The 72,089-nt window shown below is 35.2% G+C and overlaps 3 long non-coding RNA genes across 6 annotated transcripts; all 3 read left to right on the top strand.

Moving 5' to 3' along the window:
- The first annotated feature begins 37,639 nt into the window (after positions 1-37,639).
- LOC114420314 lies at positions 37,640-43,942 on the top strand. Of its 3 annotated transcripts, none has more exons than XR_003668383.1 (10): positions 37,640-38,300; positions 38,497-38,534; positions 38,623-39,814; positions 40,011-40,048; positions 40,137-41,328; positions 41,525-41,562; positions 41,651-42,602; positions 42,799-42,836; positions 42,925-43,453; positions 43,784-43,942. It is a non-coding gene; the product is annotated as an uncharacterized LOC114420314 (long non-coding RNA). The 3 variants fall into 3 exon arrangements; XR_003668382.1 differs by having other exon boundaries at positions 41,651-42,179; positions 42,510-42,602; positions 42,925-43,942; XR_003668381.1 differs by having other exon boundaries at positions 42,925-43,942.
- Positions 43,943-44,447: 505 nt separating this feature from the next.
- On the top strand, positions 44,448-47,372 carry LOC114417786. Of its 2 annotated transcripts, XR_003667919.1 has the most exons (7): positions 44,448-44,969; positions 45,300-45,392; positions 45,589-45,626; positions 45,715-46,243; positions 46,574-46,666; positions 46,863-46,900; positions 46,989-47,372. It is a non-coding gene; the product is annotated as an uncharacterized LOC114417786 (long non-coding RNA). The 2 variants fall into 2 exon arrangements; XR_003667918.1 differs by having other exon boundaries at positions 45,715-46,666.
- A 9,661-nt stretch (positions 47,373-57,033) lies between these two features.
- Positions 57,034-58,326, top strand: LOC114417802. The gene is made up of 3 exons (XR_003667928.1): positions 57,034-57,872; positions 58,026-58,079; positions 58,183-58,326. It is a non-coding gene; the product is annotated as an uncharacterized LOC114417802 (long non-coding RNA).
- The last annotated feature ends 13,763 nt before the right edge of the window (positions 58,327-72,089 follow it).

A 72,089-nucleotide genomic window follows, 5' to 3' on the forward strand; every position in this document is an offset into this window, starting at 1 on the left:
CAAGATTATACAAAGGTATTACAAAAGAACCTAACGATTCCTAATTATATGGGCCATCAAATCTATCATGTGCTGACAGTAATTGTATGGGCCATCCACATAGTCACTTCTTGATGCAACGCATCAATCACCCTCCCTCTTGCTTCTTTTTCGGCATACACTTGTGCAAAATCCTCCACTAGCTTTTGTTCATGGGCCATGGACTGGTTCAATTCTTCCTTGTATTGCCCTATGATAGCTAACATGCTTTGCTCCGTGGCTTCCAAGTGTTGAGCCAAACTCCTTTTGGACCTCGCGCAAGCAACTAACTCTTCTTTTAAGATCATGCTATGCACCCGTGACCGATCTCTCTCCTCTCTTCGGAGCTTGAGCTCATTGTTGCTACCCCACAATGCTCCTCGGAATTTCTCTCGGCCATATTCCTCCTTGCGGGCCCTTTTGGTTTCTTGTTCAAAGGCTCTAGCAGTGGCCGCGTTTTCCTCTTGTAACTCGGTGCACTCCTTCCAGATGTGTGTAGCAGCTGATTTGAACTTCTCCTTGGCGAGTCTCGCCTTCCCTAGCTCTAACTTTAGAGCTCGGACTTCTTCATCTTCCTCCGGTGCTTCGAAGTTCTCCTCATCAATAACTTTCAATTTGGAGAGCCAATCTAAGCCCCACGTGTGAATTTTTAGCCATCCATGATAACCTCCGATGACGCCGTTTCGGATGCCTCTAAGCTCCTTGTCTTTCCTCAACGGACTCCTCCACGCCTTGTGGATTCTTTGTATAACCTTGAGACCTTGCGCGCCTAGATCCCTCACAAGGAAAGGCGAGAGACTTTCTTCGGTTGGCGCTCCCCTCATGGGATACCCTAGCTGTCTTATGGCGAGTGCGGGATTATAATTAATACAAGCCCTAGTCCCTATCAGTGGAACATTAGGATAGTCCCCACACGAGAAAAGAACTCCTTCCTTGCCTTCCTTCCAACGAGGAAACCAATTGATCGTGCTGCCCTTTATCCCAGCCAAATGTTGGTCCCAATCGACTCTTCCTTTTTCGGCGCATGAGCGATAACTTTGAAGCGGACACGGGTGTCTCGTGTCTTGTCGGAATAGGTGTGAAATCAACCACACACAGAGAGCGGATAAACCACAGACAATCCGTGCACTGTGTTTCTCACACCTCCGGTCAAAGGTGTCAAACCAATCTGCCAAGATAGCTACCACTGGACTTTCCTTGCCATGGTGATATGCGAGGAAAGCATCAATGGCGGCTAAGTCTATCAAGCCGTCAACGTTCGGAAAGAGGACAACCCCAAAAATCAGCAAAGCTAAAACATCCGCAAATGGCCCCCACTTCTCTTGGCTTGCCATATCCCTTGCCTTGTCTTCCAAGTATTTCCGAGGCAGGCCCACTACGCCGTTCCGAATTTGCTTCATGCGATCCAACTCTTTTGCCGAATCTCCAATCACAGCTGCAACCTTGCTCAAGGAAGGAAGAAAGCCGGAGAAAAGATACGGTTTTCTCCCCCCAAGAGGGCATCCTAATATCTCTTCAAACTCTTCAATAGTTGGTACCATTTGGAAGTCCCCAAACGTGAAACACCTCAATGGCTGTTCATAGTATTGGGCGAGGGATACGACAGCTTCCGTAAATACCTCCGCTACGGTCAAATCTAGAATCTTCCCGTAAACTTTGCGGAAGGCTTGCCTTTGGAGGGGTCCCATCAATCGTCCCAATTCCTTGAGGCTAGTGACATCTAGACCTTTAACCTTGACTTGATAAAACCTTTTGCCGTTTTGATTTGTCCCCATCAGTTTACCTAAAAAAGGGGTGGATCAAGACTCCGACATGAATGATGCAATGCGTATGCATGAAACGAAAAGAAAACAACACAAAGGGGTAATTCACACATACGAGACCGCAGAGATCCAATTTTAAGGCTACGTTTTGGGCATGACGGCGCCTCAACGTAGCATTAAAAAGGTTACGTATTACTCCAAAGAAACCAAACATCACTAGCAAAACTATAAACTAGTGCCATTTACCAAAAATGCATGAGAACGAATGGCACGGAGCGTGTTTGCTCTTTGCCCCTATTTGGGAACCTAGGACAATATCTAGGGGTTTCTAATAACTACTCCCCAACAATTCATAACTCACACGGCTGTTTTCTAGAGGTATCATCACTCAAGATAATAATGTTGTGGCGCTATGGAATACCAGCGACAACACATTATAAAGAGAGAAAGCTCTAGACGAGGTTTCACTATTATCAAGCAAGTCGGAGACCTAGCATGATGATAGATTCACCTCCACTCCTTAAATTCCCATGAACCCGGGTGTAGGGCCCCTTTTTTACTCAATCCCGTGGGTGCTTAGAATGCAGTGTAAAGAATGCAAAATAGACAACAGTTATTTACATTTAACACAGTTTCAACAAATGCACACACAAAGCTCACAAATCCACAATTCCTTAAAATAGGCCTAACTCACAAAAAAGGTCCCCAGTGGAGTCGCCAACTGTCGCAACGTGCCCTTCACGGGCGAGTGAGGGCGAGGCTCACGGGTGCGCTTTCCAAAGGAGGAAAGATGCGCGGAGTCGCCTCCAACGTTTATTTGTGGAAAACGTCGGAAAAACCGAAGGAAACCGGTCAAAATGAAAATTCTAAGTTCGGGAGTTGTATTTACGTTTGAGGAAGGTATTAGCACCTCTTACGTTTGTCTCGAAAGACAACAGCCTATTTTTTAGAATTGTGGAAATTGTGTTACCTTAACTTTTATTTCTTTTTATTTTTTGAGGTCGACAAAAGCGGGGCTTTTGCTCCTACGTACCCTCCTTTGGAGAGGAAATCAGACCTACGTAGTTCTTTCTTATGCGTGAATCAAGTGATTCTCTTTACTTGAAGGGTGATCATTTTAAGGCGTTGGACCTTAAAAATGATCCTTTTTACTTAGTAAGAAACTGAAATGATAAACTTTCAAAAAACCTATTTTTGTGGACGAGCTTGACTAGGCGAGTTGATTTTAGCCTTAGTTTCACTTTAGTTATTAGTCGATTCAATTAAGAATGAGAAATCCCAAAGAGAAAACGTCCGATTTATTTTTTTCCGCTTTTACTTTACTAAAAGACATTTTTTGATTATTATATTATTATTTTACCTCTTTTTTTATTTCCAACGTGGTTACGGCACGACCGAACGGTCGGAATTCATTTCAAACGAAAGTAACGGATGATACAATTCAAACGATCGGTGGAAATTTATTTTATTTTTAGATTAGGCGAGAAATGACTTAAATGAATGGCTTAAGCACGTCAAAAAGGGGGTATAAAAAGTAAATGAAAACGAGAATAAAAATACATGAAACAAAATGTGGACCACCACGGGTACATATAATGAATTGAAAAGCTTGGTTTGAGGTACTTACCCGTTGAAGACTGAAGAAAACGAAGAACGAACGATGAATCTTGAAGAACGGTCGAGAATCTTCGCGTAATTTCTCACGGAAACGTTACAGAAGCGCCTCGGCTTGAATTTTCTTCACGGAAATAATTTTGCTCAGCAAATTCGAAAGAGAGAGAAGTGCCTAAGGGGCTGAACCCTTTTCTTCTTCACTTCTCTCCCTATTTATAGCAAAATAGGGGAGAAGCTTGCCGCCCAGCTCGCCCAGGCGAGCAAGGTTGCTTCCTCCAGAAGCAACAACCTTCTGGAGGAACCTTCTGGAGGGCCCAAGTGGGCTTGGTTGCTATTTGCACCCCCATTTTTACTAAATACACCCCCTGCCTTTTTTTGGTGATTCTTTTTCCGTAACGTTACGAAACTTTACGAATTTTGTAACGATACTTATTTTCTTTCCGCAAGGTTACGAATCCTTACGGATTATGTATTTACTCTTTTTTAGCTTTCGAAGAAGTTACGGAAACTTACGGATTGCGCAAAAACACCTCTTTTCGACTTCCGCCACATTACGGAATCTCACGGATCGCGCAAGCCTGCTTCCTTTAGATTTCTGAGACGTCTCGGGACTTCATTTATTGTGCAACAAAGGACGCCAAGTATCTCAAAGCGGCTAACCAAAGGTTTCATGTCATCAAGTAATAATCCCCGGACGAAATTAGGGTATGACACTCTACATCAATAAATCAACAACAATTGGCTAAAATCATCGGTAACCTGAAGGAAGAGTTGAGGAAAGAAGTAAAGGAAGAAAATAAGAACCTATAGGAAGCATGAAGGAGGAAGGTAGAAAAGTAAAACAAACATAGTTTGGAGATAATTAAACAAGAATTGAAACAAGCAATAAAATTAGAGCTATCCCGAATTGCATCACAGGACTCACCCCCACTTGAGGCACCTGATATACAAGTGTTAGCTACACGTGTGAGCACCAAGGGGAGCTGTGCGCTGAAGCTGACACAATTCCATCAGGTAAAGAGCCTTCTAACGTGCACGTGGATACTATGGGCTTATACGTAGTCAGTGACTAGTGTACTCAACTAATGGCATTAGGAAAAGTGTATGACAGTTTGTCCACCATACACAATGTCCCTTATGCAGAAGATGTGGTTAGGGTGAGTGTTGTGAAAGTTTACCACAGTGACGCTCAACTTCCTTTTCTGACATCAGAGATTCAGTTTGTGAGGCAAGTCGTTGGCACATTCGTTGGGTGGTCGACACATCTTATGAAACCTGTATCTAATGAGGTATATTCTTTTCCCTCTAAATATTAATTTGACACACATTTTTAAATAAAATTATCGCAATTGATATTTTCATTAAACATGTAGGATTCACAAAAACGTCTGCCAAAACGGGTTACATCTGCTGAAATGGACAATGCAATGGCTGTAGTTGATCCATTAAAATAATGGGTTAAGAACTTGTTTACCAAAAGTCAATTGAGTTGCCATGGGATGGGGTGAAATTTGGGATACTTAATGTCAAAGATGGCTTTTTCATCACACAGGCAAATGTAACTGAGATAATTTTAGGTGACAAATGTTTGAACATATCCATACTACAATTGTGGTCGATGTAAGTAAATTTGGTTTAGTAGTTGCTAAATTTATTAACTGATAATTAATGTTCGTTACAATATACCATTAACAAAATTTATGTCAAATGTTTGAAATAGTTTTATGAATGATTGGAACACAAGATTAGGTTATGGATCACTGTATGGTTTCCTTGAACCTCAGTCTATACACAACACAAAGGATAGATGCCAAGAATGTCAACATTACATTCAAACATGGGTCAAGGAATCACAACGAAAAGTGTACTTAGGAGCTTATATGAATCAATAAGTGAAATTGATGTTGAACAATGTTCAAAAATTTGCATTATAATTGCGTAACTACTAATGTTTTTTGTCTTCAGGGCACATTGGCAACTTATTGTTCTGTGTCCACACGACAATATTGTTGTTTGGTTATATTCTTTGCATAAGAAGCTTGATGTTAACATCAAGGTTGCAGTTAACAGGTTATTTTCTAAATTTTAAGTCAAATAATGTATACCAATTGTAGTGGTAAAACAAAATGATTTTTATATTATATACGTTAACGATATTTTGAAACTAGTGAAATGAAGACATTAACCACTACTTTGGAAGGAAAGGCAGATCAAGCTGTACCTCGGTGGATTGAACCAAAGGTATGTCATTATTTCATCAAAAGTGCTCAAGTTACTGCCATGTGTTACTTTCATAGTTGTAGCTTTAGTAAATATATTTCATATTGCATTTAGAGTCATGTTCAAAGTCCATGAGTGTGGATATTATGTCATGCATTGGATGTGGTGCATAATGAGTAGCGGTTTGAAGAATGAATGGAATAGGGTATGCTTACTATAACAGGTTCTAATTGCTACTTTTGTATCAAAGTCTAATTCAATGTTTTATGTACGTCACTAATTTCATAGTTACAATTTTGCAGTGGTTTTGTGATGGAACACCGTTAGACAAAGAGGCCATGACAACACTTCGCAACAAATGGGCAGGATATTTTCTCCAGATTAAAAACGTGGAATTTAGAAAAATTTAGATGACATATGATGGAAGCTTGCTTGTGGAGCTTCTATGGAGGCTGGATCTTTGAGCTTCAATGAGGTCCTTCAATGGTGATTTTCCACCATGGAGATGTAGCGGAAGACAAAGGAGAAAAGGTGAGAGGAGGCGCCATCCACTAGGGAATAAGCCATGGAAGAAAGAGCTTCGCCACCAAGAATGTGCCTTGGATAAGAAGCTTGGAGAGGATGCTTCAATGGAGGAAAAGAAAGAGAGAGAGAAAGAGAGAGGGGGGAGCACGAAATTGAAGGAGTAAAAGAGGGAGAGAAGTAAAACTTTGAGTTGAGTCTCACAAAACTCTCATTCATCCGAGTTACAACAAGTGTTACCCATGCTTCTACTTATAGCCTAGGTAGCTTCCTTGAGAAGCTTCTTTGAGAAGCTTCCTTGAGAAGCTAAAGCTTAGCTACACACACCCTTCTAATAACTAAGCTCACCTCCTTGAGAAGCTTCCTTGAGAAACTTCTTCAGAAGCTTCCTTGAGAAGATTCCTAGAGAAACTAAAGCTTAGCTACACACACCCCTCTAATAGCTAAGTTCACCTCCTTGAGATGAGAAGCTAGAGCTTAACTACACACAACCCCTATAATAGCTAAACTCATCCCCATGCCAAAATACATGAAAATACAAAAAAATCCCTACTACAAAGACTACTCAAAATGCCTTGAAATACAAGGCTAAAACCCTAGACTACTAGAATGGCCAAAATACAAGGCCCAAAAGAAGGAAAAACCTAATTTAATATTTACAAAGAAGAGTCGACCCAACCTTGGCCCATGGGCTCAGATATCTAGCCTGAGGTTCATGAGAACCCCAGGGACTTCTTTAGCAGCTCTAGCTCAATCCTCTTGGAGTTTTCTATCCAATACCCTTGGGGGGTAGGATTGCATCGACATAGGAAGATTTTTGTTTCAAGCTAAACATTTTCATTGTTTACATTATAAACAATTATGGTTAGTTGACGTTTAATTCAGCAGTGTGGATATTTTTTTTTATCTATACTTGGTTACCCTCCATTTTTGTCCGATGACCTAATAAGCACATGCAGAAAGGTACCTTCCTTAATTGGATTAATAGCTTTTGATAAAAAATAATAATAATTTGTTGGATTTCATTGGACAAATCATTTAACATTTGCAGATTTGCCCAATGAAATAAAGCTAAGGTGTTCATTTATTTAATTTATTATCATTTGGAATTGTCGTAATGTTGTGTCAGCTTTCTTTATTTTTTGTCATATATTTAATATAATTTTTGTATATACCAAGATCATCCTTGGATCAAAGGTATGGAGTGGGATAAACTGTATGAAATGGAGGCAGCATTTAAACCTCAACTCAATAGGGACTTGCATACCTAAAATTTCTTGAAGTTTGATGTGTCATATGCGTCCTCTTGTTAAAGAGAAAAAAATAAGACTAAACTTTCATATGATGAACTAAGTTACTAATTTTCTATCATCGTAGCACTAGATTAAACATGTATTAATATTTAGGTTTACATAAATTCATCATAGATTTAAGATCCTTTCAAAACTGTTATGCTTGCAGTATCTTCTTTTCCCTGCACTGACCTAATATGTGTGCATCATTGCATGGAGAAATTTGATGGTCATGGGAGGGTCATCTCCCAATCACTAATTAGTGCTAGTACAAGCATTGAGGAGGAACAGTCATATTGTGGCTGTAACTGGGGATGGAACAAATTATCGGTAACACACTTCATGAGGTTTATATATATATATATATATATATATATATATATATATTTGTGGCATTTAGTTTGATTATGTGACTGTTATTACGTCTATCTTGTATTGTTGTAGAGTCATGACATTCTGGTTATGTTATGTCATTTTTCTTGTTATTTTAAAGGTTTAAACTATCATTCCAATGCAGATGCTTTTGTCCTAATGCAATAAACTAGCTTTTTTTTTTGTAATTCTATACATTTATATCGGTAACACACTTCATGAGGTTTGTGTGTGTATATATATATATATATATATATATATATTATATTTGTGGCATTTAGTTTGATTATGTGACTGTTATTACGTCTATCTTGTATTGTTGTAGAGTCATGACATTCTGGTTATGTTATGTCATTTTTCTTGTTATTTTAAAGGTTTAAACTATCATTCCAATGCAGATGCTTTTGTCCTAATGCAATAAACTAGCTTTTTTTTTGTAATTCTATACATTTTGGAATATAGGCCAATATAGGTCTAGCAATGGGTATCCAAGGTATAGAAGTTGCCAAAGAGAGCTTTGATATGATATTGATGGACGACGCTTTATTCCTTTGCTGGACATGGCTTTAGAATTTGGAAAAAGGATTTCATACTCCATTTCACTTCTGGTCCAGCAATATTAGGGAAAACAAGCTAAGATTTTTTGCTTTTAAGATGCAATTCTTATCCCAGGTCAGAAGACAACCACACAATGTTTGTAGTTATCCAATAATTTAGTTTTCCTACCATTAAAAATTTAGTTGTTCTGATGCACCTTCCCATGTAATAACATTTATGTAGGTTTCAAAGCTTAAAAAGGACTTCAATATTGTAAATAATGCATGTGAATAGGTAAGCCATGCATTTATTTTTCTTTTGAATTATTTATTTCCTTAGTCAATGTTGTTTTCCTTCAGCTTCCATAGTTATGTCTATCAGATAAGGAATTCAGTCAAGTTGAAAAGAATCATGCAGACCATTCTTTCTCTGGGTAATGTTTTCAACCATGGAACTATAAGAGGTGAGTTAAATTTTATTGGAAATAGCACCAATGTAAGCTTGATTGCATTAAGATTAATTTATATGACTTTTGTAGGTTTGACTGTTGGGTTTCGATTGGATAGTCTCCTTAAACTCACTGATACACGAGCCACAAACAACAACATGACTCTTATGCATTATCTTTGTAAGGTAAACCAACTGGTGTCCTTAAATTTCAATATTAATTGTTTCTGTACAAGGAGTTGAGTTCTTTCTTTGTGTACAATTTTTAAGTAAAATGATATTATTTTCTGAAAACATCTTCATTTCTTAGTATATATTGATGCACTGATTGGGGAAATGCAGCATGTAATAAGATTGAGAGAGTAATGCCTTTCATACTCTAAGACTTCCTTGGCATGTTGTTTGTTTGTTTATATGTGCTATATTTTGACAAACAAATATATTGAATTGGTCTGTTTTTTGCTGATAAAATTTTTAAGTGATGGAAGGGACTATATGTCACCATCCCTTTTGTGCTTGAAAATACAAATGAGAAAATAGGGTTGTAGATGTTGGCAACTTGTCGGACATTTATAAATATAAGATCATCCCCATCACATGAAAGACAATGGTGATAAAAATAATTACTATAAACTTGAGGGAGCATAATACATTTCTAGCAGAGCTTATAAGAAGTCCCAAGAAACAATGCATATTGACAGTTATAATATTTCATCTTTTAGGATATCTTACATTCTCTCTTAGCTAGGGTCAACTTTCCTATTTCCTCATTACCTCTTAGGAATGATCACCACATTTCCTTACTTTATCATGATTTTCATAGAGATTCAACAGCAAATGTATGTTCTTTATACAAAGTACAAAATTTCCTGCATTGTGCTTTTCACTCTACATTAAATGTGCAAGTTGATGTTGTTGCTCCTCTTGACATTATTTTGGTCTTCCAGGAACGGGAAGGGAATCAGCTTGATCTTCCATGGTTTCAATGCACTGATCAGTGGATTTCGGTTTATTCGTGGTTGGAGACTCTGGATAAGGACTAGGTGGTTAAGTCCAAGGAGATTTCTGACTGGTTAATGGAGAACCCTAAGGTCTAAGAACAGTTGTGCTCGCGACATTCGCGGTATCATTTGATGCACTACATGAAGAAATGCCATCTCAAGATACTAAAAAGAAGGGACAAGAAAAAGGTATTCTTTAATTCTTTCTCGTCTTTGCTCTCTTATTTCAATCTTTGTTGGTGGATTTGGGGGAAGTTACTGTGAATTTTCAGTTCATTTGACAATGACACATTTTTTATGACATTGTGAACATATCCATATTTTGTAGATAGCTGAAATAGGTTAGCTGCTTTCTTTACTTAACGCTATCAATTTGGTATCTCCCCTGATCTTTTAGTCGAGGGTTGTGGTTATATGATGCTCTTTTGGTCCATTGCATCCCCATTTCCCCATCACTCTTATGTTCACTTGGTTTTTCCTAAAACAGAAAAATCTATCTATAATCTATATATATTAATGGCACTAGTGATAGTTTTAATATTATATGTTGTGTCAAATCTCTGTTGACTTCATATATTGAATTACTACTTGTTTAACTGGATAGGGTGTAGAACAACCTGATTAAGACTCATCGTTGAAGGTTCAAAAGGATGTTGCAATGAAGCACCCGACCCCACTTCCATGTATGCTTTTATTAATCTTATGCGTAAATTGTCTCTGGTTTATATGTTGAGGAATGTTTGTCTCACTTCCATTCAGCCAAAATTGACATATACTATATCTGTGAAGTAGCCTTTATGTAGGAAGCACATTATTGGAAACTTGTTTGTGGGAAAATATTTTCAAATGTTTTTTAGGAAATACAAGCGTAAATTTCATGTGTAATGAATTCAATTTTGTGCATTTGTAACATCATGATCAATAGTGTGGTATATGTCAGTGCTATAGCAGGATAGTGAAGCAACGTAGCCTTGGGCTTGTATAGGATTCAAATAGTGAGTAATTTTCAATAGCGGTTGGCTGCAATAGTGGCCAAAATAGTGGTTTTTCAAGCGCTTTAGTGGTGCTACTATGCTGCACAGGAGGGGAATAAAGCTCATCTAGGTGGGACAAAGTTACAACACAGAAAACCCCTTCCTTCAAAGGTGATGCAATTAATTTTTCCATTATAGAGTTAAAAGACCCACTTTCATTAAAAATGTTGTTTATTTTTTGTTTCAAAATTCATATAGTTATCTAATATTTATATCTTGTACACTTTGTAGAGGGATGGAAAGATGCCATGACATTCTGGCTACAAGTGGTCAGTCAAACCTTTGCAAATTGAGTTTAAGTTATACCAGTGGATTGTTAGCTCTTTGGCAAGTGTACCAAATCGCTTGTAGTAATAATTTCTCAGTAATCCGAGTATCGTACCACAGGGATTTTGTTGCACTTGTGTGAAGTACTTTTCAGTTTGCAAATTGTAAATTCAGTTTGTAAAATTAAAGAAAATTTAAATCTAAGAGACTACTTCTAAATTAAAGAAAACTCAAACAATAAAATAGGGAATAAAGTTTATATAAAAGATTGCTAAAACCTAACAAGTCTAATCAGCCTAAGTAATTACTTCTAAATTAAAGAAAACTCAAACAATAAAATAGGGAATAAAGTCTATATAAAAGATTGCTAAAACCTAACAAGTCTAATCAGCCTAAGTAATTACTTCTAAATTAAAGAAAACTCAAACAATAAAATAGGGAATAAAGTCTATATAAAAGATTGCTAAAACCTAACAAGTCTAATCAGCCTAGATATATGGATTCAGTCAGGATTTGTCTGTTATCAATACCAGTGAACTAATTCAGCCCCACATCTATCAATCTACTTGCCCCTGATGCCTCACGATGACAAGCCTACCTTAATTACCTATCTTCCAAATGCCTTTGCAAAGACTCAATAACTAAGGTGCATTAAGATTAAATTCTAGATGTTTGCTAAAGCATGGGCATTGGGTTATCATTCTATGCCTAGCAATGTTAACCCTATGATTTCTTTTCTTTGATGGTTCTATTAAGTGTTACCATTTCCCAAGTGTATAACCCTTAAAACATATTCAAGCATTCATTCCTTACCCCTAGTTAAGCTTTACCCTCTCCCGAGTGGACTAAACCCTAACAGAAAATAAAGACTGAGATACAGGATAAATAAGAAAGAAAAGTAGATAAAAGAACCTGGAAGGAAATCCTCTTTACATTGATAACTCTTGAAATGCTCTATACATCACATTGGCTTCTAGGCCTACCAGGCCCTAACTAAGGATTTAGCCACTCAAAGCCATTGAGGGCTTTACAACGAGAAGGGGGGTGAAAGAAAGAAAGGGAGTAAATGAAACCCTAAGAGACGGGGTTCTGTCGTGGTGTGTTTTGTTCCCTTGGATTTTGGGCCTTCGTAGGCGCGCTTAGCGCAACACCCCTCGCTTAGCGCATGTAGATCGCGGGCTTAGCGCGCGTGTTGCAGGCTTAGCGCTTGTGCTTCCTGGCCCACTTAGCGCGTGACGCATGCTAAGCGCACGTGTTGGGCTGGGCCTATTCTGATTTCTTTTTTTTTTCTTCATTATTTCCCACTTTTTGCTTTTAGCACCTTCAGTTTTTATATCTGCAGCCAAAATTAACCAAAACATCAATTCTTTAATATTTAAGCGCAAATAACTGCTAAATAATTATTTTTAAAGATAATTTTGCCTTATTTTCTATTATCAAAATGCAATTATTTAGCAGTTATCAAAATCCCCCAAATTAAAACTTTGCTTGTCCCCAAGCAAATCAAATTAAAAGCAGGCTCCGAATGCTTCAACACTTTCAATGGTTGTAATTTCTCAGATTCCTCCAACTGGTCCCTTCCGCATTTGTCATAATCTCACAATGGAAGCATAAATTACATTAAGATGTGTCATACCCTAATTTCGTCCGGGGACCTTTGCTTGATGACATGCAACTTTTGTTTGGTCCTTGTGAGGTGCTTGGCACCCATCATTAGGCAATTTGTGAAGTTCCGGGACATGCCGGAAATCAAAAGAAAATACTGATGCACAATCCGTAAGGTTCTGTGACACACCGGAAATCAAATGGAAGCATCATTGCATAATTAGTGAGGTTCCGTAACATTCCGTAAGTCAAAAGAGGGGATGATTATGTAATCCGCAAGGTTCCGTAACATTACGGAAAGAAAACAGGTATCGTTACGAGATTCGTAAGTTTCCGTAACTTTACGAAAAAAGAATCACCAAAAAAGGTAAGGGGGTGAACTTATCAAGATAGGGGTGTAAATAGCAATTCAAATCTAGGCCCTTCCGGAACATTTTGGAAGTTGGGTTGCTTAAGGAGGAAGCAACTGGGCGGCAAGCTCCTCCACGTTTTTGAAAAATGGTTTCTGGGGCTTCCGCGGCTTCCGTAATACTTCCGTAAAATTTCCGAAAACCTTGGGTAAGCATATTCCACTTAACATTGGTGAAAGGGAAGAGAAAAAAGATGAAAATCAAATTCGAAAACACTTCCGTAAGGCTTCCGTAACTTTTCCGTAAAATACGAAAAGGGGGGTGAACTTAGTAATTCGGGTGCGCTTAGAAATCTTCTTCATTAAGTCTTTGGGCGGTAAGCACCTCCTTTTTTTCTATAAATAGGGGAGGGGGAGCTATTTCAAAATGTTCAAGACCCCTTTGGCTATGCATTCCGGCTATTTTGGGCAAAAAACACGTTTTCATGAAGAAAAATCGAGTCGAAGTGCTTCTGTAACGCTTCCGTAAGCGATTCTGTGGAAATTCTTCATCGTTCTTCGTCGTTCTTCACCGTTCTTCATTCGTTCTTCGTTCTTCAACAGGTAAGTTTTCGAATCCGAGACTTTCAATTCATTTCTTGTTTTGTGTACTTTCACTTTAATTTCGTTTACTTTCAGTTTTCTTTTCTTCCCTTTTGACGTGCTTAAGCCATTTATTTAAGTCATTTCTTGCTTAATCTAAAAATAAAATAAATTTCCACCGATCGTTTGAATTGTATCATCCGTTAATTTTGGTTAAAATGAATTCCGACCGTTCGGTCGTGCCGTAACCACGTTGGAAATAAAAAAAGGAGGTAAAATAATAATATAATAATCAAAAAAATATTTTTTAGTAAAGTAAAGCGAAAAATCAATCGGACGTTTTCTCTTTGGGATTTCTCATTCTTAATCGAATTGACTAATAACTAAGGTGAAACTAAGGCTAAAATCAACTCGCCTAGTCAAGCTCGTCCACAAAAATAGGTTTTTGAAAGTTTATCACTTCAATTTCTTATTAAGTAAAATGGGTCATTTTTAAGGTCCAACGCCTTAAAATGATCACCTTTCAAGTAAAAAGAATCACTTGATTCACGCATAAGAAAGAACTACGTAGGTCTGATTTTCTCATCCCAATTGAGGAATACGTAGGAGCAAAGGGAAACACCCTTGTCGACCACAAAAAGAGAAAAAATATAAAAAGGGTATAAAGGATATAAGGACATAAAAGGGAACATAAAAATCTAAGTCATGTTTGCACATTCGATTAAAGGCTGTCGTCCCTTGTGACGGACATGTGGGGTGCTAATACCTTCCCCGCGCGTAAATACAACTCCCGAGCCTTTCACTTAAAAGTTCGTAGATCGCGTCTTTTCCGGTTTTTCTGACGTTTTCCTCAAATAAACGTTGGTGGCGACTCCGCGCGTATTCCTTTCGTGGAACACGCATCCCGCAAGTCACGCGTCGCCCTCCCGCCGAAGGGTAGGTTGCGACAGTTGGCGACTCCACTAGGGACGAGTTTTTAGAGAGTTAGGCCATTTAAATCTTGTGCAATGTTTTATCGTGACTTTCTCCTTTGTTGGCTTCCCTTTATTTGTCTTATGTTCTTGTGTATATAAACTCTTTGTTGCTTTTAGTGCGTTTTAAAATGTATGCATGAGGTAAATATTTATTCATTTGATGCACACAAACACCAACACTATTTGCACACACTGTGAGTTGAAAAAGGGCCCTATACCCGGGTTCATAGGAACATAAGGAGTGGAGGTGAATCTGTGATCATGCTAGGTCTCCGACTTGCTTGATTACAGTGAACCCTCATCTAGAGTTTTTCTCTTTGAAAACATATTGTTGCTAGTAGTCCCTACTGCTGCTGTATGTTCTTCGAAGGGGATAATACCTCTAGAAACCATCAAGAGAGATATGACTACCTTGGGGGTTATCACTAAATGCCTAGTTAGCTCTCTCCCATATAGGTCCCTTTAAATAGGGGCACGGAGCAAACACGTTACATGCCATTTTTCACACTGCCATGCATAAGTGTCATGTACCCTTTTGCTTATATTTGTTTGTGAATATTGTCGTACTATGTACATTCCCGTGTTGCGCCTTTCGCATATGCATGGTTCTGTCTTGATCCCATCTGTAAACAAAACAACGAAGGGTCTGTGTCATCGTTTTAAATACATACATTGGGGCACTTTGCTACCCCTAGACGTTGTATCTAAGAAGGAGAGAGTTTCTCGGGCTCCCGTATTCGTAAATTGCATCTGTGTCATATGCATTTCTTCATGCATTCATCCATTCCACCCATGATAGATGTCGGAGTTTTGATTCGCTCTAGATTTTATTTCACTTTAGTAAAACATGGGATCAAGTCAAAAGCCTTTGCTTAAAAAGAGGTTCTATCAAGTCAAAATCAAGAGCTTAGAGGTCACTAGTTTACGAGAGTTGGGGCAATTAATGGGTCAACTTCAACGGCAAGCCTTCCGCAAAGCCTATGGTAAGATTTGGGACCTAGCTAGGGTAGAAGTCTCCATGGAACCGATTGCATCCCTTTCCCAGTATTATGACCAGCCCCTAAGGTGCTTCATATTTGAGGACTTCCAGCTAGTGCCGACTGTGAAAGAGTTTGAAGAAATCCTAGGATGCCCACTGGGAGGAAGGAAGCCATATCTTTTCTCTGGGTTCTATCCCTCCACGACAAGAGTTGCCAAGGTAGTGAAAATCTCAGCACAAGAGTTGGACCGTGTAAAGCAAAACAGGAATGGGGTAGTCGGAGTACCAAGGAAGTGTTTGGAGGAAAGGGCAAAGGCCTTGGCAAATCAAGGCGAATGGGCTTTCTTTTATTGACATCTTGGCGCTTTTGATCTTTGGAGTTGTCCTCTTTCCGAATATGGAAGGGTTGGTGGACCTAGCAGCGATTGACGCTTTCCTCGCCTTTCATCATGGCAAGGAAAGCCCGGTCGTCGCAATTTTGGCCATGTATGACTCGTTCGACTGGGGATGTGAAAAGAGCAGCGCAAGAATTGTTTGTTGTGCACTGGCTCTCTATGTGTGGCTGGTTTCACACCTTTTTTTCTCCAAGAAGGTAGGCCCGTCTATCCGCTACAAGGTCACCGCTCGTGCGTCGAAAAAGGAAAGGCGAATTGGGACCAACTCTTGGCTAGCATGGAGGGGCGTCTGTTAATTGGTTCCCTCGCTAGAAGGAAGGAAGAATCAGGATTCTATCTTCATGCGAAGGATGTCCAAATGTTCCCTTGATGGGAACAAGGGGTTGTATTAATTATAATCCCGTCCTCACCATAAGACAGCTTGGCTACCCCATGAGAGGAGTGCCATCAGACGAAAGCATCACGCCTTTCATCGCACGGGGTTTCAGTGACCACAACATGAGGGTACTCCAAGGAGTTCGCAAGGCATGGGATGCGGCGTGAAGAAAGGACAGAGAGCTTAGGGGAAGCAGTAATGGGATCATTGGCGGCTATCATAAGTGGCTGAGAGTCCGGACACAAGGATTGGATTGGCTCCCAAATCTAAAGACTGTGAGAGACAATGAGGTTAAAGCTTCAGAAGAAAGTGATGAGGTACAAGCCCTAAAGGCAAAGCTTGAAAGAGCCCGGGTAGTCAAAGAGAAGTTCAAGTCCATAGCCATCAAAGTCTGAAGAGAGTATGATGAACTAAGGGACATCAATATGGCCACCGATGAAGCCTTGGAATGAGAAACCAAGAAGGCCCGAAAGGAAGAACACGACCAAAACAAGTTTTGAGGGGCTTTATAGGGCAGCAATAGTGAGCTCAAACTCCGAAGAGGTGAAAGGAATCATCACGGGTCAAAGGCATGATCTGGAAGGACGAGCTAAAGGCTTGCCTTAGGTCGAAAAGAAATTTGTCCCAACAGTTAAAGTGAGACTGAAGGGAATATGTGGGTCATCATCGATGAGTGCAAAGAGAAGCTAAATCTAGCGGCGACTCACGAGCAAAGGCTAGAGGATGAGTACGCCAAGATATCAGCAGAAAGGGAAGCAAGGGAAAGGGTAATTGATTCATTGCACCAAGAGGCAACAATGAGGATGGACCGATTTGCTCTTACTTTGAACAGGAGTCAAGAACTTCCCCGATTGCTAGCCAAGGCCAAAGCAATGGCGGACACCTACTCCGCCCCCAAGGAGATCCACGGACTTCTCAGCTATTGTCAGCATATGATAGACTTAATGGACCATATGATTAGAAACCGCTAGGAAGTTTGTATTGTTGCTCAGATCTTGACTAGTTATAACTTTTTGAATAAAATGAGTTTATCCCACGTTTTTACTCCAAAAATCAGTGCGAATCAAGTCACTCCCGCATTTTATCTCTAGCATGCATTGTATGTTGGTCTCGTCCTTTGTCACGGGAAGCCGGAAGGTCCATATCACCTTCTTAATTGTACACATGGGGCACTGCGCCCCCAAATGCGCAAGTAAGAAGAGATAATTTTCCGGACTCTCGTGTCCGTAAAATGCGTTCATATCATGCATCGCATAAGCATCTCTTCATAACATCATAATGAACATATCGTTCCTGCATTTGTCCGTTATCATATTCCAGCCTCACATTTTGCATGAGTCATGGCATCATCATGCATATGCGTTCAACAAACTTTTTGATCTGCAAAATTGCATACCATTTGTTTTCATGTTTGCTCATCCTTGCGTTTTCCTCTACAAAACAAAAACAAAAAAGGGGAAGCGTGAAACTTCACACTACATTCTTAGTTGCATGTGTTAGGCACCATGAGCCAACCATGTTGGGATCATAAACCCATTTCTAAAAAAAAAAAACACAACAACAAAACAAAATAATTGAACATGGTAACTAATGCATGGTTAACTAGGAAATGGTGTTTCTTCAGGCATCTCAATTTCATAATTACATTTTCCGTGCATAAGCTTAAAGTATGCCCGAGTCATTCATCCCTATGAGATTTTATTGAAGTATTGGCGATCAGAATTGCCATTCCTTGGATTATAGGGTTGAACCAAGCTCATGCTTTTACAAAAAGTTTCATCAAGTCAAGTTGAAATATGGAAGTAACAGTCTTGAAAAATCGGGGCAAAAGATGAATCGAGTCACATCACTGCTTCGTCTACTGCCAAACATATTTAGGATTGTTGATGTCCTTGTTACTTCCAGTTTCACCTTGACAAAGATGTCATGGACCATGTTGAAAATCTAAATTGATTCAACCCTATATCCTGCGTAAAAATTCGCAATACTTCAACTGTACATCATTCGCATACATCCATGCTTTTCATTGGTTGCATTCTTTCCTTGAAAAATAAAATAAAACAAAATAAAATGAACTTAATCATTGTTATCAAAAAGAAAAGGACACGCTTTACGGCGCCCTTACCGAACTCGTGCTAGAGCTAGAGTAATGGGTGAAGCAGAGGAGGTGCAAAAGAAGATGAAGGCCGACATGGAGGCCATGAAAGAGCAAATGGCCACAATGATGGAGGCCATGATGAGCATGAAGAAGATAATGGAAGCCAATGCGGTTATAGTTGCCGCTACTAGCACTGTCGCTAAGGTGAACCCGATGCTCCCATCTGGCCTCAAGCAAATGAATCATCCAACCTCAAATATGGTAGGCAAAGATTTGGGAAGTACGGACGACCCCATGATGTGCAAATTCAAAATGAGCACGCCTTCCCATCATATGGCTTGCCTCCCAACTATACACCACCCAATGTGGCATACACTCTCAATGAAAATCTCAATAACTCCACTCCGATACTCATTGAGAACCAATAACATCAATCTGATCAGGCACATATCTCTCAAACCATGGGGGAGACACATGAAATTCCCCATCACGATCTAGTTGACTTCGAGCCTTGGCTCGGATATGCCATTGAAGGGCAAGCAGTTGGTGGTATATCCTTTGAAAACACTTTGGAGGGCCCTCAGTTTCGCCCACAACCACAACCATTGCATTTTGCGGTGGGAAGAGCCCCTCCTGTTATGGTCGAAAAGGGAAAGGCGGATCATCTAAAGGAAAGGCTCAGGGCCATTGAAGGAGGCGAAGATTATTCCTTTGCTAACCTAGAAAAGTTGCTCCTAATACCCAAATATGGTCATTCCCAAGTTCAAGGTGCCGGACTTTTACAAGTACAAAGGGACTACTTGCTCCAAGAACCACTTAAAGATGTATTGTCGGAAGATGGGGGCACGAATCTTTCAAAGAATACGCCCAAAGATGGAGAGACTTGGCAACTCAAGTAGCACCCCCAAAAACAGAGAAAGAGATTATCACAATGATAGTAGACACGTGACCGGTGTTCTACTATGAAAAAAATGGTGGGTTACACACCTTCAAGTTTTACAGATTTGGTCTTCGCCAGCTAAAAGATCGAAGTGGATCTGAAAAGAGGCAAATTTAATCATCCTGCTTGGACGAATGAGAAAACTGGGGCAAATAAAGAGGGTGAGGATGAGGGAGAAACCCATGTTGTGACTGCCATTCCTGTACGGCCAAGTTTCCCACCAACCCAACAATGTCTTTACTCAGCCAATAACAAACCTTCTCCTTACCCACCGCCCAGTTATCCACAAAGGCCATCCCTAAATCAACCACAAAGTCTGTCTACCGCACTTCCAATGACGAACACCACCTTTCGCACAAACCAAAAACACCAACCAAAAAATGAATTTTTGTAGCGAGAAAGCCTGTAGAATTCACCCCAATTCCAGTGTCCTATGCAGACTTGCTCCCATATCTACTTGATAATTCAATGGTAGCCATAACCCTAGCCAAGGTTCATCAACCTCCATTTCTCCGAGAATACGACTCGAAACGCAACGTGTGCTTGTCACGGAGAAGCCCCGGGGCGTTCCATTGAGCATTGTAGGGCTCTGAAGCGTAAGGTGCAAGGTCAAATTGATGCAGGCTGGCTGAAATTTGAGGAGAATCGCGTGTAAATCCTGACATTGACAAGAGATGCCACACATGGGGCAATTTTGAAGGCTGTTGTTAGGTGTCTCTAATGACTCATCATGGTTTCCAAGTTTATGCCATTATTGTAAACCACAGTTACAATGTTAAATGAAATGGATAAAGTTGATATCTTTGTCCCTCATCCTCTCACAAACGCATGTTTGCTTATTCAACTTTCACCAGAATGTGGGTGCAAGCCATTGGTCTGTTTGCTCAAGCTACATGCGCTCCTGAGTGTTGACTTCCAAGACTGTTCAATCAGAGATTACTCGTCCTGCACGTTGGTGAGGGTGCCGTAAAACAACAAGTAAAGTTCAAAACAAATAAGTTTTATAAAAAAAAAGGAAAGCATTTGATTGACTATGTTTTCAAGACGTTCATGTGACCTCATTCCAGAAAGTTTGTCTTTTTAGAGAGAAGTGAGTTATCAAGAATAGGATGTTGGACAAATGGCCTCAGTTATCTTAAGAAAGGGGGGGTTGAATTAAGATACAAAGACTATTCCCCAATTAAACTTTCACTCTCTCTTTTCGGATTAACAATGCACCCTTAACATGAATTACTCAAAAGAAAATTCAAAATAAACTTCTTTAAAGAAAAAGATAAATAGCAATAAATAAAATAAGTTTAAGGGAAGAGAGGAATGCAAACTTGATTTATACTGGTTCGGCCACTTTCCGTGCCTACGTCCAGTCCTCAAGCAACCCACTTGAGATTTTCCACTCTCTTTGTAAAACTCCTTTTACAAAGTCTGAACTACACAGGGATAACCTTTCCCTTGTGTTCAGGAATCCTCTACAACAAGAGACTCTCGGTCTCTTAATCCCTTTTCAGAAGTAAGAAGAAGAGAAGAAGAAATCTCTCTTGAAAGAGATAGATTGTACAATGAAGACCAATCAAAATTCCTTAATATGCAAGTGGTTGACCAAGGAATCTTTTTGAGAGAATAAGACAGTTCAGTTCAGAAAAACTCTTAATCTTTTGAGAGGATAAACTTTTTGGGCAATGAAAACTCTCTTTAAATTCGTGCTTCCAAGCCACCTTTGATGGCCATTCATAAACCATTTGAATAGATGTGACTCTTGGAAATTATTTTCCGAAAATCCCCTCTGGTAATCGATTACAAGACTTGTGTAAACGATCACAGGCTTTAAAATTTGAATAAACTGCTGGTAATCAATTACCATCCATGTGTAATCGATTACACATTATAAATTTTGAATTCAAATTTCTAGTGACTGTTATAAACATTTTCAGCTGCTGGTAATTGATTACCAGAGAGTAAATCTCAATTTAAAATGATTTAGATAGAATTCTTTGGCCAAACCTTTTGCTTTTTCAATTTGGAAACTTCTTCCTAAGATTCTAGAGAACAACTTGATCATATATCTTGATTTTCTTGGATTCTTGGATTCTTATCTTGAATAAAACTTGGAAGCACTTGATCCATTGGCATCATCAAAACATCAAAACATCTTGCTTCTACATAGGAGTCATTTGACTTAATCCATCGAAAAATCCTTCAACTATTTCTCGTCCTTGAAAAAATTCTTTTTGCAAGAATCAACTCCTTCTTTCATTCTTCCTCGCTACGAGGCTATGAAAACAAGACAACGATGGTTACCTCATAGCCCTACACTGGGGCAATGAAAGGCGCCATGCATAAACCTCAAGCGAACCTAAGGGCCGATCAAAAGTTCTCACCCAGTAGGTTCCCAGCTACAAGGTCATCACGAAAGACAACGATTGGTACCTCAAAGCCTTACACTGGGGCAATGAGGGGCACCGTGCATGAGCCTCAAGTGAACATAGGGGCCGATCAAAAGTTCTCACCCATCAATGTTTTTAACAATAAAAAAAGGGGGACAAACCCTAGGATTTCAATGGATTGATTAAACATCAAACGACTCCATTGTCGTCACTCCAAAATGGTCAAATGACTAAATCAAACAGAACACACACTCTGAGGGAGTTCTCGGAGAGATTTGCAAAAGATAGGATAAGGTTGCATGGACTATCACATCTTTCAAAAGGACAGTCAATTTGTGTTTTCCAAAAAAATCAAATCAAAATCAAAATCACAAAATAGGGAAAGAATGTCATGAACATTGTACAACTTTCCATTACATTGCATTGTTTCATATGAAGTCCGCATTTACCAAATTTCACGACAAAGGTTGCATGCATCTGCATCCCTAAAAATCATGTTAACTGCATAGATTTCCTACATCTAATGTCCAAATCTTGTGGATTTGGGATGACCGGCCCTCTCGATGAGTCGATCTCTTGCTTTCTCATAAGGGTGGACCCTTGGGTACTTGTACCTATCACCTTTAGAGGACTACACGTCCTCGCCTTGAGAGGACTACATGTCCTCACCATCAGAGGGCTGCACGCCCTCACCTCCAGAGGACTACACGTCCTCGCCTTGAGAGGGCTACCCGCCCTCGCCTTGGGTACTAGTTACCCTCACCATCAGAGGGCTGCATGCCCTCACCTTCAGAGGGCCGCACGCCCTCGCCTTCAGAGGACTTCACGTCCTCACCTTTAGAGGACTACACGTCCTCAACTTCAGAGGACTACACGTCCTCGCCGTCAAAGGGTCATGTACCTTCACCTTTGTAGGGCGACATGTCCTCACCTTCAGAGGACTGCATGTCCTCACCTTCGTAGGGCTACACGCCCTCGCCATCAGAGGACTACATGTCCTCACCTTCAGAGGGCTACACGCCCTCGCCATCAGAGGACTGCATGTCCTCACCTTCAGAGGGCTACACGCCCTCGCCTTGAGAGGGCTGCACGCCCTCACCTTGAGAGGACTACACGTCCTCGCCAACAGAGGGCTATACGCCCTCACCTTGAGAGGACTACATGCCCTCACCTCCAGAGGACTACACATCCTCGCCTTGAGAGGGCTGCACGCCCTCACCTTTAGAGGGCTACGTGTCCTCATTTTCAGTGTGCTCCATATCCGCACCTTAAGAGAATTTAAGGTCCTCTGTCCTTAAATGCTTAACCGAGATTTGCACTCCCGGTTAAGGGACCAGTAGTTTCCTTTGAACGGTTCCTGGGCCACCCCCTGATATTGGAGGAGGGCCAACTGTGCGAGCACAACCAGAGAGGGAGGCTATCACACAGCTACTATGCATACCGGGGCAAGATTTCACCCGTGCCGCTGCAAAGAGATAAGTGTGGATCATGCGCACCAACATGACCACTCTTACACAGATATAGATGACATTGCTACTTAGCAACATTCTGCCCAGCGACCGCAATGCCAATCTCCCCCTGCAAAAGTATCAGTTGGTCTGTGTCGTCCCGACATGGGTAAGTATGCATATGGTTCAACTGATTTCTGATACCATCTATTATTTGCAGGGATCGCACCCACAGAGACACCCAGTGGACTTGAAGAAGTCCAACAGGGCCCTGGGGTTTCCAGCTCTGGTTACGGGCCTCTGTCGGCCCTACAGGGCGCCCGTTCCCCCCACAGAAAGTTCATGTCGTCGTGGCATAGGTAAGTACGCACCTCCCCCCAACTAATTTCTGATGTCATCTATTGTTTGCAGGGATCGTGCCCGCAAAACACTCTGTGGACCCGGAGAAGTCCAACAGGGTCTTGGGGTTGCCAGCTCTGATTACGGGCCTCTGTCGATTCTACGGGGTGCCTGTCGCCCCCAGCAAGGTCATCAGGCCCCCTATTAACCAGGCTTTCATCAAGAAGTACTGCGCCCCCAGGCAGGTGCAGGGCGAAACACCACAACAGCATTGGGATGGCCGGTAGCGGGCAATAAACACATCGCCACCACCTCTAGAGTTCACCTCAGCTCACCCACAAAAAGGTTAGAGCGTTGCCTACGACACATGGCCGACCAGCAGGCTACCAAGTCCAAAGCCAAAGATAAGAAAAAGTACTAGGTCCGTGACAAACAAGTCATCAGGCGTCCAGCTCAAGACGTTAAAGAAGCGCTACTAGGAGGCAACCTAGTACCTTTTAAATCTCTGCTTGTTATTTGATCACTTTTGTTTCTAAAGTCATAGCAGGACACACCTATTTGCTCATGATCCTAGGAATTTAAATAAAACAAGCACAAGCTCGGAAGGTAGTCATACCTCACAAAAAGAAATATATATATGTATGTTTAGGTAGAAAGATACCTTGAATACTTTACAAAATATATCTATGTATGTTTAGGTAGCAAGATACCTTGGATATGCATGTATATAGCAAAAATATCTCACAAAACATATATATGTATGTTTAGGTAGCAAGATACCTTGGACACGCATGTATGTAGCAAAATACCTCACAAAAATATATGTATGTTTAGGTAGCAAAATACCTCATGAAAAAAAAAAAGAGGGCGAGCAAGAAAAGAATAAGTAGAAAAAAAAATAAAAAGAAAAATAATAAAAAAAATATATAATAATAATAAAAAGTTGTCTAGCTAAAAAACATCATGCTTGTGAAAAGAGATAATTTCCAACTTTTCTTTGAAAGATTTTACTGATCTTAACCAGTTTTTGAAAAAAAATGTTTGTACACATTTGAAGGGTAAATGCTGTGAAATTTTCCCGAGTACCCAAAATGGACTCGAATGAATGCACAAATTGATAAAAGAACATATTTTGGAAACATTGGGTTGACTAAAATAGAGGAAATGAATCATGAGCCCTAGCATCACATGACCATAAAAATTTGACACTTGAGTGTCCGCATAGGTGCATGCATGACCAGTTTTGCATAAAGTTTCCAAATCATCATTTTTGCATTTGTGTCATGGAAATAATGTGGGGCATCCCTTTTTATCCTTGAACCAAACCAAACCCTGACATGTATCATGTCTAGCCATTCTACAAGCCTTGAGCCAAAATCCTAACTCACCATAAACCTTGACCCAGGGTGAGAATTTCAATCCTTACCCTCGGAAGCAAAAAAGAAGGAAAGGAAATTTCCAATCAAAGAGAAAGAAAAAAAGAGGAAAGGAAATTCCCAATCAAAGAGTGGGAGAAAGAAAAAAGAAAAGAAAGAAAATTCCCAACCAAAGAATGGGAGAAAGTAAAAAAGGAAGGAAAGAAAGTTCCTGATCAAAGAAACTAGAAGAAATGTGCAGAAAGGTCTTTTTGACCAGACAATATCTGAACAATACAGAATTGTCACCAAATGAACAAAAGGAAGGAAAGGAAACCATGACCTAAAAGTGGTCTTCTCCCTTTGATTACCAACCAAAATCCTGTGCGTCGGTGACTTGTTCGCCTCGCGTCAAACAAGAACAGAAAAGGAAAAAGCCAAAAAAACTCAAAAGCCGGAAAACCCACCAAAAGAACCCATTTCCAAGGGAAGTCCTATTGATCCATGATCACACGTGTAATCTTTGATTTGATAGGAAATAATTCGCAAAGTCAAGTCGTGACATATCTATGGTTCGGAATTAGGATAAAACACTTACCTGTGCGAGATTGATACACTTTGAGTGGATTTCTTCTATTTTTGTCGAACCCAGTGTTTCCTCTAAATGGTCATTTAGAAATGAAATGCTAAACATCCAAAATCTCATTTATGGTTATGAGAAAATTTCATCAGCATACTCTCCTTCCCCGGTAGACGCATTGTTTTTCACTCAAAAAAGCATATGCTGCTCTAATCAGTTGGAATATTTGTCTCTTTGCTAAAGCATGTTTGCATTTTAGTGGAGAAAACATCGAGACTTTTTCAAGTCTCACAAGTTATCCAGAACTACGTAGGTTTGAGTTCCTCATTGGAGGATACGTAGGAGCAAGAGCCTCGCTTTTGTCGACCACACCACCTTTTGTTGTCATGACCCAAGAGCTGGTAGCCCGTGGAGACACCTTACGATTATCCGCACCTCGTCATTCAGTGACCCCAAGTGTGATTGATGAGTAGAGGCCAATGTGGTCATCTGCGCCCTTTCTGGAGGTGTCAGCATCTTCCGGTGGAGACTTTTTCAAGTCTCACAAGTTATTAAGAACTACATAGGTCTGAGTTCCTCATTGGAGGATACGTAGGAGCAAGAGCCTCGCTTTTGTCGGCCACCTTCACAAGATCTGTCATACTGACTTTTGAGTCACGTTGACGGGCGGAGATACCCGAGTGGTTATCCGTATAAATTCTTTTTTGCTATCTGTAAGACGAAAAGCCTGATAGCATGCAGAGACTAACGTCGTCTCCTGCGCCCTTCGTCAATCGCGGCCGACAAGCCCGTTGACACGCGGAGATTTACGTCATCTTCCGCGCTCACAAGATCTGTCATACTGACTTTTGAGTCACGCTGACGGGCGGAGATACCCGAGTGGTCATCCGTATAAACCTTTTTTCTATCTGTAAGACGAAAAGCCTGATAGCACGCAGAGACTAACGTCGTCTCCTGCGCCCTTCGTTAATCGCGACCGACAAGCCCGTTGACACGCGAAGATTTACGTCATCTTCCGCGCTCATAAGATCTGTCATACTGACTTTTGAGTCACGCTGACGGGCGGAGATACCCGAGTGGTCATTCGTATAAACCTTTTTGCTATCTGTAAGACGAAAAGCCTGATAGCACGCAAAGACTAACGTCGTCTCCTGCGCCCTTCGTTAATCGCGACCGACAAGCCCGTTGACACGCGAAGATTTACGTCATCTTCCGCGCTCACAAGATCTGTCATACTGACTTTTGAGTCACGCTGACGGGCGAAGATACCCGAGTGGTCATCCGTATAAACCTTTTTGTTATCTGTAAGACGAAAAGCCTGATAGCACGCAGAGACTAACGTCGTCTCTTGTGCCCTTCGTCAATCGCGGCCGACAAGCCCGTTGACACGCGGAGATTTACGTCATCTTCCGCGCTCACAAGATCTGTCATACTGACTTTTGAGTCACGTTGACGGGCGGAAATACTCGAGTGGTTATCCGTATAAACATTCTTTTGCTATCTGTAAGACAGAACGCTTGATAGCATGCAGAGACTGACATCGTCTTCTGCACCTTTTGTTCCCCCGGGGACAACAAGTTATTTGCATGTGGAGATTTTATGGTCACCCGCGACTCTCGTCAACCGAGAGGAACGAAATTAGTGTCTTATCTTTACTTCCCTTTTATCTCCAATAAAAGACAAGTAAAGAGGGGCAACTGTCATACCCTAATTTCGTCCGGGGACCTTTGCTTGATGACATGCAACTTTTGTTTGGTCCTTGTGAGGTGCTTGGCACCCATCATTAGGCAATTTGTGAAGTTCCGGGACATGCCGGAAATCAAAAGAAAATACTGATGCACAATCCGTAAGGTTCTATGACACACCGAAAATCAAATGGAAGCATCGTTGCATAATTAGTGAGGTTCCGTAACATTCCGTAAGTCAAAAGAGGGGATGATTATGTAATCCGCAAGGTTCCGTAACATTACGGAAAGAAAACAGGTATCGTTACGAGATTCGTAAGTTTCCGTAACTTTATGAAAAAAGAATCACCAAAAAAGGTAAGGGGGTGAACTTATCAAGATAGGGGTGTAAATAGCAATTCAAATCTAGGCCCATCCGGAACATTTTGGAAGTTGGGTTGCTTAAGGAGGAAGCAACTGGGCGGCAAGCTCCTCCACGTTTTTTAAAAATGGTTTCCGGGACTTTCGCGGCTTCCGTAATACTTCCGTAAAATTTCCGAAAACCTTGGGTAAGCATATTCCACATAACATTGGTGAAAGGGAAGAGAAAAAAGATGAAAATCAAATTCGAAAACACTTCCGTAAGGCTTTCGTAATTTTTCCGTAAAATACAAAAAGGGGGGTGAACTTAGTAATTTGGGTGCGCTTAGAAATCTTCTTCATTAAGTCTTTGGACGGCAAGCACCTCCTTTTTTTCTATAAATAGGGGAGGGGGGAGCTGTTTCAAAATGTTCAAGACCCCTTTGGCTATGCATTCCGGCTATTTTGGGCAAAAAACACGTTTTCGTGAAGAAAAATCGAGTCGAAGTGCTTCTGTAACGCTTCCGTAAGCGATTCTGTGGAAATTCTTCATCGTTCTTCGTCGTTCTTCACCGTTCTTCATCCGTTCTTCGTTCGTTCTTCGTTCTTCAACAGGTAAGTTTTCGAATCCGAGACTTTCAATTCATTTCTTGTTTTGTGTACTTTCACTTTAATTTCGTTTACTTTCAGTTTTCTTTTCTTCCCTTTTGACGTGCTTAAGCCATTTATTTAAGTCATTTCTCGCTTAATCTAAAAATAAAATAAATTTCCACCGATCGTTTGAATTGTATCATCCGTTAATTTTGGTTAAAATGAATTCCGACCGTTCGGTCGTGCCGTAACCACGTTGGAAATCAAAAAAGGAGGTAAAATAATAATATAATAATCAAAAAAATATTTTTTAGTAAAGTAAAGCGAAAAATCAATCGGACGTTTTCTCTTTGGGATTTCTCATTCTTAATCGAATTGACTAATAACTAAGGTGAAACTAAGGCTAAAATCAACTCGCCTAGTCAAGCTCGTCCACAAAAATAGGTTTTTGAAAGTTTATCACTTCAATTTCTTATTAAGTAAAATGGGTCATTTTTAAGGTCCAACGCCTTAAAATGATCACCTTTCAAGTAAAAAGAATCACTTGATTCACGCATAAGAAAGAACTACGTAGGTCTGATTTTCTCATCCCAATTGAGGAATACGTAGGAGCAAAGGGAAACACCCTTGTCGACCACAAAAAGAGAAAAAATATAAAAAGGGTATAAAGGATATAAGGACATAAAAGGGAACGTAAAAATCAAAGTCATGTTTGCACATTCGATTAAAGGCTGTCGTCCCTTGTGACGGACGTGTGGGGTGCTAATACCTTCCCCGCGCGTAAATACAGCTCCCGAGCCTTTCACTTAAAAGTTCGTAGATCGCGTCTTTTCCGGTTTTTCCAACGTTTTCCTCAAATAAACGTTGGTGGCGACTCCGCGCGTATTCTTTTCGTGGAACACGCATCCCGCGAGTCACGCGTCGCCCTCCCGCCGAAGGGTAGGTTGCGACAAGATGAAATTGGTTAGTATCGGAAATCAATCAAGTTGGTTTGCCTCACTTTCCTCACATGGTTAGTGTTTATCTCTGCGCACAAGTGTCTGGAGTGAGTGTTTAAAATTTATACGACCTGCAATTAAGATTCCCAAATTTTGCACTTCATCTCAATTAAAGTCATTCTTACTTACATTTGGTGGATCACTAAGGACTTTTATTGGCTTGTAATGGGGTCTGGCTAGACAAGAAATCATGGTTTTTCTGGGATTTCAAAAACTTAGGATTATAAGAAAGCATTCATCCTAGAAAAACTTATACTTAGCCTAGGCTTTATTTGTTTTTCAACCTTAGCACATATGCAATCTATTTTTCTTATTTCCAACCTTAGCACTTATGGCACCTCTTTTTTTTTTTTCTTTTTTTTTCTGCCCTTATTTTTTTTTAGGAAATAGACTTTGGGCTTACAAGTTTTTTTTTTTGGGTGCCTTATTAAGTGCTACTTTTACATTCCCAAGACCATCTTCATTCTACCCATCCCCCAAATTAGGGGTTTATTATGACCGAAACCTTTATGCTCTCTTAGAACCCTAAAATAAGGTTAGAGATATCACAATTAGGCTTAGGGGTTTTATTTAGAAAAATAATTACTAATTTTGGCTCAACAAGGGTGCAAGGGATAAATTTCATCACAGGTTGGCTTTTTGGCTAAGTGGCTAAAATAAAAAAGAAACATGGCCTTGATCATATCCACCTTATGTAAATAATCTAACAGTATGAGAATGATGCAAACTTAGGAATTTAAAAATAGACGTTCTCTCATAATTAAGTTCACACAGCTCACCGGGACAAGATAAAGTTATCGGCTTACCGGAACATGATCTTTTTCCATCAAGCTAACCTTTTCTCTCTTTGTGATTCATGTCCCACTGTTTGACTGACTCTTGCTTCCAGGAAACCAGTATTTTCACAATTGTCATGCAGCATTTCAAGTGTTGAATCCTTCAGAAAAAGCCTAAATAGTGACTTCACAAATATCATGCAATTTTTATTCAATGACTGAATTTAAACTACTGGAATTAAATTGCTGAAATCAAAATGCACAAATTCAAAATAAAGAAAAGAAATAACACAACTATCCTAAAAAAAACAAATTGCAAATACTAAAAAAAAGATAGGGTAAGAAATCCTGGGTTGCCTTCCAGTAAGCGCTTCTTTAATGTCATTAGCTTGACGAGTCAAATGCCTTCAAGGTGGCATGAAGGTCACGTAGAACACATCTTCCTTGCATTTTCGCCTCTTAGCTAGAGACGCCATGAAACTCATGTATGCCGGATACACCTTCCATATTGTAGCAAGAGAAGTGTTGGTGATCAAGGAAGGAATGATACTTAAGGCTTTCTCATGTTTTCCATGTCTTTCTTCCTTGATGATCAATTGATGAGGAGAGGTATTCACTTGGAGAATACTTTCTTGTTGAATTTCTACTTGTGAGTACTTCTCCGATTGTTGTGTTTTCTCCTCATTTCTTTTTATCTCTTCCTTCTTTTCTTCTTCCACATCTTCCTTAGTTAAAATTACCTTGCACTCCTCTTTGGGCTTCATCTCAATATTCACCGGAAAGGTTTCGGTGGGCCTTTCAGCAACTAGCTTAGCTAGTTGTACTTCCAGATTTCTAATTGCTGCATCAGTGCTCTTCTGATGTGACCTTGTTTCCTGCATGAACTGTAACAACAATTCTTCTAGCCTAGTGCTTTCTTCCTGTGGGATGGGCTCTTGGTCACGTAGAATGACATGATCATTGGCCGCCATATTCTCTATTAGCTTAATAGCTTCTTCTGGAGTCTTTAACTTGATCTTCCCGCCGGCTGTGGCGTCGAGGAGCTGCTTGGAATGGGGTTGCAAGCCATCAATAAAGATGTTGAGCTGGATTGGCTTGCTAAACCCATGTGTAGGAGTCTTCCAAAGTAGCCCATGAAAACGATCAAGGGCTTCACTCAACGATTCATGAGGGTGTTGGTGGAAGGATGAGATTTCCACCTTTCCCTCAATGGTCTTGGACTCTGGGAAGTATTTCTTCAGGAACTTCTCCACCACCTCGTCCCATGTCTGCAGGCTATTCCCCTTAAACGAGCGAAGCCATGTTTTTGCTTCACCGGCCAAGGAAAAACAAAATAAGTCAAGGCGGATGGCATCTTCAGGCACTCCTACTATCTTCACCGTGTTGCAAATGTCGATGTATGTGGCCAGGTGTGCGTATGGATCTTCACTTGGTAGGCCGTAAAATAGATTCCCTTGAATCAGCTGGATCAAGGAATATGGATATGAGAAGTTGGCCGTCTGCACCTCTGGTCTAGCTATGCTGGTGAAGTACTGAGGTATAATAGGGTTAGAGTAATCCTCTAGCGTCATTCTCTGTGGACGATTTTCTACCATGATGCGTTCTTCGAAGAAGCAGTGTGCACTGTTCACAAAAGAAATAACTACCGTGCATGTTATTACAGAAGAAATAATTTTTTTATTTTAATTTTTTTATTTTTTTATTTTAAAAAAGAAAAGAATAAAGTAAGAATGAGTAAAGAGAAAAAAAATTGAAAAATAAAATAAAGCAGCTAAAATAAATAATAGATAAAAAAACAAAAAATAAAATAAAAATAAAAATAGAAAGTGAAAACTAATTGCTTACAAATTGGAATATGCAATTAATCAAGTACGAAAAACAAAGTCCCCGGCAACGGCGCCAAAAACTTCTTGACTCGTTGGCAAGTGCACCAAATTGTCACAAGTAGTAAAGTACTCGGAAGTCCGAGTGTCGAATCCACAGGGACTTTGTTTGTACTTAAATTAATGCAAATCCAATTTTTCAAGCAAGAGATAAGAAATTTAAAATAAAAGATAAAGAAAGATAATAGATAAGATAAAGAAAAGATAAAATATTTAAAGATAAAATTAAAAGATAAAGAAAAAGATAAAAGAATTAATGATAAAATTAGAAGATAAAGAAAAAGATAAAAGATTTAGATAATAAAAAAAGATAAATTCAAGATAAGATAGTGTTAGGAACTGACTTGCCTTGTTTGCCTAGGATGTATGAGTTTATGATTTTTTCTTTACCAATTCAGGTTGTTCTATCCTACCGACATCTATTCATTTACTTGCCCCTGATGCCTCACGATGACAAGCCTATTTTATCTATCTATCTCCCAAATGCCTTTGCAAAGACTCAATAGATAAAATGCATGAAGTTTTAATTCTAAATGTTTGCTTTGACGCATGGGCATAATGCAATCGCTCTATGCCTAGCAACGATTTTATTATGATATCTTTTCTTCTTGTTCTATTAGAAGTTTTCCTCTCCCGTGCGTCTAACCCATAAAACTAATGCATGCATATCTTCTTTAAATCTTATTTAGAAGTTACCCTCTCCCAAGCATCTAACCCCTAACAGAATATAAAGATGAGTATGCATGATAAAAACAGAAGAGAAAATAGGAAAGAAAAACCTGGTATTGCATTGATAAATAGTGAAGAGTACATCATACATCACATTGGCTTCTAGGCCTACCAGGCCCTAACTAAGGATTTAGCCACTCATGGCCATTGAGGGCTTTACAATGAGAAGGGGGGGTGAAAGAAAGAAAGGAAATAAAAATATAACAAAAGGGAAGAAAAAGGAGAGAACTGAGTGTCAGAGGTCTGAGAAACGAGCTCTGAGGAAGTGTGTCATTTTCCTAGGCTGACCCTCTTATTTATAGGTGCAAAATTGGGCTCTAGGTCTTCGTAGTCTCGCTGAGCGCGAAGCCTCGCGCTCAGCGCCATTACATCGCGCGCCCAGCGCGAATCGTGCGCTTAGCGCGAGCTGAATCCTCGTGCTTGTCGCCTCGATCAGCACCTTGCCTTCTTGCGCACTGAGCGTGTCTTGCACGCTTAGCACGAGAGTTGGGCTAGGCCCTCTTCTGATTTCTTTCTTTTTTTCTTCATTTCTACTCCTTTTTGCTTGTTGTACCTCCCTTTTTCATATTTGCAGTCAGAATTCGAAATTAATTAAATCTTTCCAAATTTAAGCATAAATAATTGCTAAATAATTAATTCTAAGTTAATTTCAGACCGATTTTCCACTATTAATTCACTATTATTTAGCAGTTATCATGGATATGCACATTGCTAGCTTGTTCATTGGGTTAATGAAGAGTTGTGTGTGTGTGTCTATATATATATATATATATATATATATATATATATATATATATATATATAAATGTGGCTTTCTTTAGTTACACACAACTAAAATGATTGACCTTTATAGGTGGCAATGAAAACAAATGGCATTTAAAAAAAACCACACATTCTAAGACGGTTTTGTTGAAAACTGTCTTAGAATATGGTACAATCTAAGACTGTTTTTTCCCCGAGATCATCTTAGAATGTACAACATTCTAAGACGGTTATATGGAATTATCGTCGTAGACGCCAACATTCTAAGACGTTGTATGTTGAATATAACCGACGTAAAAGGCATGTTTTATAGTAGTGGATGTCCTTAAAAGTCAATGGGGAAGTACCTTTCGGCAAGATAAGTCACCCATGAAGGTTATTCTTGCAACTGAGGAGTTCCTTATATTCTTCTTCTGAGATCTCGACGATGATGGCATCCCCTTCAAGACAAGGTTTGGGTAATTGGCACAATGGAAAAGTGTAGGGGTTCTTTCTCTTCTATGTTCCTTTGAAATTGGGTAGAGTGAAAGAGGGAAATAAAGATTAAATTATATTTTGGGTGAATAATCATTTTTACCCTTAAATGTGTAGAGCGCTGACAAATTTGTCCATTAACATAATTTAAATGACATATTTGGTCTTTTATCTTAATTTTTTTTTCAATTTGATCATTTATCTTTAAAAGGTTCAATTTGGTTCATTATCTTATTTTTTTTTCAATTTGGTCCTTTATCTTTAAAAAGTTCAATTTGGTAATTTATCTTTTTTTTATTCAATTTAGTCATTTATCCATTTAAAAAGTTTATTTTGTCATTTATCTTATTTTTTGGTTCAGTTTCATCATTTATTTTTTTTGTTATAGTTTGGTCCTTCAGACTAATTAAAATTGAAGTCGTTAATCATTTAAAAATAAACTTTTTGATTTAGTTTTCTCTATTTTTCCTCCGCTTCATTTTTAACAAAAAAAAAATCATTCTTAAACTATTAACATTGTCAATCATAAATAGATCGAAGGACTAAACTAAAAAAACTAACCAAAATTATTTTTTTAAAGAGTAAAAGACTAAACTAAACCAAAAAAAAATGATAAAATCAAATTAAACTTTTTAAAGGATAAAAGACCAAACTCAACAAAAAAAAAAAAGAAACAAATAAGTCATTTGGCCTTTAATAAACTAACTTAAAAAGCTTTCATCTACAAGTTTTTAACTTTCAACTATAAGTTAATTTTTCAGCTACCAACTCTTTTCATCTTTTAACTAACTTTTTAGCTAATTTTGTTGAACATAATCTTATTTGTTAATTTCTTGAATGTTTATTATATGTTAATTTCATTTTCCAAATTTTATTTTTCATGTTTCTAATTATCTATTTAAACTAATTATTCATACTTTTTAATAATTTTATATCTTTCTTAAGTATATTTATACTTTTTTCTATCAAATAACAAACTACTATATATTATTGAATTGAGTAAATAGTCATTTTTGTCCATAAATGTGTAGAGCACTGACAAATTTGTTCTCGAAAAATGAATATTCAAATTTTAGTTCCTGAAAGTGAAGAAAAAAGTGACAGATTTATTCATTTATTAACTTTCATCTGTTACTGTTAATGAAAGAGTCTACGTGACACATTGAGGGACAAATTTGTCAGCGTTCTACACGTTCAGGAACGAAAATTGCTATTTACCCAAAATATAATTTAATCTTTATCCCCCCTTCCCTTTTTTAATCGTTGCAAGCATAACATTATAATCAACACTTAAAAAAATAGGGAAACAAGCACAAGTTAGAACAAACATAATAGTAAGTATAATATTGATTAATAAGTATAATCGTTCTATTACTTTGAAATTTTTAATGTGGCAATACCTTACTCAACATATGAGACTCAAACAAAAATGCACAGCCATTAAATTAATTCTTATAAAAAATGAGACTCAACTTGATTTTATCACTACCAAATATTGTTACAATAGAAATTCCAGAGCAATAGAGGTAGATTATGTTTATTAATTAATCTTATGTTTGTTATTATGTTCGTTGTAACTTATGCTTGTTTTCCTTTTTTTAAAATGTTTATTGTAATGTTATATTTTTAAAAATTAAAAAATTGGAGAAAATGAAGATTAAATTATATTTTTTATAAATATTCATTTTCGTTCTTGAATGTGTAAAGCACTAACAAATTCATCCCTGGAATGTGTCATGTAAACTCTTTCATTAACGGTAGCAAATGAAAGTCAATAGATGGATGAATTTATCGTACTTTTTTCATTTTTGGGAATTAAAATTTGAATTTTCATCTTTCGAAAACAAATTTATCAGCGCTCTATACATTTAGAGACAAAAATGATTATTTACCCTATTGAATTTGATAATAACCACCCTAAAAGTCAAATCAAAACAATATAAATCCATTAAACTCATCACTTATGTGTTAGCAAATACTTTTTTATTAATCAAATACTATTTTTTTATTCATTTAAAATATCAAGAGTATAATCGAATTAAGTCTCAATGTACAAAAGTCAATACAAAAATTTGATAAACATCATTGACACTTCTTTATGTCATGTAACAGCTTCCTTTTTGTAAATATGTTTTCCTTTTACGGCTTCTTAATCAATTATCATCAATATCTATATACTAAAACTGAAGTATATAGAAATTACTAATGTACCCATACTTAAAAGCTTGACATATGTCCACTTGCAGTTGACAAAATTGGAATTTTAAAAAAGTTAAAAGATTGACACGTGTACACTTTTTTTTTCCCCAAAATTATTATCTTTCCATCTAAACTCACTTTCTCTTTCTCACTCTCTCCGTTAACATTTCTATTTTCTTTTTCTTTGTGTTCTGAAGAATTTTTAGGATTTCGTTTTATTTCTCTCTTTGGCCACTTCATCTCATTTTTTCCTTTTTTGTTTTCAGAAATTTTAACCGTTTCTTTTGGGTTTTTTGTTTGTGTCTCTCTGGTGTTGTAATTTGTAGGTTGTTTATGTGTTTGCATGTGTTGGACATGGATCTTGCTTTTTTGCCTGTTTATTTTGAAGGAAAAAAAGGATTTTTCCTTGCCTACAAACCTCATTTCGTTTCAGAAATGGAGTTTTCTATTGTTGCTGAAGTTTTGTATGTTTTTCTTCACTGTTTTGGGTTTGCTCTTTTTTTGTGTTTAAGGTTTAGGGATTTTCATTTTTTTAAAATTATTTTCTGCCATTTTGTGTGCTCCTCACAAACAAAGAACCTTGCATGTATCAGAGAGAGTGAGAGAAGATAGAGAGAATATGAAATGGGTCTCCATCTTCACACTTCTATTTCTCTCCCACTCGCCCCTCACAACCTTCGCAGAAGATGGTAATGTTCCTCTTCTTTAATCTATGTTCTTTCTACCTCTGATGTTTTCAAGTTTTCCTCTTTTGTGCAAAACCGAGAAGTTGTAGGTATGTGGTGACTATCATCCATCTTTTTTTTTTCTTTTCATTTTAACTTTTGTGATTCTAATAAAAAGGTTTGTTGATGTTTTTATTTATTGTGTTGCTGACTTTATAACTTTATGTTGTTTTTGTGTTTAGGACATTTATTGGTTGCAGGTTATGTGTTTGATCAAATGTCAATATGATATTTTTGAGTATGTTTTCTTATTTCTTATTTTAATTTTAAATTTGTGGCGTTTTAAAATTATTTATTTGTGATGCATTAGTACAGTTTAGAACTTTTAATTGCTCGGCTCTTGCTGTTTGAAAGAGTGAGTTATCATGTTTAATAGGACATTTATTGGTTGCAAGTTATGCATTTTCTGATCATGTTCATTGGGATATTTATTGGTTGTAGGTTATGTGTTTGATCAAATGTCAAGATGATATTTTTGTGTATATTTTTCATATTTCTTATTTTAATTCTAAATTTGTGTCACTTTTAAAATTATTTATTTTTCACATGGGATATATTTTCATTCCAGCATTTTAATAGATTTGTATTTAGAGGAGGAACTCACACGGAAGACAAATCACGTCGGTAGTGCAATGAAGGAGGAAGAACTCACAAGAATGAGGTAATATGAATCTTGCATCTTTCGAAATCAGCATTGTTCAATGTACTTATATATATATATATATATATATATATATATATATATATATATATATATATATATATATATATATATATATATATATATATATATATATATATATATGTATATATATATAAATTGTTTCATAGCAACACGTTTCTTTTTTCCCACTGTTTCCTTTTGTTTTTTGATATTGTTCAGTGGTATTTTTAGTGCTCACAGTTATGCATTTTCGGATCATGTTCATTAAGACATTTATTGGTTGCAGGTTATGCGTTTGATCAAATGTCAATATGATATTTTTGAGTATGTTTTCTTATTTCTTATTTTAATTTTAAATTTGTGGCACTTTTAAAATTATTTATTTGTGATGCATTAGTACAGTTTAGAACTTTTAATTGCTCGGCTCTTGCTATTTGAAAGAGTGAGTTATCATGTTCATTAGGACATTTATTGGTTGCAAGTTATGCTTTTTCTGATCATGTTCATTAGGATTTATTGGTTGCAGGTTATGTGTTTGATCAAATGTCAATATGATATTTTTGGGTATGTTTTCTTATTTCTTATTTTAATTTTAAATTTGTGGCACTTTTAAAATTATTTATTTGTGATGCATTAGTACAGTTTAGAACTTTTAATTGCTCGGCTCTTGCTTTTTGAAAGAGTGAGTTATCATGTTCATTAGGACATTTATTGGTTGCAAGTTATGCATTTTCTGATCATGTTCATTGGGATATTTATTGGTTGTAGGTTATGTGTTTGATCAAATGTGAAGATGATATTTTTGGATATATTTTCATATTTCTTATTTTAATTCTAAATTTGTGTCACTTTTAAAATTATTTATTTTTCACATGGGATATATTTTCATTCCAGCATTTTAATAGATTTGTATTTAGAGGAGGAACTCACACGGGAGACAAATCACGTCGGTAGTGCAATGAAGGAGGAGGAACTCACAAGAATGAGGTAATATGAATCATGCATCTTTTAAAATCAGCATTGTTCAATGTACTTATATATGTATATATAAATTGTCTCACAGCAACACGTTTCTTTTTTTCCCACTTTTTCCTTTTGTTTTTTGATATTGTTCAGTGGTATTTTTAGTGCTCACAGTTATGCATTTTCTGATCATGCTCATTAGAACATTTATTGGTTGCAGGTTATGTGTTTGATCAAATGTCAATATGATATTTTTGGGTATATTTTCATATTTCTTATTTTAATTCTAAATTTGTGTCACTTTTAAAATTATTTATTTTTCACATGGGATATATTTTCAATCCAGCATTTTAATAGATTTGTATTTATCGGAGGAACTCACACGGGAGACAAATCACGTCGGTAGTGCAATGAAGGAGGAGGAACTCGGAAGAATTATTAGAGAAAGGGGTAATTCTGTCTTTACTGATATAAGTAGGGGAATAAGTGTAATTTCACATAAGGGAAGCATTTTGTTATGAGATAAACACTTTTCCGTTTCCGCAAAATACGTGTGCGATTCCGTGCAATTCTGTTATTCTGTTTTTCTTCCATCTCCTTCTTGCTCATCTTCTCCATCAATATGATATTTTTGGGTATGTTTTCTTATTTCTTATTTTAATTTTAAATTTGTGGCACTTTTAAAATTATTTATTTGTGATGCATTAGTACAGTTTAGAACTTTTAATTGCTCGGCTCTTGCTATTTGAAAGAGTGAGTTATCATGTTCATTAGGACATTTATTGGTTGCAAGTTATGCTTTTTCTGATCATGTTCATTAGGATTTATTGGTTGCAGGTTATGTGTTTGATCAAATGTCAATATGATATTTTTGGGTATGTTTTCTTATTTCTTATTTTAATTTTAAATTTGTGGCACTTTTAAAATTATTTATTTGTGATGCATTAGTACAGTTTAGAACTTTTAATTGCTCGGCTCTTGCTTTTTGAAAGAGTGAGTTATCATGTTCATTAGGACATTTATTGGTTGCAAGTTATGCTTTTTCTGATCATGTTCATTAGGATTTATTGGTTGCAGGTTATGTGTTTGATCAAATGTCAATATGATATTTTTGGGTATGTTTTCTTATTTCTTATTTTAATTTTAAATTTGTGGCACTTTTAAAATTATTTATTTGTGATGCATTAGTACAGTTTAGAACTTTTAATTGCTCGGCTCTTGCTTTTTGAAAGAGTGAGTTATCATGTTCATTAGGACATTTATTGGTTGCAAGTTATGCATTTTCTGATCATGTTCATTGGGATATTTATTGGTTGTAGGTTATGTGTTTGATCAAATGTGAAGATGATATTTTTGGATATATTTTCATATTTCTTATTTTAATTCTAAATTTGTGTCACTTTTAAAATTATTTATTTTTCACATGGGATATATTTTCATTCCAGCATTTTAATAGATTTGTATTTAGAGGAGGAACTCACACGGGAGACAAATCACGTCGGTAGTGCAATGAAGGAGGAGGAACTCACAAGAATGAGGTAATATGAATCATGCATCTTTTAAAATCAGCATTGTTCAATGTACTTATATATGTATATATAAATTGTCTCACAGCAACACGTTTCTTTTTTTCCCACTTTTTCCTTTTGTTTTTTGATATTGTTCAGTGGTATTTTTAGTGCTCACAGTTATGCATTTTCTGATCATGCTCATTAGAACATTTATTGGTTGCAGGTTATGTGTTTGATCAAATGTCAATATGATATTTTTGGGTATATTTTCATATTTCTTATTTTAATTCTAAATTTGTGTCACTTTTAAAATTATTTATTTTTCACATGGGATATATTTTCAATCCAGCATTTTAATAGATTTGTATTTATCGGAGGAACTCACACGGGAGACAAATCACGTCGGTAGTGCAATGAAGGAGGAGGAACTCGGAAGAATTATTAGAGAAAGGGGTAATTCTGTCTTTACTGATATAAGTAGGGGAATAAGTGTAATTTCACATAAGGGAAGCATTTTGTTATGAGATAAACACTTTTCCGTTTCCGCAAAATACGTGTGCGATTCCGTGCAATTCTGTTATTCTGTTTTTCTTCCATCTCCTTCTTGCTCATCTTCTCCATCAATATGATATTTTTGGGTATGTTTTCTTATTTCTTATTTTAATTTTAAATTTGTGGCACTTTTAAAATTATTTATTTGTGATGCATTAGTACAGTTTAGAACTTTTAATTGCTCGGCTCTTGCTATTTGAAAGAGTGAGTTATCATGTTCATTAGGACATTTATTGGTTGCAAGTTATGCTTTTTCTGATCATGTTCATTAGGATTTATTGGTTGCAGGTTATGTGTTTGATCAAATGTCAATATGATATTTTTGGGTATGTTTTCTTATTTCTTATTTTAATTTTAAATTTGTGGCACTTTTAAAATTATTTATTTGTGATGCATTAGTACAGTTTAGAACTTTTAATTGCTCGGCTCTTGCTTTTTGAAAGAGTGAGTTATCATGTTCATTAGGACATTTATTGGTTGCAAGTTATGCTTTTTCTGATCATGTTCATTAGGATTTATTGGTTGCAGGTTATGTGTTTGATCAAATGTCAATATGATATTTTTGGGTATGTTTTCTTATTTCTTATTTTAATTTTAAATTTGTGGCACTTTTAAAATTATTTATTTGTGATGCATTAGTACAGTTTAGAACTTTTAATTGCTCGGCTCTTGCTTTTTGAAAGAGTGAGTTATCATGTTCATTAGGACATTTATTGGTTGCAAGTTATGCATTTTCTGATCATGTTCATTGGGATATTTATTGGTTGTAGGTTATGTGTTTGATCAAATGTGAAGATGATATTTTTGGATATATTTTCATATTTCTTATTTTAATTCTAAATTTGTGTCACTTTTAAAATTATTTATTTTTCACATGGGATATATTTTCATTCCAGCATTTTAATAGATTTGTATTTAGAGGAGGAACTCACACGGGAGACAAATCACGTCGGTAGTGCAATGAAGGAGGAGGAACTCACAAGAATGAGGTAATATGAATCATGCATCTTTTAAAATCAGCATTGTTCAATGTACTTATATATGTATATATAAATTGTCTCACAGCAACACGTTTCTTTTTTTCCCACTTTTTCCTTTTGTTTTTTGATATTGTTCAGTGGTATTTTTAGTGCTCACAGTTATGCATTTTCTGATCATGCTCATTAGAACATTTATTGGTTGCAGGTTATGTGTTTGATCAAATGTCAATATGATATTTTTGGGTATATTTTCATATTTCTTATTTTAATTCTAAATTTGTGTCACTTTTAAAATTATTTATTTTTCACATGGGATATATTTTCAATCCAGCATTTTAATAGATTTGTATTTATCGGAGGAACTCACACGGGAGACAAATCACGTCGGTAGTGCAATGAAGGAGGAGGAACTCGGAAGAATTATTAGAGAAAGGGGTAATTCTGTCTTTACTGATATAAGTAGGGGAATAAGTGTAATTTCACATAAGGGAAGCATTTTGTTATGAGATAAACACTTTTCCGTTTCCGCAAAATACGTGTGCGATTCCGTGCAATTCTGTTATTCTGTTTTTCTTCCATCTCCTTCTTGCTCATCTTCTCCATCAATATGATATTTTTGGGTATGTTTTCTTATTTCTTATTTTAATTTTAAATTTGTGGCACTTTTAAAATTATTTATTTGTGATGCATTAGTACAGTTTAGAACTTTTAATTGCTCGGCTCTTGCTATTTGAAAGAGTGAGTTATCATGTTCATTAGGACATTTATTGGTTGCAAGTTATGCTTTTTCTGATCATGTTCATTAGGATTTATTGGTTGCAGGTTATGTGTTTGATCAAATGTCAATATGATATTTTTGGGTATGTTTTCTTATTTCTTATTTTAATTTTAAATTTGTGGCACTTTTAAAATTATTTATTTGTGATGCATTAGTACAGTTTAGAACTTTTAATTGCTCGGCTCTTGCTTTTTGAAAGAGTGAGTTATCATGTTCATTAGGACATTTATTGGTTGCAAGTTATGCATTTTCTGATCATGTTCATTGGGATATTTATTGGTTGTAGGTTATGTGTTTGATCAAATGTGAAGATGATATTTTTGGATATATTTTCATATTTCTTATTTTAATTCTAAATTTGTGTCACTTTTAAAATTATTTATTTTTCACATGGGATATATTTTCATTCCAGCATTTTAATAGATTTGTATTTAGAGGAGGAACTCACACGGGAGACAAATCACGTCGGTAGTGCAATGAAGGAGGAGGAACTCACAAGAATGAGGTAATATGAATCATGCATCTTTTAAAATCAGCATTGTTCAATGTACTTATATATGTATATATAAATTGTCTCACAGCAACACGTTTCTTTTTTTCCCACTTTTTCCTTTTGTTTTTTGATATTGTTCAGTGGTATTTTTAGTGCTCACAGTTATGCATTTTCTGATCATGCTCATTAGAACATTTATTGGTTGCAGGTTATGTGTTTGATCAAATGTCAATATGATATTTTTGGGTATATTTTCATATTTCTTATTTTAATTCTAAATTTGTGTCACTTTTAAAATTATTTATTTTTCACATGGGATATATTTTCATTCCAGCATTTTAATAGATTTGTATTTATCGGAGGAACTCACACGGGAGACAAATCACGTCGGTAGTGCAATGAAGGAGGAGGAACTCGGAAGAATTATTAGAGAAAGGGGTAATTCTGTCTTTACTGATATAAGTAGGGGAATAAGTGTAATTTCACATAAGGGAAGCATTTTGTTATGAGATAAACACTTTTCCGTTTCCGCAAAATACGTGTGCGATTCCGTGCAATTCTGTTATTCTGTTTTTCTTCCATCTCCTTCTTGCTCATCTTCTCCATCAATATGATATTTTTGGGTATGTTTTCTTATTTCTTATTTTAATTTTAAATTTGTGGCACTTTTAAAATTATTTATTTGTGATGCATTAGTACAGTTTAGAACTTTTAATTGCTCGGCTCTTGCTATTTTAAAGAGTGAGTTATCATGTTCATTAGGACATTTATTGGTTGCAAGTTATGCTTTTTCTGATCATGTTCATTAGGATTTATTGGTTGCAGGTTATGTGTTTGATCAAATGTCAATATGATATTTTTGGGTATGTTTTCTTATTTCTTATTTTAATTTTAAATTTGTGGCACTTTTAAAATTATTTATTTGTGATGCATTAGTACAGTTTAGAACTTTTAATTGCTCGGCTCTTGCTTTTTGAAAGAGTGAGTTATCATGTTCATTAGGACATTTATTGGTTGCAAGTTATGCATTTTCTGATCATGTTCATTGGGATATTTATTGGTTGTAGGTTATGTGTTTGATCAAATGTGAAGATGATATTTTTGGATATATTTTCATATTTCTTATTTTAATTCTAAATTTGTGTCACTTTTAAAATTATTTATTTTTCACATGGGATATATTTTCATTCCAGCATTTTAATAGATTTGTATTTAGAGGAGGAACTCACACGGGAGACAAATCACGTCGGTAGTGCAATGAAGGAGGAGGAACTCACAAGAATGAGGTAATATGAATCATGCATCTTTTAAAATCAGCATTGTTCAATGTACTTATATATGTATATATAAATTGTCTCACAGCAACACGTTTCTTTTTTTCCCACATTTTCCTTTTGTTTTTTGATATTGTTCAGTGGTATTTTTAGTGCTCACAGTTATGCATTTTCTGATCATGTTCATTAGGACATTTATTGGTTGCAGGTTATGTGTTTGATCAAATGTCAATATGATGTTTTTGGGTATGTTTTCATATTTCTTATTTTAATTTTAAATTTGTGGCACTTTTAAAATTATTTATTTGTGATGCATTAGTACAGTTTAGAACTTTTAATTGCTCGGCTCATGCTGTTTGAAAGAGTGAGTTATCATGTTCATTAAGACATTAATTGGTTGCAAGTTATGCATTTTCTGATCATGTTCATTGGGACATTTATTGGTTGCAGGTTATGTGTTTGATCAAATGTCAAGATGATATTTTTGGGTATATTTTCATATTTCTTATTTTAATTCTAAATTTGTGTCACTTTTAAAATTATTTATTTTTCACATGGGATATATTTTCAATCCAGCATTTTAATAGATTTGTATTTATCGGAGGAACTCACACGGGAGACAAATCACGTCGGTAGTGCAATGAAGGAGGAGGAACTCGGAAGAATTATTAGAGAAAGGGGTAATTCTATCTTTACTGATATAAGTAGGGGAATAAGTGTAATTTCACATAAGGGAAGCATTTTGTTATGAGATAAACACTTTTCCGTTTCCGCAAAATACGTGTGCGATTCCGTGCAATTCTGTTATTCTGTTTTTCTTCCATCTCCTTCTTGCTCATCTTCTCCATCAATATGATATTTTTGGGTATGTTTTCTTATTTCTTATTTTAATTTTAAATTTGTGGCACTTTTAAAATTATTTATTTGTGATGCATTAGTACAGTTTAGAACTTTTAATTGCTCGGCTCTTGCTATTTGAAAGAGTGAGTTATCATGTTCATTAGGACATTTATTGGTTGCAAGTTATGCTTTTTCTGATCATGTTCATTAGGATTTATTGGTTGCAGGTTATGTGTTTGATCAAATGTCAATATGATATTTTTGGGTATGTTTTCTTATTTCTTATTTTAATTTTAAATTTGTGGCACTTTTAAAATTATTTATTTGTGATGCATTAGTACAGTTTAGAACTTTTAATTGCTCGGCTCTTGCTTTTTGAAAGAGTGAGTTATCATGTTCATTAGGACATTTATTGGTTGCAAGTTATGCATTTTCTGATCATGTTCATTGGGATATTTATTGGTTGTAGGTTATGTGTTTGATCAAATGTGAAGATGATATTTTTGGATATATTTTCATATTTCTTATTTTAATTCTAAATTTGTGTCACTTTTAAAATTATTTATTTTTCACATGGGATATATTTTCATTCCAGCATTTTAATAGATTTGTATTTAGAGGAGGAACTCACACGGGAGACAAATCACGTCGGTAGTGCAATGAAGGAGGAGGAACTCACAAGAATGAGGTAATATGAATCATGCATCTTTTAAAATCAGCATTGTTCAATGTACTTATATATGTATATATAAATTGTCTCACAGCAACACGTTTCTTTTTTTCCCACTTTTTCCTTTTGTTTTTTGATATTGTTCAGTGGTATTTTTAGTGCTCACAGTTATGCATTTTCTGATCATGCTCATTAGAACATTTATTGGTTGCAGGTTATGTGTTTGATCAAATGTCAATATGATATTTTTGGGTATATTTTCATATTTCTTATTTTAATTCTAAATTTGTGTCACTTTTAAAATTATTTATTTTTCACATGGGATATATTTTCATTCCAGCATTTTAATAGATTTGTATTTATCGGAGGAACTCACACGGGAGACAAATCACGTCGGTAGTGCAATGAAGGAGGAGGAACTCGGAAGAATTATTAGAGAAAGGGGTAATTCTGTCTTTACTGATATAAGTAGGGGAATAAGTGTAATTTCACATAAGGGAAGCATTTTGTTATGAGATAAACACTTTTCCGTTTCCGCAAAATACGTGTGCGATTCCGTGCAATTCTGTTATTCTGTTTTTCTTCCATCTCCTTCTTGCTCATCTTCTCCATCAATATGATATTTTTGGGTATGTTTTCTTATTTCTTATTTTAATTTTAAATTTGTGGCACTTTTAAAATTATTTATTTGTGATGCATTAGTACAGTTTAGAACTTTTAATTGCTCGGCTCTTGCTATTTTAAAGAGTGAGTTATCATGTTCATTAGGACATTTATTGGTTGCAAGTTATGCTTTTTCTGATCATGTTCATTAGGATTTATTGGTTGCAGGTTATGTGTTTGATCAAATGTCAATATGATATTTTTGGGTATGTTTTCTTATTTCTTATTTTAATTTTAAATTTGTGGCACTTTTAAAATTATTTATTTGTGATGCATTAGTACAGTTTAGAACTTTTAATTGCTCGGCTCTTGCTTTTTGAAAGAGTGAGTTATCATGTTCATTAGGACATTTATTGGTTGCAAGTTATGCATTTTCTGATCATGTTCATTGGGATATTTATTGGTTGTAGGTTATGTGTTTGATCAAATGTGAAGATGATATTTTTGGATATATTTTCATATTTCTTATTTTAATTCTAAATTTGTGTCACTTTTAAAATTATTTATTTTTCACATGGGATATATTTTCATTCCAGCATTTTAATAGATTTGTATTTAGAGGAGGAACTCACACGGGAGACAAATCACGTCGGTAGTGCAATGAAGGAGGAGGAACTCACAAGAATGAGGTAATATGAATCATGCATCTTTTAAAATCAGCATTGTTCAATGTACTTATATATGTATATATAAATTGTCTCACAGCAACACGTTTCTTTTTTTCCCACTTTTTCCTTTTGTTTTTTGATATTGTTCAGTGGTATTTTTAGTGCTCACAGTTATGCATTTTCTGATCATGCTCATTAGAACATTTATTGGTTGCAGGTTATGTGTTTGATCAAATGTCAATATGATATTTTTGGGTATATTTTCATATTTCTTATTTTAATTCTAAATTTGTGTCACTTTTAAAATTATTTATTTTTCACATGGGATATATTTTCATTCCAGCATTTTAATAGATTTGTATTTATCGGAGGAACTCACACGGGAGACAAATCACGTCGGTAGTGCAATGAAGGAGGAGGAACTCGGAAGAATTATTAGAGAAAGGGGTAATTCTGTCTTTACTGATATAAGTAGGGGAATAAGTGTAATTTCACATAAGGGAAGCATTTTGTTATGAGATAAACACTTTTCCGTTTCCGCAAAATACGTGTGCGATTCCGTGCAATTCTGTTATTCTGTTTTTCTTCCATCTCCTTCTTGCTCATCTTCTCCATCAATATGATATTTTTGGGTATGTTTTCTTATTTCTTATTTTAATTTTAAATTTGTGGCACTTTTAAAATTATTTATTTGTGATGCATTAGTACAGTTTAGAACTTTTAATTGCTCGGCTCTTGCTGTTTGAAAGAGTGAGTTATCATGTTTATTAGGACATTTATTGGTTGCAAGTTATGCATTTTCTTATCATGTTCATTGGGATATTTATTGGTTGTAGGTTATGTGTTTGATCAAATGTTAAGATGATATTTTTGGTATATTTTCATATTTCTTATTTTAATTCTAAATTTGTGTCACTTTTAAAATTATTTATTTTTCACATGGGATATATTTTCATTCCAGCATTTTAATAGATTTGTATTTATCGGAGGAACTCACACGGGAGACAAATCACGTCGGTAGTGCAATGAAGGAGGAGGAACTCACAAGAATTATTAGAGAAAGGGGTAATTCTGTCTTTACTGATATAAGTAGGGGAATAAGTGTAATTTCACATAAGGGAAGCATTTTGTTATGAGATAAACACTTTTCCGTTTCCGCAAAATACGTGTGCAATTCCGTGCAATTCCGTTATTCTATTTTTCTTCCATCTCCTTCTTGCTCATCTTCTCCATTTTTCTTGGTGAGTTTATGTGTGTGATTCAAGTTTCCATTGCTTGATGTGTGCTAGATTAATGTTCTAGATCCAACATTTTGGTATCAGAGCCTAATCGAGCCTGGGATCGGGAAACACGAGTGAAATCAGTGAGGTTTCAATTTGCAATTTGGGAAACACGAGTGTGAGTGAGTGTTCTTCATCGATTCAGTGAATTGAACACGAATTGAGTGAAAATGAAGTTGAGCACAAATGGAGGAAATGTCCCTGCGCAATTGCTGGTTCTTGATGGAAAAAATTGGGAGCGGTGGCATATTCAAATGAAGGCGTTGTTTGAATTTCAAGACGTGATGGAGGTAGTGAAGAATGGCGTAGTGGCGGAACCAGCAGAACCCGCTACTGAGGCGGTGAGGAATGCATACAAGGATAGCAAGAAGAAGGATGCGAAGGCAATATTCTTTCTGCATCAGAGTGTAGATGATGCGAATTTCAATCTAATCTCGAAGGCGACCTCAGCGAAGTAGGCCTCGGATAAACTTGAGAAATGTTATGCTGGTGGAGATCGAATCAAGAAGGTGAAACTTTAAGTGTTGCAGTGACAGTTTGACTCAATGACGATGGAAGAGAATGAGAAGATTGTTGACTTCTTTGCACGAGTAAAGGTAGTCACCAATCAGATGGCTACACAAGGTGAGACTTTAACTGATGGAAAAATTTGTGAGAAAATTACTCGATCTTTGCTGGAAAAATATGATTATATAGTATGTGCAATTGAGGAATCCAAGGAAGTAAGTGAAATGAGTTTAGAAGAATTGCAAAGTTCACTAGAAGCTAGAGAACTTAGATTGCTAGAGAGAAATAAGAAGAAAATTGTTGAACAAGCCTTATTGGCTCAATCTAGTAACAAGAATTCTGGCGACAGTAACAGAGGAAGAAGTGGTTTTAGAGGAAGAGGTCGTGGTACGAACAATAGAGGAAGAGGTGACCATGTTTCTAGTAGTGGAAGAGGCCAGAATGATGTTGAAAATAAACCTGATCAGTCGCAGAGAGGCAGGGGCAGAGGCTACTATCGAGGTGGTAGCAATGGTAGAGGAAGAGGTGGTATGAAAAGGTTTGATAAACAGAACATCCAATGTTATAATTGTGATAGGTGGGGACACTTTGCAGATGAGTGTTATGCGAAGAAGGATTCCCAAGGTGATAAGGCAAATCTTGCCAAAGGTGATGATGAAGAAAATGAGCTAGTGATGCTCATGGTGACTACTGCAGATGAAATGTGCACCATTGATGAATGGTACCTTGACACAGGATGTTCTACACATATGACTGGTCATAAAGAATGGCTTGTCAACTTTGATGCAAGCAAGAAAAATAGAATCAAGTTTGCTGATGGTAGAGCTATGCTAGCAGAAGGAGTTGGAAATGTGATGATCAAGATGTCGAATGGTACACAGTACTGCATATCAGGTGTATTTTATGTACCTTGACTAGAGAGCAATTTGCTCAGTCTAGGACAATTAGTGGAGAAAGGCCATAAGGTGATTATGGAAGATAAAAAACTTAAATTGTTTGATTTAGGTGGTAAAAACAGTTTGATATTTGATGTTTCTATGTCTAGAAACAGGACATTTAGAGCCAATCTGGAAGCACTTTGCCATAAATGTCTAGTTGCAGAAGTGAGTGAAGATTATTGGGTATGGCATCACAGATATGGTCACTTGAATTTTAGAGACTTGCGTGACTTGAATACTCACAACATGGTTAGGGGGCTGCCATTGATAAATGTACCAAAAGAATTATGTAAAAATTGTGTTGAGTCTAAACAGCACAGAGAGTCTTTTAAGAAATTTGTTGAAACTAAGGCAAGAGAAAAGCTTGAAGTGATATACTCTGATGTGTGTGACCCAATGCAGTGTCAATCTCTTGGTGAGAGTAGATACTTTGTATCATTCCTAGATGATTTCACTAGGAAGATGTGGGTGTATATCTTGAAGAGAAAGAGTGAAGTGCTAGGAGTATTCAAGAAGTTCAAGAGAATGGTGGAGAGACAAACTGGTTTCTTGATAAAAACTATAGTCACTGATGGAGGAGGAGAGTATACTAGCAATGAATTTGATGAATTCTATGAACTGGAAGGTATTGTGCATGATGTGACACCTCCCTACACTCCCCAACATAACAGTGCAGCAGAAAGAAGAAATCGAACAGCGATGAATATGGTCAGATGCATGCTTAATGGAAAGAAGCTACCAAAATTTCTTTGGGAAGAGGCTGTCTCCACTGCAGTGTATGTGCTAAACCGAAGCCCAACAAAAAGGCTCAATAAAATCACACCTGAAGAAGCATGGTCTGGACGCAAACCAGTGGTTAGTCATTTTAAATTTTTTGGCTCTATTTGTTATAAACATGTGCCTGATCAGTTGAGAAAGAAGTTAGATAGCAAAAGTGAAATAATGATACTGCTGGTTTATCATGCCACTGGTGGTTACAAATTGTTTAATCCAATAACCAAAGAAGTGCTTGTGAGTAGAGATGAGGTAGTTGATGAATCCAAGGACTGGAATTGGGATAAAGAGATGGTAGAGGAGCCTACAAAAGTTGTGATTGAAGCTTCTATTGATGAGCCAAGTGATTCTTCTGCTGTAGTAATTGATGACAGTGACCAAGGAGGAGTAAGGAAATCACAAAGAGCTAGACAACCCTCTAGCAGGTTACAGGATTATGAATTGATACATGATTCAGCAATAGGGGAGGAAGGTGAGCTAGTACACTTAGCTCTATTTGCTGAATCAGAATCAGTGAGCTTGGAGGAAGTAATGAATGACACAAAGTGGACTGATGCTATGAAAGAAGAGCTGAAAGCTATTGAAAAGAATAATACATGGCAACTTGTGCCTCTGCCTGCTAAGAAAAAACCTATTGCAGTAAAGTGGGTTTATAAGGTAAAAAAGAATTTGAAAGGAGAGATTTCCAAGTATAAGGCCAGGCTAGTGGCAAAGGGATTCTTGCAAAAGGCTGGCATTGATTTTAAGGAGGTGTTTGCACCTGTTACAAGAATGGAGACAGTGAGAATTATTACTGCTATAGCAAGTCAAAAAGGGTGGCATATGCACCATATGGATGTGAAATCAGCCTTCTTGAATGGTCCTCTAGAGGAGGAGGTTTATGTGAGTCAACCACCTGGGTTTGAAATAAAAGGAAGTGAAGAGAAGGTGTACAGATTGAACAAGGCTTTGTATGGCTTAAAGCAGGCACCTAGAGCCTGGAACGGGCGCATTGATGGCTTTCTAACGAAGCTTGGATTCCTCAAATGTACAACTGAGCATGGTGTTTATATGAAGGGCAGCAATACTACTAACTTGACTGTAGTGTGCCTGTATGTAGATGACTTGCTTGTGACAGGAAATAATGAGACTGAAATTGCCAACTTTAAAGGAGAGATGATGAGAGAATTCGAAATGACTGATTTGGACCTTATTTTTTATTTTCTTGGAATTGAATTCAAGAGAACTGATGAGGGAGTGATCATGCATCAAGGGAGGTATGCAAGAGATGTACTGAAGAAGTTCAGAATGGTTGACTGCAATTTTGCAGACACACCCACTGCCACTGGTGTGAACTTGGTGAAAGATCCTAATGAAGAAGAAGTAGATGTAACTTTGTATAGACAAATGGTGGGCTCACTGAGGTATCTTTGTTGTACTAGACCTGACTTATTGTATGTTGTTGGCTTAATTAATAGATATATGGAGAATCCTAAATGTTAGTGCTTAGCTTTACTGAGCTTTAAAAGATTGGCTAAAATTTTGTCAAAACATAAGCACTTAGACAATGAAGGAAAGCTGGAGTTGCTGCACATGATGTCAAGGAATAAGATCGGGCTGCACAATGCACAAGGCAAGATAAAATGTCAAATGAAGAATTGAAGCTGCAGGATCCACGATGTCGGATACAATGTCCAGGACATCCTGCCCGAAAATACTGGAGTTGCTGCACAATGCACAAGGCAAGATAAAAGTCAAATGAAGAATTGAAGCTACAGGATCCACGATGTCGGATACGATGTCCAGGACATCTTGCCCGAAAATACTGGACACATAAATCTGTTATATCTTTAACAGATTATTGTGCAGTTAGCAACAGATTAGACGATCTATCTTTAGGAATGAATTAAAAGATAATTAAAGTTCGAATTACAAACCAGAAGAGTTCGTTCAGGGATTAAAGATTAAAGATAAAAACTAAAAGATCAAACTGTATCTTTTAGATCTTTAAGTGCAGATTTTTCAGGAGAATGATAGATCTCATCCAGCGCAAGTTGTTGCAGCCCAGATACGCACACTGCTATATAAACATGAAGGCTGCACGAGTTTTCGACCAAGTCCGGGATTGAAGAGTTATTTTGTGAGTTTTGGGACTTGAGTGTTTTGTGAGCCACCTTGATGCTACCCTAACATCAAGTGTTGGACCTGAGTGTGTAGAGTTGATCTCTTTTGTTCAGAGAGCAATCTCTGGTGTGTCTTTGATTTATTTGTAAACACGGGAGAGTGATTGAGAGGGAGTGAGAGGGGTTCTCATATCTAAGAGTGGCTCTTAGGTAGAGGTTGCACGGGTAGTGGTTAGGTGAGAAGGTTGTAAACAGTGGCTGTTAGATCTTCGAACTAACACTATTTTAGTGGATTTCCTCCCTGGCTTGGTAGCCCCCAGATGTAGGTGACGTTGCACCGAACTGGGTTAACAATTCTCTTGTGTTATTTACTTGTTTAATCTGTTCATACTCTCAAATATAATCTGCATGTTCTGAAGCGTGATGTCGTGACATCCGGTACGACATCTGGCATTGGTATCAGAATTTCACTAAACTTTCTCACTTCCGTGCTGCCAAGAGAATAATGAGGTATGTGAAAGGTACTCTCGATTATGGTATTATGTTTCCCAGTGCAGCCAAAAAATGTAATGTTCTGGGATATAGTGATTCTGATTGGTGTGGAGATAAGAGTGATAGGAAGAGCACAGTAGGTTATGTGTTCTTCTATGGTGATGCCCCAATCTCGTGGAGTTCAAAGAAGGAACAAGTGGTGGCTCTCTCCTCATGTGAGGCAGAATACATTGCAGCTGCTATGGCAGCATGTCAAGCTCAATGGCTTGATAATATTTTTGGTGAACTGAAGATGAAGGAAAAGGGTGCTATTACACTGATGGTGGACAACAAATCTGCCATCAATCTAGCTAAACACCCAGTTGCTCATGGGAGGAGCAAACACATTGAAACACGATTTCATTTCCTTAGAGAGCAAGTGACAAAAGGCAAGCTAAGTGTTAAGTATTGTCCAACTACTGTGCAAGTAGCAGACATATTCACTAAACCATTGAAGATTGATCAGTTCAAAGAGTTAAGGAGCAGATTGGGAGTGATTGAAGTGCAGTGAAGATCTCTGTTAAGTGTTGTGAGGGTGTTGTATCTGTGATTTGTTGTTTTCTTTTACAGTTATTGTAATGTTGAGTTTAAAGAATAGATACAGAATTAAAGGAGACTATTAGAGAAAGGGGTAATTCTGTCTTTACTGATATAAGTAGGGGAATAAGTGTAATTTCACATAAGGGAAGCATTTTGTTATGAGATAAACACTTTTCCGTTTCTGCAAAATACGTGTGCAATTGCGTGCAATTCCATTATTCTGTTTTTCTTCCATCTCCTTCTTGCTCATCTTCTCCATTTTTCTTGGTGAGTTTGTGTCAGTGATTCAAGTTTCCATTGCTTGATGTGTGCCAGATTAATGTTCTAGATCCAACAAGAATGAGGTAATATGAATCTTGCATCTTTTGAAATCAGCATTGTTCAATGTACTTATATATATATATATATATATATATATATATATATATATATATATATATATATATATATATATATATATATATATATATATTGTCTCACAGCAACACGTTTCTTTTATTCCCACTTTTTCCTTTTGTTTTTTGATATTGTTCAATGGTATTTTTAGTGCTCACAATTATTCATTTTCTGATCATGTTCATTAGGACATTTATTGGTTGCAGGTTATGTGTTTGATCAAATGTCAATATGATATTTTTGAGTATGTTTTCTTATTTCTTATTTTAATTTTAAATTTGTGGCGTTTTAAAATTATTTATTTGTGATGCATTAGTACAGTTTAGAACTTTTAATTGCTCGGCTCTTGCTGTTTGAAAGAGTGAGTTATCATGTTCATTAGGACATTTATTGGTTGCAAGTTATGCATTTTCTGATCATGTTCGTTGGGATATTTATTGGTTGCAGGTTATGTGTTTGATCAAATGTGAAGATGATATTTTTGGATATATTTTCATATTTCTTATTTTAATTCTAAATTTGTGTCACTTTTAAAATTATTTATTTTTCACATGGGATATATTTTCATTCCAGCATTTTAATAGATTTGTATTTAGAGGAGGAACTCACACGGGAGACAAATCACGTCGGTAGTGCAATGAAGGAGGAGGAACTCACAAGAATGAGGTAATATGAATCTTGCATCTTTTGAAATCAGCATTGTTCAATGTACTTATATATATATAAATTGTCTCACAGCAACACATTTCTTTTTTTCCCACTTTTTCCTTTTGTTTTTTGATATTGTTCAGTGGTATTTTTAGTGCTCACAATTATGCATTTTCTGATCATGTTCATTAGGACATTTATTGGTTGCAGGTTATGTGTTTGATCAAATGTCAATATGATATTTTTGGGTATGTTTTCTTATTTCTTATTTTAATTTTAAATTTGTGGCACTTTTAAAATTATTTATTTGTGATGCATTAGTACAGTTTAGAACTTTTAATTGCTCGGCTCTTGCTGTTTGAAAGAGTGAGTTATCATGTTTATTAGGACATTTATTGGTTGCAAGTTATGCATTTTCTGATCATGTTCATTGGGATATTTATTGGTTGTAGGTTATGTGTTTGATCAAATGTCAAGATGATATTTTTGGGTATATTTTCATATTTCTTATTTTAATTCTAAATTTGTGTCACTTTTAAAATTATTTATTTTTCACATGGGATATATTTTCATTCTAGCATTTTAATAGATTTGTATTTAGAGGAGGAACTCACACAGGAGACAAATCACGTCGGTAGTGCAATGAAGGAGGAGGAACTCACAAGAATGAAGTAATATGAATCTTGCATCTTTTGAAATCAGCATTGTTCAATGTACTTATATATATATATATATATAAATTGTCTCACAGCAACACGTTTCTTTTTTTCCCACTTTTTCCTTTTGTTTTTTGATATTGTTCAGTGGTATTTTTAGTGCTCACAGTTATGCATTTTCTGATCATGTTCATTAGGACATTTATTGGTTGCAGGTTATGTGTTTGATCAAATGTCAATATGATGTTTTTGGGTATGTTTTCATATTTCTTATTTTAATTTTAAATTTGTGGCACTTTTAAAATTATTTATTTGTGATGCATTAGTACAGTTTAGAACTTTTAATTGCTCGGCTCATGCTGTTTGAAAGAGTGAGTTATCATGTTCATTAAGACATTAATTGGTTGCAAGTTATGCATTTTCTGATCATGTTCATTGGGACATTTATTGGTTGCAGGTTATGTGTTTGATCAAATGTCAAGATGATATTTTTGGGTATATTTTCATATTTCTTATTTTAATTCTAAATTTGTGTCACTTTTAAAATTATTTATTTTTCACATGGGATATATTTTCATTCCAGCATTTTAATAGATTTGTATTTAGAGGAGGAACTCACACGGGAGACAAATCACGTCGGTAGTGCAATGAAGGAGGAGGAACTCACAAGAATGAGGTAATATGAATCTTGCATCTTTTGAAATCAGCACTGTTTAATGTACTTTTATATATATATATATATATATATATATATATATATATATATATATATATATATATATATATATATATATTGTCCCACAACAACACGTTTCTTTTTTTTTCCACTTTTTCTTTTTGTTTTTTTTTTCTCACTTTAAATTTTTAAAAATCATGCAACGCACAGGTCCCACACCTAATTTTTATTATAAAGTTAACAAAAATAGAAATAACAATTTTTGGATTCTGATGATATTGTGTATTTGATTATATAAATAAAATAAAGAAGACATGTATAATTATTTTAATGTAATAGGAATTACTGATTTATCAAGTCTTTTTTTGTTATGATATTTTTCTCCCTATGATATTGTATGTATATGTAAATTTGTTTGGGGCCCTTGTGTGGAGTACCCTCAGGTATAGGGTATTTTGTTTTTCTGAATTAGGATGGAAAAAATGTTGACTTGGCAAATGGATAATGTTGTGTTTGTAGAAATTGATTGTTCAAGTGCTTGCGGTGTGAAGAATCCATGATTCACTTGGGGAGGATATCACATTTTTGTGTTAATTCCTCACAATGTATTTGATTGTGCAAATAGAAGATTCACTTTATATTAACTATAGTTTTCTTTAATATCGCATTCTTTTTCTTTATTTTCTTTTAGGTAGATTTGACACAATGCATGTTGCGGCAAGGTAATTTGAATTTCGTGATTAGGTTTTTTTTGGTTTTGTTTAAGCGTAAGAAATATTATTATTATTATTATTATTATTTAGTTTCAGGGCTTATGATCGAGCTGCGATCAAGTTCCGTGGCGTTGATGCGGATATCAAAAGGAAATCGACCTTTCTAAAATGTCAATGATGATTCAACAGGTCTCTGAATCATTTGTAAATTAGTTAGTAATTTAACCTATTATTGTAAGATAAAATAAAATTATTGTATCATGTAATCATTTTAAAAATTCACAAATATTTATTGTTTAAGAAGTAAACGTTCGAAAATACAAAACTATGAATGTTAATTAAAATAATATATCTCACATTTTAAATTAAGAAAATATGGTTGTATTTTATTTGAATTTTAAATATTACTGACAAATCCTTTTCTACTAACATGATCCATTTCTGCAACAATAGTTTTTATTTAAATTGTTTAGGATCGAAGTGGTGATATTAAATTATTTGGATAGAAGTTATAAAGCAGGTTGTTAACTGTGAAGTGTTTTTTTAATTTGTTGCTATTTTTTAACAAATTTGAATTGAATTTGTAGTTTGTGGATTTTATGTGCAGATGAGTAACTTGACGAAGGAGAAGTTTATGCATATTTTGTCGTGACAGAGCATTGGTTTTCCAAGGGGAAGCTCCAAATACAGGGGATTCAATATGGGTTAAATCTATATTGTTGTTAGAGGGTAGTCTTATTCTGTATCAATGATTTGAATTTGGGCTTTAGATCTCTTTGTAGTTCTTTTTTCCCTTTTGTTAAGTATGTGCTCAATGAGATACTGGGACGGCAAGGTCAAGGCATTTATCTAAATTGCTAGATATTTTCATTTGGGCATCTTTCATATTATGTAAATTGCTAGATATTTTCAGTTTTTATATGCCAAGGTCAAGGCATTTATCTATCTTTGTTGCTTCTTGAGAACAGTTTCTACCGGTATTAGTGGTGCAAGCTACTACACTGGAACTTTCAATATTGTCAATCGCTCTCCGGGTGGAAGGTATGTTGTTGTGATGGCATTTGCTTTTGCTTCTATTTGCCTGGTACTTATACTTTTTCTATGCCTTCTTGCATAGTGTTTCGTAATAATTATTTTATTTTTTTCCAGCCATTCTGGCTGCCACGTAATAGAGCAGTTGCTAGAAGAATCCAGAACATGCGATGGTGGTCTGTGATAGACTATTCTATTTTTGTGATCTTGAAACTAAATTTCTTTGCCTTGCTCTATTTTCCCTTTTTTTTTTTGCTAAATCATGTTCACATATTGGTTGATATTAATGTAGTGTTGCAGTCTTTCATATGTCGAATTGGTTGCCTTGAGCAGCCAGTGTTAACATGCATACACAGGAAATGATCCTGGAAGGAAAATTTTGCTTGATGGAGAGGTCACTATTGACACAATGGCAGATGATGTGGAATTCACAGGTTAGATTTTGGAAATCCAAAGGAACGTCGATAACTAATCACTTACTAATTTGAAGTTTTTTTTTAAAACAGTGCTGATTGAAGCTCATTAAAATGTGTACATTTTTTGTCGCGAAACTGCCTTTTCTTATTTTAAAAACTTATCATCTACAGACTGTGACGGATAGTTGGATAGAGAATGTTGTCAATGGGCTGATGGGCAAGCAGGTATCAGCTTCATCTTATACATTTGTTAACCATGATTCATATTATTTTTTCCCATTCAATGTTATTATATTTTGTGTTATGAAATTTTGGGTACTATATGCAGAACATGGTTTTGACCGGACTGAGTTCTTGAAGCTCTCTAATAGAATAGAGTACACAATTCGAACTTGGTATCTTCTATAATTTGAGGAGTTGATGGTATCATCTATTTTTTGATTTGTCTAACATAATCATAGTTATTTTTAAGTTGTTGTAGATCCTTTATGTAATTTATTTTTTGAATTCTGTTATGGAGTTCAGATTATATATATATATATATATATATATATATATATATATATATATATATATATTTACATGGAAAAATGTGGTTAATTTTTTCCCTATTATTTTACCGATAATGTTTTGTTAATTATGATGTTTAAATAATTATTTAATTATTAATATTCAACTTTATTATGCTTCAGCATTATATTTCATTTTATGCCTATGTTGCAAATAAAAAAAAATGTATACCAAATTGGTTAACAAATGACCCGTGCATATGCACGGGTTACAATCATGAGCACAAATTACATATTATTGGCCTTCGTGCATTTATATTTACATAGTATATTTTTTATTTTCTGTGTATTTTAATTATTTCTCTTTATATTTATGGGTGAAAATAAATTATACTCAGAATTCCCTATTTTATTGTAATTGAACTAATTAAGTGACCCGTGAGTACGCACGGGTTACAGACTAGTCTTTAAATAATGAAAAAAAACCCACCAATGAATTATTTTTAAATTGGTTTATATCATATTAATTATATTTTATTGATTTGTTATTAAATACAATGAAAATACTAAATTATTTAGCAATTGTAGCAAAGGCAATGAGACTAGTTAATTGCAGCAATTGAAGCATCACACATGTCACCTTCATAATGGTCTAAAAAAGGCACTCAAACTACTACAATTTCTAATGATAAGAGTTGCAATATATCTATCAAAGTTGTTCACACTTGATCGAGTTGAAAGTGAAGAGATATTAACAAAGGATTTTCAAATATCACCTTCTAGAGATGTAGCTTCAAATCCACTGTTACTAGTTCAAAAATACTAGTAGGATTATATTTCAGCTAAATATTCTTTTTAGGATTGTGTTTTTTTTTTCTCGTAAACATGAAATATTTGAACTTTGTCTCTGTAAAAATTGTAATATATTTTTCATATTAGTAAAATTTAAAAAGTGTCATTTTTTTGGTCCAAATGGAGGTTTGGATATCCAATCATATATGTAATGTTATTTTACATCAATTATATGTATAATCGATGTAAAAAATCACCATAAATTTCAAGCAAAAAATACATTTTAATTTTGTAAGGACAAAAAATTCTAAAATTACATAACCAATATTTAGATATTTTCATATTTATGATGACAAAAATTATATTTTAATTTTTTTTTATTTTCAGAAAATAGAGAATATATTAAACCTTAAACCTTGGCACAAGGAGTGACCAAGATTAGGAAAGAAATTACAATACAAATAGAATTCATAAACATAGCCCCCCTTCTCTATCAGCTCATGAACTAAATCTTTACAAATCAGTGGCTGTGCCTATAACAGTATTCATGCACTTGACATATATTTACGAGTTATACACACATCATAAATATACGGTATCTATCCAACAACAATGAAACCAAAACTAACCGTTAACGTAGCACCCTGAAAATTACAATTAATTCAATTATACATAGATATTTATTTCTTTAGTAATATATAGGTTGTGAGTAATTTCTTGTACAGTTAGTTGTGTGCAATGTTTTATTCAAATGAGGTTTCAGTGTGTAATTAATTATTTTGTTTGTCATTAATTTAAATTAATTAAGTCCTAAGTTTTTCCAATGATTTAGTACTCAAAATTTTTTATCGATAATATTATAATTTTTTAACTAGTATAAATTTTAATTTTTGTTATGTAATTTAATTTCATCACGGTATAATTACAAAGTGTAAAATTACACTATATAATTGAGCCCTCTCTTAGTAACACCTCACTTCGTGAGACACATGTCTCACAAGATGCAACAAGGACACATGGAATCCACTACCTCTCCCCACCAACATCACCACACGGCCACACCACCCACACCCCTCACCAATCCAATTCAAAATTAAAAAGCGACTTTTTCACCAATACAATTTTCTCCCTCACCCTCACCAAAAGTTAGAAAAAACAAGAGAACTTCTCATATATAGTTTTTTTTTTTTTTAGTTTCCACCCTGAGTTGAGTGTTAGATGAGTCATTCGAGTTTAGGATTCTTTTTTATATGTATTTGATCTAGATCTAGGCTTTAATATATATATATATATATATATATATATATATATATATATATATATATATACTTTATTCTCATATATAATTGTATTTTGAGGTTGTAATTAACACTTATCTCTATCTATTATACAAGTAAGCCCCTGACTACTGGAGCTCTGTCCTTTTGACACCTGTCCCACTACCGGACTCTGTCATGTTGACACCTGTCCAATTATAAACCTTCTTTTATATTTCTTTGCTCATTGCTCACTTCAGTCCGTGTGTTGATACCTGCCCAATAATAAACCCTCTTTTATGCTTCTTTGCTCATTGCTCACTTCAGTCCACGTGTCCTGCCCCTTTGTTTATGTTCGTCCTGTCCGTTTTTGCTTCTTCCCTTCTCCGCTTTCCATTTTTTTGCCCGTACCTACAGCTGTCCTGTCGGGGTTTTTTTTCCCATTTCTTCTTTTCCCAATATTGTCATTGTTTTGCCATTCCCATCCCGTACCTCCACCTCTCTTGTCCTCGCTCCGTTCACTATTTCTCTCCTTTGGGCTTGCTTTCTGAACTTTTGGTTTGTGTTGCATTTGCTTCTTTTTTCTGGTTATGTGTTCATTGTCTGTTTACCTTTTTCGGTTTCCCTTGGACTGAAGTACTGAAAACATGCGTGAGCTTTGTCTGATTCTGATTTACATTGCTACTGTTTATGCCTTTCTGTTCGTTTTGATGCCTACTACTGTTTCTATTTTGTTTTTTTTTCACACGTTTGTATGTAGTTCGTTTTGGCCTTTATGTTCGTTTGCATGCATGTGTTAAAAACCTTCACCTTTGTCTTTGTTTTTTATGTGTATTGCTTTGGACTCTTCATTTTCATTCATGTTTAAAGCTTTACCTTTGTAGTTGGCTTTTTATGTGTATATTTGCTTTGTACTGAAAAAAAAACATGACCTTTGTCTCATTTTGATTCTCATTTAGTTTGGTTGTATATTGCTTTGAACTGAAAACAAATGTTGTCTCATTTTGATTTTCATTGGGTTTGGTTGTATATTGCTTTGGACTGAAAACAAATGTGACCCTTGTCTGATTGTCATTCTTATTTTCTTTAGTACTGTTTAACTTCTTCTATATCCAGCTCTGGAACTGTGATTTCGTTTTTCTTTTTCCAGGTTTGTATTTGGTTTTTGTGTTTCTATCCGTTTTGATTGATGTGTAAAAATATTTTATTACCTTTGTATTTGATTTTTTTTATTTCCTTTATTTTTGTCCATCCTTCTTTTTTGTTACCTTTTACCTTTTTGTTGGGCTTTACTGATGTGTGTTGCTATTTTCTTCTCTTATATCCAGGTTTCTATTTTCGTCCAACTTTTTTTCCCGGATTGCTCCTGTTTGCCACTGTTTGCAAAACCAAAAAGGTTTGCTAATGTCTGCTGTTGTTTTGTTCTAACCACGTTTTGAGCTATGCATTTGCTCTTCTTTTTCCATTCCTTTCATTCACCAAGTTTGTATTTGGTTCCTTTTGATTCTCTGCCGATTTGTTTGTTGGTTTTAAAAAACATCTATGCTTACACAATGATGCAACTACACTATTTTTGGGTTTGCGCCTGACTATGTTTTCCATTGTCAATACTATTTTGTCTTATACTATTTCCCTGTTCTTTGTTGTTTTATTCTGAACATAAAGGTTTTTGATGTTGGTATTGTTCCCCTTATTTGGCCCTGTTTGTCGCGGTTTTTTGCAAAAACAAAAAGGTTTTCAATGTTGGTATTGTTCCCACTATTTGCTCCTGTTCAATGTGCTTCCTATTTTCTTTGTATTTGTCTGTCTTTTTGTCATTCCCAGTGGTCTTTATTATCTGTGTTGTAGCCATGTCTTAGAAAAAAAAATCTCATATCTGAGTTACACACCAGAAAAGGAACATGGAAAATAGTTGTCCGTATCACTGATCTTTGGCAAGCTCAAAAGCAAAAATAGTAAACAAACAATTGAGATGGTGTTGATGGACCATACGGTTATTGTTGTGTTCTTTTTTATTGTTGTTATTACTCATTTGTATTGTATGTCTTGTCACTTCATTTTATGGTTTAAGTGTTTCAGGGTTCAAAAATTGGGGCTACTCTCTGGCAAGAACTGTTCACTGAATTGCGGGACAAGTTACAGTATGGTTCTTCATATTTGATTCAGAACCTGAGGATTGTTGACAACCAATCTGAATACAGAGTCAGCCCAGTTCCATATTTGGTTTATTTCCTAAAAACTACATCTGTCAAGGAAATCCATCGTCCAAAAATTCCTTCTAATATTTATCTCATTACTCCTTTTACTGATATAATCTCTGGCCTGGCACCCCGCCATACTTTAGTGGGTCAGTTTATTTAGTTTTTTGTTTAACCAACAATTTGATATGCATCTTTGTCTCAGACTAACATTTGTCTTGGCTGGCCATCTTTGACAAGACATTGTTGGTGTGGTTGTTGATCTGATAGATGTTAAGATAGTTAATCCCCCTCACAGGATGATAGTCAGGCTCAGGGATAACAGGTATTCAAATCTCCTAATTTAACATATATATATATATATATATATATATATATATATATATATATATATATATATATATATATATATATATATGTTCTCACACTAACCAAATCAGACCATTCCAGTTTGTCCTTATTATTTTATATGATGATATACGATATGATGAATGGGTTAGCAACAACTAACATACTGATTGTGATTGTTTGGTCATAGTAAGTGCAACATTCTAATAACTGTTTGGGAGGACTATGCTATTAAGCTACATGATGCTATTGACAAAAACCTTCTGCTTCAGGAACCATTGGTTGTTATGTTGACCCTAGGTAAAATCAAGGATGTTACAGGTGTGTCTGGTGTTGGTTAGTCTTTATTATGTAGATTTATTCACTTTGGGTGATAAATATGTATGTTGTTGATGATATTGATGGATATCATTCCAGACAAGTATCCCCTAAGCGTGCAAAATATCAAATTTGGATCTAAATTGTACATCAATGCTGACATTACAGAGATACACCAATTTCGTCAAAGGTTTGTCATTAAATTTACATTTTTACAGTGTTGGCATGTTGCAGCATTCATGTTTTTTAGTATTTTTGCATTTTTTATACGCTTTAATGGTCAGATTCTAATTTTTTATATTGTTGTCCATTCAGTTTGTCTGTCCCATTTTATTGTGGTGGGATAATCCATGATAAAGATGGTTCTCAGTCCCAATCTAGCCAGAGTAATGTGGTGGAAAAAAATTTTGCAGAATGCTCAGGTGGTCAGTATAGGTGAAATCAACAATCTCAGACAGGTTAATAATTGAACAATGCTTTCGTTAATATGGGCTTTACCACATCTTTGTTTCCTCATCTATTATTTAACATGTTACAGGATTGTTACTGCTTGACTGTTGGAACAGTTGACGAAATCATCATTGATGCTCCATGGAGTTATGACAGTTGTCCTAACTGTACAACCACATTTGATCCATCAAAAGGTGGCTCAGCTTGCCGTTCTTTCCATACCAGTGTGATTGATACAGTTCCACAGTTAGCCATGATCATTTTTTGTACTAATTATTTACTTACACGTTTTCCTGTTTTACCAAATTTCCCTGAAACTTCTATGGATGTCAAGGTATAAATTAAATGTTAGGATGGAGCATAATGGGGACAAAGGAAACTTCCTTCTCTAGGATGCAACATGTATCAAGCTGTTTGGTAAGACTGCTGAAGAATGTTGAGATGAATTGATAGCGGTATGTTCTACACGATACAACCATAGATTAAATAATGATTATGTGATTTGTCATTGACACCATTTACTTCACCTGTCTAGGTTGGGGATGACATAAAAGTGTTTCCAACATGTGTTGATGAAATCCTGTGCAAAACTTGGGTTGTCAGATTTAAGTTCCGTTCACAATTGCGCCAATCATCTGTGTTGGATGTGAGTGAAGAACTCCATCATATTCAATCATTGATAGCCACCCTTGGGTTGAAGGTAATAACTAAATAAGTTTATCACAATATAAGGTCAACAACAATAAATGGTGTTTCTCCTGTGTTAATATTTTTCATGCAGGAACAATCAAGTAAGGGAAAAACAATAGCTGTTGAGCCAGAAAGTTCACCACCAATTTTTGCTCCCACGGTGGGTCTTTTGTTTCAATATTTTTGTGGGTAGGCGATTCACAAATGTTTTAAACTATTATTGCATGATGCCAAATATTTACTTATCATATTGTTCTTAATATATATATTGCTAAATCTATTCACAACCATCGTTGTCACAGTCTTCTGATTACGATCCCGAAAACTCCACCTGTTTAACTCCAACCAAAAGGATTAGTTGTCAGCAAACTAGTTCTGATTTCGATTATGATGAGCATACACAGTATCAGTTATCAACTAACAAACATATCAAAGCTGAGTAATTCGGGCTTCCATAATCCTGTGGTATCGGCTTCTATGTTTTGTTTAACATCAATTTGATCGTATTGAATGTGCTAACTGAGTACATATGACAATATATTTTGTGCGGTCCACCATCATTTCATAGCAATGATGTATAAACAATCGAATGTCAAATATATATGATAATATTTATTTAAAGTTTTACTTTTCATTGGTATTCATCCGTCTCATACTCTTTACTATCGCGAATACCATTACAATTATTAAATCAATAACATAGAACCTTATCAATTAACTATTCAAATTGCGATACGATAACATATAAATTGATTCGGTTTGCTTTGTTTGGATGTTACTAAGTAAAGTTTGACTGTATGACGAACAAAATACTTGGTTTCATGCAATATCCTCCTGTCATATTTACCGTTTTATTATATATTCAAATGTTGGGATATATCCAAATATTAGCTTATGTCATTTAATGGTTTAATTTATTTATTCTTATATTCATATTTATTTATATTTTTATATATAACAGGGAGGGGATAACACTTATAACAGTGTTTCGTTCCTTTGGTTGTCCATCGCAAAATCGATATTCTTTTTTACTTTCATATATGTTGGCATATTACACTGGAATCAGTATTGTTATATATTTATATATGGTCTTAAATTTTAATTCAATTAGTATTAGTATTAGTATTATTATTATTATTATTTTAATAATTATAATAAACAATAAATAATAATAATACTAATTATATTATAATAATATATTTAAAAAATAACTCATGCTTAACGTATCCCATACTTCCAAAATTTATTATTATTCATATATTATTATTTATATATACAATATACAATACACTGACAATAATAGCATTAATATATGTCTATTGTTCTCTGATTTTTTCAATACTTACAATTACTATTATTTTGTTACTGGCCTCATTATCTGCAAATGCATTTAATGTGTACAACTATAAAAACATATGATATGATTGTTCTATGTTTTATAGGCAGCTATTTTTTGGGATGTTATGCTCAATGCATTTAATGAAACAAATATAAATACACATTTACCAGCAACACTGACTAAGCTTCATTCGTTAGTTGGATTCACTAACTCTATAAACTTATTTCCCTTATTCGACGACCTTTGTCAATCCCCCATTGATGTCAATCAATCAATATTAATATCAATATTAATGCTATGAAAACAATTGTTAAAAAACTTTTGTTACTTTCAATTCATCTGGCAATGCACTATTTATTTTCCAACATTTTGTTTCCTCCCTCATAAAAAATTACATGTTTACGACTTCAATAAGAAAGACGATGATCATAAATGTTCAGACAACAGAGAATTTGCAAACCTAACATTTTAGAGCAGCAGACCATTTGTACTACAGTAAACCATTGAGTGTGAAATTTAATACGTGTTTCAATACAAATTTTTCTATTGTTTTATGTTGTTCTGCTTTTTCGATTGCAAATACATATCTCTTTACTCGCTCATGCAAATGCAAATAACTATAATGTTGGTATCATTTCAAAGTCAACCTACTACAGCAACTTATTTAACTCAGTTTCAACATTTGATTTTGGTGTTGTTTAGCAATTATAAGCCAATTGTTGCAGAAATCGAACTACTCATGGACAAATATGTTGAACGAAGGAAGCGTAGGAAAACTATTTTACAACAACTAAAAAGACAACGTTCAGCTACTAATGGTAATACTTAATACAGATTTGTAATTTCTAATTTGTAATTCATTTATACATTATTATTCTTCATATCATATTAATATTATATTATACTAACAAAAACTATTGTTATAGACAGCTTGCAATGTATCTCACAATGTAGTCCAACCATTAACCATAATAATTACCCTGCTACAAGCTTCCAATGTACACCACCATCACATAGGACTTTATCTATAAATGATTCTGGACATTGCTCAAAAAGACATATAGTCAATGTTTCTTCCATCCAGAGAAATTTGATGTCATCTTATGACAATCGAAAAAATAGAACAACTGCTTCTACATCCACATGCCAAGCCAGTAATCGTTATTCCAATATGACACAGTCTCACATTCATATAGGTAATTTTTATTGTTATGCTATTATCATATATCTACATACACACATTTTATTTATTATTACATCCTTTTCAAATTTAATTCTACAGTCAACTTATATATAGGATGTCAAATTGTCTGTTTATTATGCAGATAAACATCAGACAACAACTAACACTACACAGGATAATCAAATTGTTATGATCAATTTATTTATATAACTGCCTGGACCACCCCTGCACATTTTGTATTCGTGCTTACACTCCTATACGATTTCCTTTTGAACTTCCACTTAGTCTACAAATAAATACAACTTAAATCCTTTTTATTTAATGTGATTTCATGAAAATGTTATCGAACTCCTTGGACCAACCCTGCACATTTTGTATTCGTTCTTACACTCTTATATGATTTCCTTTTGAACTTCCACTTAGTCTACAAATAAATACAACTTATCCATTGCCAAATTAAAATTACACCAACGAATCTGTATTCCTAATAAATACACTACACAATTGCTGTTGAACCCTTACTTTTCCCAATATGTACACACTTCCTACACATTTTCTATCCCTACTTACTCTGCTATTAGATTGCCTTCTGAACTTCCACTTTGTCTAAAAAAAAAAAACCACTTTCCCATCCCACATAAGACTTACACCACTGAGGCACCTTTCTAATAAATGCACTAGACAATTACTGGAGTTGTATCTCTCTATACTACATGAAATGTAATCATTATCATACATTTGTACTCTAAAATAATAATATCGGGAGACGTCAGTGCTGTATACATCTACCGGTTATGACTCTTCACAACTCTTTTTTGCATCCTTCAACAACAGAGACTCACCATTTAATTTGTTAATTAAATCAGTGATTATATCGATATAACACCACCGCCACTTACAACACTGCTATACACATATATCTATCTATACTACACTTCCTATTCAACTTCTTCGCATCCTGCCAAAACAAACAACTATGGCCACTTCCGCTTCCCGCTCCACTATTGTAATTTATTTCCTCTGCTTCTCATTTTCATCTTTCTTATATTTGTTTGCTCTGTTCCTTTCATTACTTAATATTTTCACATCAGATTTACGGCACCCTTCAGGGTTCAAAAGGTAACATTTCACATAAACAACCATTTTCTACTTAACTACATTTCCATTTTTTTTTCAACTACCTCGCTTCACTTCTTTTGCCTGCAGAACCTTTTGCAAGTTCCTTACTCTTATCACAGACAATGGATCCGAAATTACCCAAAATATGTTTTATTCCACTGTGATGGCAATATACATTTCATCCGAGTAAGAACACATGGTACCAAATGTTTCTTTGCTGATGGTTTAAACGATTTTAGAAAGGCACACAATCTAAATGAAAGTGTCATTCTACGTTTCATTGCTGCTGACAGAAATACCACTTTCACGGTTCATGTTGACGGACCTACACACCGCCACTCCAGCCTAAAGCCCATTATATATAGAAGAAGATACATTTTCACAGTTGATATCACACATGATATGCTACAAAACAACCTGCCTTTAGTGTGTTATACTACACTTTTCTCAATCTGTGATAGTTTGTCATTGTTTCCTCATCAATTTGTTTAACCATCCTTTGTCTTGATCATACATATACTTCCCACAACAACTTCAAAATTTGTCTATGGCTCAAAAAAAAGTATTACCATCCACCGCGAACTTCTAAAACCCACCCAATGGCAACTCAGCATCCACAATGACATGCCAGCTATTACAGAACCATGGTTCAACTTTATTCATGACAAAAATTTGACACCCGGAGATGTGGTAGCATTCTACTACCATTTTCACGAGCATGCATGGGAACTGCTCATCAGGAAAATTATTGAATGGGACAACAACGACATTGACTTTGACTTCGACGAATAAGTACTTTTATATTCATCTTTATTTTTAAAAAGGTTGAATATTTTATGGTTTTTGTTTCCTCCTATTAACAGACAATATCTTGACTATAACTGCACCATTGCTATTTTAATATTAACAACATTTACGTTCTGTTTATCTTTTGCTCAGTGCTCTGTTTATCTTTTGGTATTTATACTAATTTAGTGAACTTTGGCTTCCAAATTATGTTGAAGGCCATGCCTTTTGTTGGTATTTATATGAAAAAAGAGATAGCTCAATAGTGCCATCACCTGTTACACATGACTAAAGTTGTTCTAAAAGATTATTTTTTATACATTATAATTTTTTTTTGCTGAATTAGATTAAAAATTATTTAGGATAAGAAAAGGTTATTTTTATAGACTAAATGAAATGAAATGATCATTTAAGTTTAAATAATATTATTCCATAAAAAATTAGTTTGTGTTGCATTTGCTTCTTTTTTTTTCCATTTCTTCTTTTCCCATATTACCATTGTTTTGCCATTCCCATCCCGTACCTCCACCTCTCTTGTCCTCACTCCGTTGACTATTTCTCTCCTTTGGGCTTGCTCTCTGAACTTTTGGTTTGTGTTGCATTTGCTTTTTTTTTTTTTCCGGTTATGTGTTCATTGTCTATTTACCTTTTTCGGTTTCCTTTGGACTGAAGTACTGAAAACATGCGTGAGCTTTGTCTGATTCTGATTTACATTGCTATTGTTTATGCCTTTCTGTTCATTTTGATGCCTACTACTATTTCTATTATGTTTTTTTTTTACACGTTTGTATGTGGTTCGTTTTGGCCTTTATACGAAAAAAGAGATAGCTCAATAGTACCACCACCCGTTACACATGACTAAAGTTGTTCTAAAAGATTATTTTTTATACATTATAATTTTTTTTTGTTGAATTAGATTAAAAATTATTTAGGATAAGAAAAAGGTTATTTTTAAATAATATTATTCCATAAAAAATTGTTTACATTATATTATCTATAGAGATTACAAGATTATTTATCATAACAACAAATTACTTTTATAGACTAAAACATTTTTTTTAAACAAAGACTAAAAGATTATTTTACAAAAGAACTTATTTTTTTATAAGTGTAAATTATCTTTTATAATGAAAATATTACTTTCAAATGTCCACTAATTATGCAAATTTAGTCCCTCTTTACAATAAAATACATCTAAAATTACAAGATTATTTAACATAACAACAAATTACTTTTATAGACAAACATTTTTTTAAACTAAGACTACAAGATTATTTTACAAAAGAACTTATTTTTTATAAGTGTAAATTATCTTTTATAATGAAAATATTACTTTCATGTGCCCATTAATTATGCAAATTTTGTTCCTCTTCACAATAAAATACATCTAAAATAAATTTTTTCCTGCAAAACCACAATATTTTTGAATTTATTTCCTATGTTTCTTTTATATAATTTAAATCAATTTCAAAATATTTCCAACAGAATCAACTCTTTTTACAAATTATCTTTATGTTATATACAAACAGCACACTGTCTAATAGTATTTAGGTCAGTTAAAGTAAAATACCGACCCATGCAATGCACGGGCTCTCCACTAGTTTATATTTAAATCTACTACCAAGACAAATCTTATAACTCTTTTAGGAAATTTATAATGTGTTCAGATAGCCTATTATATTATGTACAAGTATATTTTACTATTATGAAGCATCCAAATGAATAATTTTAAATTATTGTTCAATAAAATAATTTAAATAAACATTAACTTATTTCATATATTTACTGAAAATTATATATCATGATTAAAAAAATTTTAATTCTTCATAAGTGTGTTTATAAAATATATGTAAATATTTATTGACATGTCTATTAATATATATTTATTAAATCTAAACTAAATAAAATATATTAAAAATTTAAGTAATATAAAAATTACTCGTATAAAATGTAAAATTAATACCCACATACAAGGAACTAAAGTAGAATATATGTATTCAAATGTTCTTTTTTATGGGAAAAATAATATATTTTCTTTTTTCTAAACAAGGAAGAAATTCAATTTTCTTAAGTATGTGGGATTTTCTGTTTACGCAAAAGGATATATAATATTCAAAGTAGACAAATAAATTTTTGACAAAATTTAAGAAATAAGAAGTATATTTGATTAAAGATATTTCATATGCTTTTATAGTTCCATGATTTCTAGAAGAAGAAAAAAAAAGCTGTACTATAATATAATTAAAAAAAAATTGCATGATAAAGATACGTTTTACCAAATAACTTGATTAAATTGCATTTTAAGGCGGTGTCTGATCTAATTATTTTCACCTTTTCCTTGGCCTCTCTCATACCATCTGTTTATTGGGTAAAAAAAAATTGAATTTTACTTTAAAATAGTTTGTATTCTACTTTAAAATAACTGTTAAGAGTAAAAAAAGTTGATTCAAACATAGCATAATAACAAATTCTTAATTGCTGCATTAAAATTTATGTTTGGGTAACCTTCTTCAAATTACTTTTAAAATAAAGAAAATTAAAAAAAAATTCCACAAACTAAAATTATTTTTTGTATCAGTTAATTTGTAGAATTTTTCTCAGAGAAATTATATATATAATTTTTTTACAAATTAACTAATACCGAAGTTAATTTCAAACTTATGAAGAAACTTATTTTACTTTTTCTTCTTATTTTTTTTTCCTATAAGTCCTTATTTAGAAACTTACCAAACATATCCTTACATTGCTTTACATTCAACATGAATTCTTTTGTCCCCAAGTAGAAAAGTAAGGTAAGAAAGAAAGAGGGAATTGAACTTATAAAATTCATTCTTAGGAATAAATTAAATCTTCTTGAATATTCTTATTTAAATTTAATTGAATCCATTTTGAATTTAAATTTTAAATACTGACACACCATGTATCAAATCAAATTAATAAACATAAATAAAATATGTTTTGGTTCAAATACTATACCTCTATAATTTCTTCCTCTATATAAGAATATTCTTCCTCTATATTTTTACCTCTATAACACACCTTAACAAAATAAAATCTTCATTATTAAAAATGAAGATACCAGTACCACCCCATCATACTTTATTCTTTCTTAAGATACATGATTTCACCTTTGTTTAACAACGACGATACTAATTTTACTTGCATACTCCTCATGTTTCATTGGATGGTTGTTTTTGTTCGTAATTAAGCATAATCATCGTCAGCGAGAAGAAAATAAGCAATGCCA

The sequence above is a fragment of the Glycine soja genome, chromosome 7 (genome assembly GCF_004193775.1).
Source record: "Glycine soja cultivar W05 chromosome 7, ASM419377v2, whole genome shotgun sequence".
NCBI classification, from domain to species: Eukaryota; Viridiplantae; Streptophyta; class Magnoliopsida; order Fabales; family Fabaceae; genus Glycine; species Glycine soja.